General features: G+C 33.2%; 1 protein-coding gene across 1 annotated transcript; it reads left to right on the plus strand.

Moving 5' to 3' along the window:
- The first annotated feature begins 6,152 nt into the window (after positions 1-6,152).
- Positions 6,153-23,449, plus strand: LOC129957291 (leukocyte elastase inhibitor-like). The gene is made up of 4 exons (XM_056069554.1): positions 6,153-6,195; positions 10,563-11,683; positions 15,412-15,415; positions 22,745-23,449. Exons 1-4 carry the CDS (start codon positions 6,190-6,192, stop codon positions 23,447-23,449), a joined length of 1,836 nt encoding a protein of 611 aa, XP_055925529.1. The 5' UTR covers positions 6,153-6,189.
- Positions 23,450-72,089: the final 48,640 nt, after the last annotated feature.

Here is a 72,089-nt window from a genome sequence, read left to right on the forward strand (position 1 = left end):
ATGCATATTCGACGGAGAATGCAATAAATGTAAAGTGTTGACATTATCACGTGGGGTAGAACTGTCATTCCGAGTAGTACGGTGACAATCGGAAGATTTATGTCCGAAAGGATTACAAGAAAGACATTTAGGACCACGATTACGATTAGGGCAAGACTTTGCGATATGTCCAAAATCGTTACAGTTAAAACAACGCGTCTTACTGTTAGTCGGATTACTAAGATTCGATTTTGATTCTCTTTGTTGGACAGGGATTTTATGTATTGTATCACGTCTTTGGCCGTCATTAGCATATCTAGAATACGACATCTTTGAATTATTTGCGTTCATTGCACTTACGATAGTTTCGAAAATTCGTAATTTTTCTTTAAATTCAGAATAACATTTTGCACCATAAAGAATAATTTTATCAGAAGGGGAACGCTGTATCCCATTTATTGTGTATTGAATAACAGACATTCATCAATAAGGGTTTCAGACTGATTCGCAATTTCACGCATGGCAATAAAATATTGCATAAAAGTTTCATTCGAGCGCATTTTACGTCTTTCTAGTTGTTTATGTATTTCAATAAAAGTTACTTTATCGGAAAATTCATTAATTAATGCACTTTTAAAAGCATGATAGGAATTTAGATTTCTTTGAGAGAATAAAAAAGATTTAGCTGCGCCGGAAACTAATCTCTTTACAAAGATTAATTTTCGTTGTTCGCTTAAAGAAGGAAAAAGAGAAAAATTCTCTTCAACATCATAAAAAAAAAACTTTTAATCGAATAGGAATCATTTCCTGTGAAGTTTCTACAACTACCACAGAGATCGCTTAATAAAAAACAAAACTAAAGGTTTATTTCATTCATCGTTTGTTTATTCGAGGGATCATTTTCGAGTGATTCCCTTTTGGCCCCAGTAATTAATGCCTGACTGTTATTTATTAATGTTTCGTCTGAAGTTACGGGGATGGGGAAGGAAGAATTATTACCCGTATTACTCATAGAGATGTTATTAATAGATGAACTTTCGGTTTGAGAAACCTTTTGAGGAGACAAAGGTTTTTCTTCTGTTTCCGATAAAAAACTAGTATCTAGCGAGTTCTGAAATTCATTTAAATTTGTTAGGGCTTTAAAAAATATTTTCACACAAAGCATCTTTGTCGGTCTCAGTTACTTCTAAGTGTAATAAATTAGAAACGGAGATAAAGTCAGATAAAGAAAAAATCTTCAGCAATTCTTGTTTATGTTTTTCTACATCTAAATTTTCAAATCTTTCAAAATTTCTCATTCTTTTTCGAGAAGAATGGTCAAAATTACTGTAACCTAACACAGAGTTAAGCAATTTTACTGAATTAGTTTTTGCATATTTAAGGAAGTTAGCGATTAATTGAATATCGCCTAGTTTTAAAGACATTGTAATGAATTAAAATAGAACTAATGCACATTCACTCGGGATTAAAATTTAAAGGGAGAATGGAATAAAGTAACGTACTATAAATTACAAATTTGGGAAAAAATTGCGCCTACCTGGTTGGGAGCAGTCGAATTATTCACTCTTAAAAGTTCCTTTTTTTAAAGCAGCCAGTATATGTCAGCACAGTTTCACAAGAACACGAAGTAATTGAACCTTTAACGTTTTCACTTGAATCATATCCATCCAAAACGTGCACTAACGTCCATTCACCAGTCCAGTAAAATATCCACGGCAAAAATCCACTCTCATCAAAATTTTTAGCATCAATTTAACGTCTTAAATTGTACTAACGTCCACAGATTTTTCAACAATTTGGCGGGATTTGCTAGGGGTATTCACGAGAAAGGCCGAGCCCCCAAAAATGTGGGAAAAGGCAACGACCAGCATTAATATGTGAAATATATTTATTAAGATTAAAGAAGAAAAGATAAAACATTACTACATAGAACATAAAAGATACATGAGCGTGAACTGCACTCTTGCAGTCTCACTGCCCAACTCTCGTCTGCCAATAATAGCGGGAAAGCATCACGTGATTAATGACGTGACGCAACATGGCGCCATACGGGATACGAGATCTGTCAGCACTTCCCACAATTATAATCTTTTTTTAAAGGACTTTCTTTATTTAAAATGAGTGTTTTTAATCGGAAAATGCTTTTATGGTATTTTAGGATTCTTATACATGTAGTACCAAATTCATAAAGCTGAAAATGTTCTATCTTATAGATAGGTTGAAAATTAACATCAAGATAGGTACTTCGCTTTTATTGCTGAATCTGCTCGCCATACCATAAAAATTGGACAACTGCTCTTTAGTATTAGATTTGACCGTAGAGGTGAAGACTAATTAGAGCTGCGATTTGTGCGATGTTCTTTTTATAGTATGGTTCATTTTCTGTTGCGATTGAATTTTGGGTATTGAAATTATATATTTTTTTTCACACATTTGAATTTGTGACTTTTTTTCTAGAATTTAAATTATTCGAATCCAAGGAACTCGTATCAGGATTTGCACCTCTTTTTTCCATCTAAAAGACGGTGCAACCAGCACTGTTAGAAGCGGTACTCTCTTCTGAATATCTGTCACCAAATATATAGAGAAAAGAAAAATAGTTTTTAATTCTAGAAGTTATTAGCTATGATGGAAAACATATCTATCTAACAGTTTATCCTAGTCTAATGATTTTTCATTTAGTATCGATTGAAAAAAATTGACATGACCCTTAAAAACTGTTTAAATTTCATCTTGCTGCATTTGGGGCTTGGAAAAGTACTTGTTTTTTCATTCGGTTCTTGAAAACTGCTTCGGAAAAAATATACTGCATTCAAAATCTATTTTTTTAATTCATAAATAGAAAAGAAATCCTATTCTAAAAATTATGCTCTAGAATTTCAGATGCATTTGTCTTTTTTCGGAAGGAAAGTGAAAATTAAATGTGAAATGAACACTTTATCTGATTTATGTCTTAAATTTTTCATGACAGTTACGATCGGAAACACTTCTATTTAACTGTTTTAGAAAACAAGTCACCACGAAGCAAGTTTCTTCTTCTTTTTTTTATAGATTTTATTTTCCACCAGGATTGCCATGGCATTGTAAAAATTGGGAAAACGCAGGAAATTTAAAAGTTATATAAAAAAGAAACCATTCTAAATACTTGGTTGGTTTTTAAGCTAAAAAATTGCTGACCTCATTAAACATAGAAGGATCTTTGCCAAACTCTAAAAAATAAATACCATTCACGGAATCTCATTGCTTTTCACCTGCACCAGTGTCAGTCCGATGTCTGAGACCGAAGGAAATATGTCGAAATTGGAATAATGACTGCGAGCTGTTTCAAAGTTAGTAGAGCTATTAGAACTTAAACAAACAAACAAACAAAAAACTTTTTGTTGGAAGGTTTTCTATGTGAGAAGAGGAATGATACGTAAATAATATTTTCACACATTTTCAAAAAGTTTAATGCTTTTTTAAAAGCTGCATCTTTTTTGAATCTACACTTATAGGAAAGTAATGAAATATTGTGTGAATATCGAATGTTTGAATGGCGTCCAGTTCCTTATTCCAAAGTGCAAATTTTCACTGCACATTCGAAACTTGCAAATGTCTGATTTTCAATTTTCCTGCAAAAACTAAATGGCGAATACAAAGAATAGCTTGATTCATTTAATGAAGAAATTCTTTCAAATGATTTTTATTCTCATGTTTCAGATTTTTATTCTCAAGTCTAAAAAAATATTCTAATTTTTGGGGAGTTGCTAAAATATTTCCTGTGCGGCACATGTCAGAGCAATTATTAGGAAGTATATTTAATATCAACAAGGACTTGCATGTTGAAACTCCAAAAGAAAATTCTTACATTGGTCTACGAACCGGAAGTGATGTCATGAACCTTTATGGGTGTATCTGAAATATTCCAATTTCAAATGATTTGCTACAGTTTGCAAAATTAGTGCATAAAAGATATTATGAAGCTTTAGAGAAAAAAGAGAGGGGGGGGGGATGTATCCAAGAAATTCGAAACAACTTTGCAAAGAAAAAGGTTATAAAGGTGAAAAAAATGTTGCTGATGATGAAAAAAATCTGTAATTGATGTTCAAATGTATAAATTTGAAAGAAAAAAAAACAGCTTTCTAATGCTTTTTTGTTAAGTAATGTTTAAATAGTTTATATGATGACAGCAAAAATATTATTTTGTGTTTTATTTCACCCGAGTCAAATTTGTTATGATTTTTTTAGAGAGTGCAAGGTGATTATTATTTCCCTCCCCCCCACCCCCCCTTGCATGTAATTTTTTTTTAAATTCTAAACAAAGTTTTTTTTTTTTTTTTTTTTTTGTATGTGTAAGTTAAAACATTCCTTAAGATACTATTATTACTGCTAATTTTTCTTCTCTTTTTCTCTTCTATTGATGCAATGACTTTTTCCTAACTGGGGATTCTTATTCTATTGTGACCTGCAAATAAGTGCTGTTCTCGCGCGTATACATACCGGAGGGAAACTGGAATTTTTTATATTTTTTTCTAGATTTGAGTGGCTGCATATTTTAATTACTTATTTAAAGAAAGTATTTAACCACAAATAATGGTCGAGTCTTATTGTTATATCCAGTATGCATAAACTGCTGAAAATCAGCATCTTAATACGATTTTTTTTAATCCAGTCGATGGCTCAATTCGTCATTTCAAATTCTAAGAAACCTCGCACTGAGGATTTCTTCTTACTAATACATCAGAAATTGTGTCTCGAGATTTTCCGCACATTTTAAATCGCAAACGTGTCTGTGAGCGCGATGGATTGAACGTTTGAGATTTGCCATGGACGTCTATACACTTAAATTGTTGATTTTTATCAAATTTTTGACGGAATTGTCTAATTACCCGCTTGTGAGCATGTGGATACTAGAGTTTCGAATTAATGTTTGAAATTTGCCATACCTTTTTGTCGTTGTTATTCATAAGAAAGTGGTGAAAACACATTTTTTTCAGTAGGATTGATGGAGTAGAGTCATTTAAAAAAATGACACCGCATGTGTACTTTAATAAAATATTTTCACGGTGTGTTTGAGAGAAAATAAATGTTATAAATACGATTAATAACAATATAGGAATTGCGTTTATATAAAGGAAAATAACGTATGTTGGAAAATAAGTATAAAGGTAAAATTTAAAGCACAAAATAGTTTTTTTCTTGTCATCAAAGAATTTTATCTAGATAGTGTTTCAAAATAATTCTCATATTTTAAAAATCCGCCACTGAATAAATGGAGGGGGGGGGGTTGGATAATCTCTCTATCAGTACAAAAATACAATTTTTGTAGCAAGATCGCATATTAAATTACATTTGTCAAACTTTTTGCATTTTTGTAGTTATCTTTTTTACCGCGAATATACGGACCTGCTCTTGAATCGAACGAGAGAAGGTCAATCCATCCACGGATTTAGTTAAGCATTTATACGAATCTACGCAGCTCCAGATTTTATACAGTTCTTTTGTTTATTAAAATTTTTCTATCTAGTTTTTTTACTTTTCATAAATATCGCATTCGTTCTCTTTCAGACATACAGACAGATTTGTTTCATTTAGCGTATTCCGTTCGAAGCCGTCCATGTGCCAATTACATCCATTACTTGAAACCATTTCAGAGTGACTTTGTGTGTGTTTTTGGTTTTGGAATGCGAGATTTCTAAAAATTTTGATTTCCAATTTCTCTTTGTGCGCTACGTGGACCGCGGTAACTTGATAGTAAGGTCTCGGTTTCGCAGCCGGAGGGTTTCAGATTCGACAACCGAAGAACCGTTTGGAGGAGCCGGCTCAGGCATCATCTTCGTCATCTGTCCACTGCTCAAAATTACAACAATTGTAAGGTGACTTAAACGGCAAAGAATATTATATGTAGATAAACTACTCAAGTCTTAAAATTTTTTCATCTAGAAATTCGATTCCCTATTTATATTTTTAATTATTATTTTATTTTTTTGAACAAACTCGTTAGTTCAAACACCTGTTGATTTCTTTGCTGCTTAGTTACGAATTGTATCGGTTCACTTTTCCTATTTATCTGTTAACTGTTAACGCGTCTCTCCGGCGAGAGCGAAGCGACTTTTTATTCGGGCGCTGACGTCAGGGCGTGGCGTCATCGATCGCAGGGTTGGGCGCCGAGTTCGTTATCTGTGGGAATTGTGCCGAGAATAGCGTTTCTTCTTTGATACCTGCCGAGAAATGGGTGTAAGTATGCCATTGCTTTTCGTAATGCATTTGAACTTTGAAACATTGAAGCCGTCGCGAACAAAACAAATAAATCGAAAAAAAAAAAAAGAAAAAAAAAAAGAAATCCGAGAGGAAATATTTCAATGAATACGTACGTCGTACGTCCAGCATTTGGAGCTGCGGCGCACAAATAATTTTTGCCAATCTCTCTTTTTTTTTTTTTATCTCTTTCTCTTTCCTACACACACACACACAAAATTTTGTCCTATGGAAAGGGGAAAAAAAAAAACCCGCAGAAGTTTTTTTTCTCGTGTTAAACAAAGCTGTATGTGTGAAGAAATACGGAAATACGTTTCGATTTGCATTAGAAATTGATGCGTATTCCCCTTTGTGGATCGAATTTTATTTATATGACTTGTTGCATTTTATTCTACCGAGTCCTCAATATTACAGATGGTCCAGAGGTCACGTTGGCCTGGTGATAAGGTCTCGGAACCGGAGTTTTAGGTTCGAGACCCAATTCCACGGAAGAACCGCCGTTTAAGCGGATCTGGTGCAGTCAAATCCGTCTGGGCCAAACGTCCTCCAGGTGATGTGGTGTGAAGGTTTTTCTATAAACCGGCTATATAGAAGAGAGGCTGCTCAGGTGTCGTCCTCGTCATATGAACGCGGTTCAAAATGACGAGATCCATCCCAAAATAGTCTTAGTGTTGCTTTAAAACGTGACGTTAATAAAGCTAAACTAAATTCACTGATACTCTTACGTACAGTGCATAATCTCATACGGATCCACTGTTCAATGATGCTACATTGAGTCCTTCCAACTTTGTCAGACTGTGGGCTGCATTCACAATCCACTTCCCATAGACAGATGGTGTAGAAAAAGAGATAGAGATCAAAGATTCTCGTGCGAAGACTGCAACGGAATTTCATCCATCCAGCTCATTGCATTTTTTTGAAGGATTGCACATACAATCAATATATTTACCATTTACGATTACAGTCAATTATTAAGTTCATAAATACGAACTTTTATTTTCTAAGCAACATATCTAAATAAGAGAAAAAATTAATTGTAATTTACAATCTTTGGCAAAGGTTTTCAGAGTCCTTATTCTTTTTCTCGAGCCAATAATGTAAAAAGTAAATAAATAAAAATATAGCGATTCGGAAGAAATTAGTCCAATCAAAGAAAGACCAATCTTATATACATGTTTAAAAATGTCGGAATTTCTTAATTTTAATCAAGGACGATGATTTTAAGTATTGATAGGGGTATATTAAAGTCAAGGCGTTTTCGAATTGCAGATTTTTAAAAGATTATTTATCTTACCTTACATATCAGGATTTGCGCCTCTTTTTTCCAACTGAAAGACGGTGCAACAAGCACTGTTAGAAGCAATACTCTCTTCTGAATGTGACAGATGTCACCAAATATATAGAGAAAATTAAAATAGTTTTTAATTCTAGAAGTTATTAGCTATGATGGCAAGAATGATAAAGGGTACAAACACTTGTCGAGAAAACTTAAAGCAGAACATGGAATGTGGTAATTGAAAACTAACTGACGATTGAGATGAAAACCGGAGTTGATGAAACAAAAGTGGTAATCCAAAAAGCAAGAAAAGCATCACAGGACTTCCAGAGCATGTTCAAATAGAATGAGTAGAATTTGTTAACCGAATCAGAAAACAAATCTCGAAAAGTAAAATTATGCAAAACGCAAAATATGACGCTTAAAAGCGAATTTAAGACAGTTCTAAAGAAGATAGGAAATAAATTCAGGGAATTTGAAAAGAAGTAAAAGTATCGGAAGTCTGTTTAAAAGTTTCTTCGCTTAATTTGAAAATTTCTGAACAATACGTTATTAATTTTTGAAGCATAAACACCATGCAGCGTGTTTAAAACTCAGTTTGACATCATTTGTCCAAAATCAAATGGGACTGCTCAACTGTGTCATTTCGTCACATCTTCCAGTAGAGAGCAGCAGAAAGCCAGATAAATTAAAAGTTTTGTTAACAATTGAAAACTGTGTGGGATACCGGCTCGGAGAAGAAAATCTTGCTGGTTATTTCCGAGCGAAACAGAAATTGAGTGATCAGAAGACAAGAGGAACTCGTGAAGATAGATACGAAAGGTTTAAGAACATTTTGGTCTACCTTGCTGGTGCTTCCAAACGCTTGTCGGCATACTAATTCTCAGATGCGACTCATAACTAAGAAACACTACAAATGACTCCTTTGACGGATGCCAAGTCCTTTGCAATGAAACGTGAGAGCACTTTCCAGAAACAAGCAGGCACATTCGGTGGACTGGAACAGGAGATGTGATATGAAGAAATACGACGGTATGCAGAAGGGCATTTGTTTGAAAAGTTCCGAAATAACGCGAAAGAAGACAGGGAGAGTCAAGAGATCTTAAAGCATTATATGCAATCAGAAAAAAACATACCCTAAAAGATTGCCCTACGGTGATTTAACTCATGAGAAAATAAAACCCTGGCGATGCAAATACCCTTTCAAGGACCTCGTTAAGGTATCCGACTAAGTCCGGAGATGAATTTTTAAAAAAATGATACATAAAAGATTTTTTGTTGTACCAAATAGCTAAAACAGACTTCAAAGGTCACTATTAGAAGAAAAAAAATATAATAACTTCCTTCAATTTTTGAAAAATAAAAACCCTGCTTATTTAATGAAAATTTAGCAAAATTTTCAATGCTAGAAAAAATGAGAATAAGTTAAAAAATCATAGGAATATTTAATTTTTATTTCAACAATATATAGCCTAAACTATATAAAATGTAACAGACCAGAAGATAAAATTATTTTAATAAACAAACATTTTATGAACATTTGAAGTTGCTGTTAAGGATTTTTTGAAAAAATTTGCCTATGTTTTGATTTTAAAGTGTCCGTAAGACGGGTCTAAAAGAAGTTATCTTAAAATACCGGGTCTATCACACTCTCAAAAGTTTTGGATGCATGCATGCCACATTTCATGAAATTTTACTGAATTGAATTTTGAGATTTCAGGCTTTCATAAATCAGTCAAAGAGAAATATTCATTCTTCAGAAAATGCGTTTGTATATTGTAAATTAATTTATCCAAATATGCTGGAAACACATAATTTTCACACTTAACAGAAACACTAAAAAATTAGCACACTACGGTAGAGAGTGAATATAAAACTATCAAATATTATTTTGGTGAGTTTTAAGGTTAAAAAAAATGAGTCTCACATTTTCGGTTAAAAATACTTCTGTTTTCGATTTCATTTTTATTTGTTGTGCAGTATTAAAAGTATTGTATCTATAGTTCTATATTATATATATTAAAAACAAAGTATGTTTTAGAATTTACGATAGTTAAGACTTTATTTTCAGATCATAAAAAAAAGAAAAAAAATCTGCAAAAGCATCTTTACAACCTTGTCGGATACTTTAAATTAATAAAGTGGATGTACCAGTAAAACATAGAAATGAATTATAAGTTTGTAACTTCTTGTCTGAAAGAGTGCAGCTTAAGAGTGCTTTAGGTTTAATTCGTTTGCATTGTCTTTACTTGGCTTGAATGGATTAGTCATTGCATTCTGTGCTTAATGTTTTTAGTATCAAAAAAGTCACAGGAGTATGCTAACTTAAACCATCATCATATTAAAATCTAAATATGCAGGAATGTTGTTTCCTCTGGCTTCTCATATACTAAAGGAGTGTTTTGGTTCTCATTGCACAGGGAAGAATATTGAGCATGGATTTCCTCCGAATCCTCTTGAAATCTTTTGAATCCTTTCCCCTACGCAATTCATCAGCAGCATTATAGAACTGACGCAGGTCTATAATCCCGCTGATCATGTCATATACTGAACTTTATTCACTTAAATCTTTGTGCTTTAAAGTTGACACGTGCTTATGCAACCAAATATACGGACCGACAGATGATTAAATATTTGGTGGAAGGTCCAAAATTTAATACATATCAGCAATTCCAGCAATAAATCTATATAGTTAATTTCATCCGTCTACTTATTTATGTTATCATATTCACATGGATATGGATGGACTGACAGACGGATTTTCTACTGACAATTGGATAGAAATTTACCTTATCAAAAATATCCAGCATTCATAATAACTCTAGAATAGAAATCTATAAACCGCTTACTGAATTTCACGCTTCAAAGTCTTTGCAGGTTTGAGTTATTTTGTTCAAAATTCAAGAGATATAAATTGAAATAGAGAAAGAGAGAATTATTTTTCTTCTTTAAATTCTGGGAATGGGGTGATATATTAAAATCTCAAGGTCGAGTTTTTCTTAGTATATTTTGTATTAAAAAAAAGGAATGAAAGTATATTTAAAAAATGTTTTTTATTTATTTTTTATAGGCAAATCAAAGTGTTGAAATGACCCCTGAAGCGAACCATCGTCTTGCTATAAATATGATGAAAACGCTTGCTGAGAAAGAACCAGGAGATAATATTTGTATTTCCCCTTTGAGCTTGGTATGCACTCTATCCATGCTATTGTGCGGCGCCTGTGGGGACACAGCCTCGGAAATAATCGAAGTCCTCGGTCTCAAGGATGTCTCCAAAAGAGAACTAGACGCTTGTTTCAACCGCCTGCTGTCTTCCTTAGGCAAAAGTGGTAGCGCCTACACATTGGAATGTGCAAACGCTGCTATCATTCAGCAGAATTTTCCCATAAAAGATGGCTATAAGAAAAAGCTGAACTCATTTCGTGCTCTTCTGATCCAAGACGACTTCGCCAAACACCCGCTGGCAGTGGTGGATCGGATCAACAAGTGGACGAAAAGTAAGACTCACGGCGTGATTGATAGATTGCTCGACTCTCTGGACCCCGACACTGCCATGGTTCTTTTGAACGCCATCTATTTCAAGGGCAGATGGATGAAGAAGTTCAAGAAAAATGGCACCTCCCTTGGGGCATTCTTCAACAGAAGTACCGGAGAGAAACAAATGGAGATGATGCACCTGAAAGAAGAATTCGATTACGGAGAGTTCGAAAATTGCCAAGCTCTTCTGCTGCCTTACCGAGGCAAAGACATCTCCATGTTGATTCTGTTGCCTTTCTCTAAGGACGGCTTGGACGATTTAGAGAAGAAGCTGACTTCTGATTTTGTGAGAATGTTCAGGGGGAATATGCAGAAAACGAAAGTGGAAGTTTCCCTTCCGAGGTTTCGAATCGAGTATTTTAAGTCTTTGAAAGAAACATTCCAACAGTTGGGTATGCGTAAAGCCTTCGACAGCGCTGCAGATTTGAGTGGGATTTGTGATCATGTCAACTTCAGTGTGTCCGACATCATCCAGAAGTCAGTGGTTGAAGTGAATGAAGATGGAACTGTTGCAGTTGCAGTTACTGCTGCATTTACTGTTCCAGCCTGTGGGAATTTGAATGAAGAATATTTCATTGTGGATCATCCCTTTTTGTTTACAATATACGATATTAGGAATGATACGATCCTTTTTATTGGCAGAATCGTCGAATTGTAATTTTCTTGGCAAAGGATATTGCTATATATATGTAAGCAGTATTTTATGTGAAGCAGAATGCAGTTTCAAAGACAGTGAAAAGACGTCTTACATTTTAATTCATTTTAATCCATCAGGAAAGCATAATTATTTACAAGCAGAGACACGAACAAGGCACGTCCGCCACACAAAACAAGGCACAAAATCAGAAGTGGGCAAGAAGAGCGAAATAAATTATCCCTCGTCTTATATAGCATGAGATTTCGACAGGGAAAATATTTCTTTACAGTGCTAATATATTATTAAGATTCTGATGGGGATTTCAGACGCATGTCAAACACAAGTAAGGGAAACGCAGGTATCTTTTAAAAAGGGATGCGCTTACTAGACATTTTTCTAACTCTTCACGTGGAGTGTGGGAAAGTTAAGCTTTTAGCCGATTCAGCAATTTTATAAAGCTTCTCTTGAATTAATTAAGTAGAGACAGTGGAATTGGATCACGAAATACGAGAATATTTTAGAATGAAGTTACTATGTTATAAATTAAGATAAAACCTTGGAAATGAATTAAATCGAAATTAAAGTTTAAAATATCATTACATATATATTCACAAAAGGGAATAATTTACAAAGAATTATTCGAGCTGAAAATTAGAAAGGAAAATCTGTTTAGACAATACTATTAAATATCGATTTTTGATTGAAATGATTTTCATGTTGCCTGCTACTTCATTTGATAGTCACATGTTACTTTTTTTATTTCTACGTGATAAAGGAATTCAACGAACACATTCAAAACAAATTCGCCATCATTTATACGTGTTGTACATAGTTAATGTAGTCAAATCAAATACTGATTTCGCATAAAATTTTAGTTCATTCAGTTTTGTCTCGGTTTAAATCGTAATTTCTCAAGTTTCCTTTTTTTAATGAACAGTACCCAGAATATGTATTTAGAAGTAACCCGAAAATAAAGAAATAAATAATCTATCCAAGTACCCTTCCCCCCATTTTTTTCTGAAAGCGAGAGATCACCCCAGAAATTTAACCCACTAGAAATGGTGAAGAAAGTTTAAGTTAGACCAACTTTCCGTTTTTTTAACCAACACTAGAGCTTTGTGAAACAAATCTCGTGATTCGTCAGATGACGAAGACGTTACTTCAGGTGGTTTCCCTCTCTATAAACTTCCGCACCAAAGCAGCGGGAGGACGTTTGGTCCTGCCCTATTTAACGTGCACCAGACCCGCTTACACGGCGGTTCTTCTGTGAAATTGGGTATCAAATCTGAAAATAGAGGTTTCGAACCCGCTATTTTCAGATTTACCATCAGGTCCCCGCGGCTTTGTAGAAGAAGAGAAATTTGCTCCTGGCTATTAGGAAAAGCTAACGGAGAGTAACCAGCGCGTTGAAAAATGAATTGCGCTATTTGCCGGTGACGCAGTCTATTACTGTTTATTACATTCAGTTAGAATATCCTGTTTAGTCTTATAATCCACATATTGCCCGTATAAATTCTATCATTGGCAGTAGTCTTCCCTAAACATTTTCGTATACAACTCCTAGTAACGGTGTCATCTTCTTGTTTGAAATCTAAGGGATAGCAAGAAGTTGTCAGCTTTATATTGTCCTTAAAGGCGGAAAGAAAAAGAAACAATCGCACTCTTTTCTCTTTTATAGTTGAAGCACACAGTAGATAGCCTTTTGTACCTAACATAATTAAGAGAAATAAGTATGAATTATCGATGTATCTTTTACGACCCATTAAAATGAAAATTTGATATAAAATTGCAAATAAGATTGCAGGACCACGTCATAAATCCCGTTTCTCTCAATAGTTGTATTTTTGAATCATTAAGTTCATAGGCATGGGAATTTGCAAACCAACTAAAACTCATCCCGTTGATGGATCGGGTTTCAAATCCATTGCTAGTCCACGGTTCTATTGATAAAACTGTATGTCGAATTGAACTTTATGTACATATATATGTATATATTTTTATAAATATGAAGACGGATTCATTCACAAATACTCATTCATAAACAAGCATGTGTTCCATTTGCCGTGAATTGAAATTTACGCACACGTATATATGTATATATTGTTTGGGCAATTATAAATATGAAAAAGGATTCAAATGCCATAACTGTCAGAAACTTGAATGACAAATCATTAAAATTATGACAAATATGGACTTTTCATTTGCTAAAAATATTATGAAAAAAAGTGCAAATACTGCATATGATTAGCGGTATTGCTTCGTATGCTTTAATAATTCTTTTTCAGATAATCGACCCTTCAGCCAGCAATGTCACCTACCTGGGTAGCAAAGTCGAAATCAAACTGAAGAAAGCGGAGCCCATCAGCTGGACAGACCTGAGACTGAAGAAAGACATCTTGAGCATCAATTCTATGTCAATACAAGATAGCTAATTTAAATGTTTTGATGACTACAAAAACATCGGCAATTATCCTATTGCTTTTATTTACTTATCATCCTGTACTTTGTGTTAAGTTTTTTACTTGTTTCTGGGGAACATAAAGTATTTTATTGCTAAATTTCTTGTTTTCTCTCTCTCTCTTTTAATCAGCATCTCTCATTCTGTTGGTATTACTTTATAAAAAATTGGAATGTCTCCTTTTTTTCCTCAACTTATTTTTTAGTCTATTTTTTTGGCAGAATCGAATTACAGTTGTGTCATTACAAACTGAGGAGAAAGGGAAAAGATTGCCCAATTCAGTTCAGTTCATCCCCTGTGTTAAATTTAACAAGAGATCATTAAGATGATAGCATGATATTATTCTTAAACAATGCATAAATTTCTTGAAATAAAAAAAAATGAAAATTTTCTTTATTTGCATTAAACTCTATTGCTTAGCAAATAAAGAAATGGATACTAAGGATTTTTCATTTAGTATCGATTGAAAAAAATTTACCTGACCCTTAAAAACTGTTTAAATTTTATCTTGCTGCATTTAGGGTTTGGAAAAGTACTTGTTCATTACTTGGAAAAGTACTTGTTTTTTCATTCGGTTCTTGAAAACTGATTCGGAAAAAATATGCTGCATTCAAAACCTAATTTTTTAAATTCATAACTAGAAAAAAAAAAAAAAAAGAAATCCTATTCTAAAACTTCTGCTCTATAATTTCAGATGCAATTGTCGATTTTCGGAAGGAAAGTGAAAATTAAATATGAAATGAACACTTTACCTGATTTACGTCTTAAATTTTTCGTGACAGTTACGATCGGAGACACTTCTATTTAACGGTTTTCGAAAAACAAGTCACCACGAAGCAAGATTTTTCTTCTTCTTTTATATATTTTATTTTCCACCAGGATTGCCATGGCACTGTAAAAATCGAGGAAACGCAGGAAATTTAAAAGTTATATAAAAAAGAAACCATTCTAAATACTTGGTTGGTTTTTAAGCTAAAAAATTGCTGACCTCATTAAACATAGAAGGATCTTTGTCATAACTCTAAAAAATAAATGCCATTCATGGAATCTCATTGCTTTTCACCTGCACCAGTGTCAGTCCGATGTCTGAGACCGAAGGAAATATGTCGAAATTGGAATAATGACTGCGAGCTGTTTCAAAGTTAGTAGAGCTATTAGAACTTAAACAAACAAACAAACCAAAAACTTTTTGGTGGAAGGTTTTCTATGTGAGAAGAGGAATGCTACGTAAATAATATTTGCTCACATTTTCAAAAATGTTAATGCTTTTTTAATCTACACTTACAGGAAAGTAATGAAATAGTGTGTGAATATCGAATGTTTGAGTGGCGTCCACTTCCTTATTCCAAAGTGCAAATTTTCACTGCACATTCGAAACTTGCAAATGTGTGATTTTCAATTTTCCTGCCAAACAAAATGGCGCGCACAAAGAATAGCTTGCTTCATTTAATGAAGAAATTCTTTCAGATGATTTTCATTCTCCTGTTTTGAAGTCTAAAAAAATATTCTAGTTCTTGGAGAGTTGTAAAAATAATTCTTGTACGGGCGCATGTCAGAGCAATTATTAGGAAGTATATATAATATTAACAAGGACTTGCATGTTAAAACTCCAAAAGAAAATTCTTGCATTGGACTACGAACTGAGAGTGATGCCATGAATCTTTATGGGTGTATCTGAAACGTTCCAATTTCAAATGATTTGCTACAGTTTGCAAAAATTAGTGCACGCAAGATATTATGAAGCTTTAGAGAAAAAGGGTGGGGGGTAATGTTTCCAATAAATTCGAAACAACTTTGATAAGAAAAGTGCTATAAAGGTGAAACAAATCTGAAATTTATGTTCAAATGTATAAATTGGCAACAACAACAACAAAAAAAGAGCTTCCGAATGTTTTTTTTTGGTTAGTAATGTTTAAATAGTTTATATTATGACAGAAAAAATGTTAGCTTGTATTTTATTTCAACTGAGTCAAATTTTGTATGACTTTTTTAGAGACTGCAAGGTGATTATTATCCCCCCCCCCCCCTGCACGTAAATTTTTGTAAAATTCTAGGCTATGTTTTTTGTAAGTGTAAGTATAAACATTCCTTCAAGATACTATTATTTCAGGTGATTTTTCTTCTATTTTTTTTCTCTTCTATTCATGCAATGACTTTTTCCCCAACTGGGGATTCTTATTGTATTATGACTTGCAAATAAGTACTGTTCTCGCGTATAGACATACCGCAGGGAAACTGGGATTTTTTTTTCTAGATTTGAGTGCCTGAAGATTTTATTTACTTATTTAAAGAAAGCATTGAACCACAAATCATGATTGAGTAATTATTGTTATGTCCAGAATGCATAATCTGTAGAAAATCAGCATCTTAACTCGATTTTTCTAATCCAGTCGTTGGCTCAATTCGTCATTTCAAATTCTAAGAAACCTCGCACTGAGGATTTCTACTTGCCAAAACATCAGGAATTGTGTCTCAAGATTTTCCGCACAGTTTAATTCGCAGACGTGTCTGTGAGCGCGATGGATTGGACGTTTGAGATTTGCCATGCAGATCTTTACAGTAAAATTGTTGATTTTTATCAAATTTTTGACGGAATTTGTCCAATTTCCGGCTTGTGAGGATGTGGATACAAAAGTTTCGAATTTATTTTTGAAATTTGCCATATCTTTTTGTATTGTTTTTCATAAGAAAGTGGTGAAAACACATTTTTTTAGTAGGATTGATAGAGTAGAAACATTTTTAAAAAATGACACCGCATGTGTTCTTAGTCAATAATAAAATATGTTCACGGTGTGTTTAAGAGAAAATAAATGTTATAAATACGGTTAATAACAATATAGGAATTGCGTTAATATAAAGTAAAATAACAGATGTTGGAAAATAAGTAGAAAGGTAAAATTTAAGGCACAAATTAGTTTTTTTCCTGTCATCAAAGAATTTTATCCAAAAAGTGTCTCAAAATAATTCTCATATTTTAGAAATACGCCACTAAAATATGGAGGGGGGGGGGCGTTTTGGATGATCCCTCTATCAGTATAAAAATACAATTTTTGTAGCAAGATCGCATATTAAATTGCATTTATCAAACTTTCTGCATTTTTTTAGTTTTCTTTTTTACCGCGAATATACGGACTTGCTTTTGTATCGACCAAGAGACGGTCAATCCATCCACGGATTTAGTTCAGAATTTTTACGAATCTACGTAGCTCCAGATTTGATACAGTTCTTTTGTTTATTAAAATTTATCTATCTAGCTTTTTACTTTTCATAAATATCGCATTCGTCCTCTTTCAGACAGACAAACAGATTAGTTTCGTATAACGTATTCCGTTCGAAGCCGTCCACGTGCCAATTTCATCCATTACCTGAAAGCGTTTTAGAGTGACTTTGTGTGTGTTTTCGGTTTTTAAATGCGATATTCCTAAAAATTTTGATTTCGAATTTCTCTTTGTGCGCTACGTGGACCGCTGTAACTTGATAGTAAGGTCTCGGCTTCGGAGTCGGAGGCTTTCAGATTCGACAACCGAAGAACCGTTTGGAAGGGGTGGAGCCGGCTCAGGCATCATCTTCGTCATCTGTCCACTGCTCAAAATTACAACAATTGTAAGGTGACTTAAACGGCAAAGAATATTATATGTAGATAAACTACTCAAGTCTTAAAATTTTATCAACTAGAAATTCGATTCTCCATTATTTATCTCCATTTTTCTCCTTCTCCATTTTTCATCTAGAAATTCGATTCTTCTGAATTTATATTTTTAGCTATCCTTTTATTTATTTGAACAAACTCGTTAATTCAAACACCTGTTGATTTATTTGTTGCTTAGTTACGAATTGTGTCGGTTCACTTTTCCTATTTATCTGTTAACTGCTAACGCGTCTCTCCGGCGAGAGCGAAGCGACTTTTTATTCGGCCGGTGACGTCAGGGCAAGGCGTCATCGATCGCAGAGTTGGGCGCCGAGTTCGTTATCTGTGGGAATTGTGCCGAGAATATCGTTTCTTTGATACCTGCCGAGAAATGGGTGTAAGTATGCCATTGCTTTTCATGATGCATTTGAACTTTGAAACATTGAAGCCGATGCGAACAAAAGAAATAGAAGCTGATGTAAACAAATCAAATAAATCGAAACAAACAGAACTTCGAGAGGAAATATTTCAATGAATACGTGCGTCGCACGTACAGGCCCAGCATTTGGAGCTGCGGCGCACAAATAATTTTTGCCAACCTTTTTTTTTTTTTTAAATCTCTCTCTCTCTCTGTCACACACACACACACACACACACACACACACACACACACACGCACGCACACACACACACACACACACACACACGCGCACACACGCACACGCACAATTTTTTCCTCTGGAAAAAAAATCTTATGAAAGAGTGATTAGTCAAATAAAAGCAACAAAAAAAATATACCTTCACGTCTTGATAATTTTTAATAGTTGTTGAAAGGTATTTAGTTTTATACCTTTAGTTTATATTATTTAGTTTTTAGTTTATATTATTTAATGACAGAGGGCCTTGCAGTTAAATTTATTCAAGTAAAAATCAATTATTGATTAAATTAATTTTGGAACTGTATTCTAGTAATATTCCTAATTACCATTTACAAGTTATTCGTTATGCTATTTTATAATTCTAAAAAAATTTTTAGCTTTACAGTTTTAAAAAATATATTCCCTCCTTTTACAATATTGTTTCGAGTGTTATAGAAAGTTGTCTTTTGTTTCCGATATTTTGCTTAAAAACCAGCAACCTTTGATATTTTGCTTAAATCGCAATTTGCAAGCATTGGTAAGAACATTCCATATTTATTATTCAAATTAATTTAAAACATTACTTCTTTCTGTTGCGATACGATATAGTTAATTAAAATTGATTGACATTTCTTTTTTAAAATTATTAATTTGACAGGAAAACGACTGGTCACCAAAGCAATTAGCATTTTACTATAAAGAAAAAACATAGCGAATGTTATTGAATGATATGTTTAAATTGCTTTATTTTTTTCTTTATTATAATCTTTTTTTAAAGGACTTTCTTTATTTAAAATGAGTGCTTTTAATCGGAATATGCTTTCATGGTATTTTTGGATCCTTATCCATGTAGTACTATAGATAGATACTAGTATCCATGTAGTCTTATAGATAGGTTGAAAATTAACATCAAGATAGGTACTTCACTTTTACTGCTGAATCTGCTCGCCATACCATAAAAATTGGACAATTGCTCTGTAGTATTAGATTTGACCGTAGAGGTGAAGACTAATTAGCGCTGCGATTTGTGCGATGTTCTTTTTATAGTATGGTTCATTTTCTGTTGCGATTGAATTTTGGGTATTGAAATTATATATTTTTTTCACACATTTGAATTTGTGACTTTTTTTCTAGAATTAAATTATTGTAAACCAAGGAACTTGTATCAGGATTTACACCTCTTTTTTCCAACTAAAAGACGTGCAACAAGCACTGTTAGAAGTGGTACTCTCTTCTGAATATCTGTCACCAAATATATAGAGCAAAGAAAAATAGTTTTTTATTCTAGAAGTTATTAGCTATGATGGCAAGCATGATAGTGGGTACAAACACTTGTCGAAAAAACATGAAAACCAGAAGAAAAAAAAAAGCAGAACATGGAATGTGGTCATTGAAAACTCATTGACGATTGAGATGAAAACCGGAGTTGAAGAAACAAAAGTGGTAATCCAAAAAGCAAGACAAGCATCACAGGACTTCCATAGCATGTTCAAATAGAATGAGTAAAATTTGTAACCGAATTAGAAAAGAAATATCGGAAGGCAAAATTATGCAGAACGCAAAATATGACGCTTAAAAGCGAATTTAAGACAGTTCTAAAGAAGATAGGAAATAAATTCAGGGAATTTGAAAAGAAGTAAAAGTATCGGAAGTCTGTTTAAAAGTTTCTTCGCTTAATTTGAAAATTTCTGAACAATACGTTATTAATTTTTGAAGCATAAACACCATGCAGCGTGTTTAAAACTCAGTTTGACATCATTTGTCCAAAATCAAATGGAACTGCTCAACTGTGTCATTTCGTCACATCTTCCAGTAGAGAGCAGCAGAAAGCCAGATAAATTAAAAGTTTTGTTAACAATTGAAAACTGTGTGGGATACCGGCTCGGAGAAGAAAATCTTGCTGGTTATTTCCGAGCGAAACAGAAATTGAGTGATCAGAAGACAAGAGGAACTCGTGAAGATAGATACGAAAGGTTTAAGAACATTTTGGTCTACCTTGCTGGTGCTTCCAAACGCTTGTCGGCATACTAATTCTCAGATGCGACTCATAACTAAGAAACACTACAAATGACTCCTTTGACGGATGCCAAGTCCTTTGCAATGAAACGTGAGAGCACTTTCCAGAAACAAGCAGGCACATTCGGTGGACTAGAACAGGAGATATGATATGAAGAAATACGACGGTATGCAGAAGGGCATTTGTTTGAAAAGTTCCGAAATAACGCGAAAGAAGACAGGGAGAGTCAAGAGATCTTAAAGCATTATATGCAATCAGAAAAAAACATACCCTAAAAGATTGCCCTACGGTGATTTAACTCATGAGAAAATAAAACCCTGGCGATGCAAATACCCTTTCAAGGACCTCGTTAAGGTATCCGACTAAGTCCGGAGATGAATTTTTAAAAAAATGATACATAAAAGATTTTTTGTTGTACCAAATAGCTAAAACAGACTTCAAAGGTCACTATTAGAAGAAAAAAAATATAATAACTTCCATTAGTTTTTATAAAAAAAAGCTTTTTTAATTTAATGAAAATTTTCAACAAAAATTCAACAAAATTTTCTATTTTAGAAAAAAACAGAATAGGTTAAAAAATCATAGAAACATTTAATTTTTATTTCATATTAATATATATATATTTCAAACTACATAAAATGTAACATACAACAAGATTAAACTTATTTTTATAAAGAAATATTTTATGAGAATTTGAAGTTGCCGTTATTGATTTTTTTTTACCAAAATTTGCCTATGTATTGAACCTAACGTGTCTGTAAAACGTGCCTAAATGAAGTTATCTTCAAATCCGAGGTCAATCACATTCTCAAAGTTTTTATATGTATGCATGCCAAATTTCATGAAATTTTACTGAATTGAATTTTGAGATTTCAAATTTTACATAAATGAATCATAGAGAAATATTCATTCTTCAGAAAATGCGTTTATATATTGTACTTGTAAATTTTTTATCCAAATGGGCTGGAAACACATAGTTTTCACGCTTAGCAGAAACACCAAAAAAGTAGCATGGTAGAGAGTGAATATAAACCTATCAAATATTATTTTGGAGAGTTTCAAGGTAAAAAAAAAAGAAATCACACATTTTCGGTTAAAAATACTTCTGTTTTCGATTTCATTTTTATTTGTTGTGCATTATTAAAGGTATTGTATCTATAGTTCTGTATTATATAGATTTAAAAAAAGTATGTTTTAGGATTCAGGAAATAAGGACTATATTTTCAGATCATAAAAAAACCCCCAAAAGCATTTTTACAACCTTGTCGGATACTTTAAATTAATAAAGTGGATGTACCAGTTAGTAGTCGTTCTTTATAAGGGCACTTGCCATGGACAAGCTGACAAGCTTATAGAACTGACGCAGGTCTATAATCCCTCTGATCATGTCATATACTGAACTTTATTCATCTAAATCTTTGTGCTTTAAAGTTGACACGTGCTTATGCAACCAAATATACGGACCGACAGATGATTAAATCTTTGGTGGGAGGGGTCCAAAATTTAATAGATATCTGCAATTCCAGTAATAAATCTATTTAGTTAATTTCATCCGTCTACTTATTTAAGTTATCATATTCACATGGATATGGATGGACTGACAGACGGATTTTCTACTGACAATTGGATAGAAATTTACCTTATCAAAAATATCCAGCATTCATAATAACTCTGGAATAGAAATCTATAAACCGCTTACTGAATTTCACGCTTCAAAGTCTTTGCAGGTTTGAGTTATTTTGTTCAAAATGCAAGAGATATAAATTCAAAGAGAAAAAGAGAGAATTATTTTTCTTCTTTACATTCTTGAAACGGGGTGATATATCAAAATTTCAAGACTGAGTTTTCTTGGTATATTTTGTATTTAAAAAAGGAATGAAAGTATATTTGAAAATTGTTTTTATTTATTTTTTATAGGCAAATGAAAGTGTTGAAATGACCCCTGAAGCGAACCATCGTCTTGCTATGAATATGATGAAAACGCTTGCTGAGAAAGAACCAGGAGAGAATATTTGAATTTCCCCTTTGAGCTTGGTATGCACTCTATCCATGCTATTGTGCGGAGCCTGTGGGGACACAGCCTCGGAAATAATCGAAGTCCTCGGTTTCAAGGATGTCTCCAAAAGAGAACTCGACGCTTGTTTCAACCACCTGCTGTCTTCCTTAGGCAAAAGTGGTAGCGCCTACACATTGGAATGTGCAAATGCTGCTATTATTCATCAGAAGTTTCCCATAAAAGATGGCTATAAGAAAAAGCTGAACTCATTTCGTGCTCTTCTGATCCAAGACGACTACGCCAAAGACCCGCTGGCAGTGGTGGATCGGATCAACAAGTAGACGAAAAGTAAGACTCACGGCGTGATTGATAGATTGCTCGACTCTCTGGACTCCGACACTGCCATGGTTCTTTTGAACGCCATCTATTTCAAGGGCAGATGGATGAAGAAGTTCAAGAAAAATGGCACCTCCCCTGGTTCATTCTTCAACAGAAGTACCGGAGAGAAACAAATGGAGATGATGCACCTGAAAGAAGAATTCGATTACGGCGAGCTCGAAAATTGCCAAGCTCTTCTGCTGCCTTACAAAGGTAAAGACATCGCCATGTTGATTATGTTGCCTTTCTCTAAGGACGGCTTAGACGATTTAGAGAGAAATCTGACTCCTAATTTTGTGAGAATGTTCAGGGGGAAAATGTGGAAAACGACAGTGAAGATTTCCCTCCCGAGGTTTCGAATCGAGTATTTTAAGACTTTGAAAGAAACATTCCAACAGTTGGGTGTGCATAAAGCCTTCGAATGCGCTGCAGATTTGAGTGAGATTTGTGATATAGTTGACATGAGTGTGTCCGACATCATCCATAAAGCAGTGATTGAAGTGAATGAAGATGGAACTGTTGCAGCTGCAGTTAGTGCTGGTATACTTGTTCCAGCCTGTGGGAATTTGAATGAAGAATATTTCATTGTGGATCATCCCTTCTTGTTTACAATATACGATATTAGGAATGATACGAACCTTTTTATTGGCAGAATCGTCGAACTGTAAATTTTTTTAGCAAAGTATATTGCAATATATATATATATATGTATATATATATATATGCATCACAGAAAATAATTAAGAAAGAATTTATCGAGCTGGAAATTAGAAAGAAAAATCTGTTTAGACAATATCGATTTATGACTTAAATGATTTTCATTGTGCCTGCTGTTATTTGACAGATGCTGTTATTTGCTGATTTTTATTTCCACCCAATAAAGGAATTCAACAAACATATTCAAAACAAATTCGTCGTCATTTATCCGTGTTGTACATAGTTAATGTAGTCAATACAAATATTGTTTCAGTACAGACTTTTCGATCATTCTGTGTTGTCTCGGTTTAAATTGGTATTTCACAAACTTCTTTTTTTTTAATGACCACTCCGCAAAATATTTTTTGAAAAGCAACATGAAAAAACGGAATCCATCCAAATATACCTCGCCCTTTTTTTCAATAGAAATATTTAGTTTTATGTGAAGTTCTCATATCAACTTCATATCTTTTTTCGGTTTTATAGTTACCGAATAGGGAGACATATATTTCCCGAAATGAGTTTTCCAAGTTCTAGCCATCACGAAGGTCCGTTCAAATCTCTTGGTGGAATATTTTGAGAGTTGGAATATTTTTCTTTCTGTTCGTTGTTTAGGAGAAATTAAACAAGCAAAAAGTCTAAAAATGAATGCATCGCCTTATCATAAGAATAATGGATGTATATCCAATTTGGGGCAAAATTAAATAAAGAGCTGCCCGGTGGTCTGTAATGTTGCGAGTCTTTCGTAACAAATTTGCGTATGTGGCTCAAGAAAAATGCCTTTCTAAGCCAGTAATTGTGGAATAAAAATCTCTCAAGGGATTAATGTCGTATTTTTTTTTATAAATCTCCACCATTTTAAAAGGAATTATGCAAAGCCAACTTTTGTTTAAAGGTTACGAATTGCTACAATTGTTTTTTTAAATATCATTCAAATTTTAAAGAAAATGTTCAAAACTTGATGAGATAAAATAGGATATAAATACTTTACAAATTTCAGCTTATTTAAGTTATAGATTTCAAGAAAGAATTTCAAAGACTTTTTCAGTGATTCAGATTGTCATGATGCCAACGAAATTGCTGTTTGCTATTTCCATTTTATTAAAATTTCGATATAGACTAGTCGAAGAACGATTGAAAGTGCTTCCCGTCACGTCTTTGTAGGCCATGATAGGCACTGGATTTGAAAATAGTAATATGCAGTTCAGTCATATTAATGTGATTACCACCTACTTTTGATGTCAACGTTAAATAACCAATCGCAGAAAGCACGTGTTGTCAGAAAACTTGGTGGATATATAAAATGTGTTGTAGAAATTCGCAAAACATTTCTGTTCTTGCAGTCGTGCAGAAACGGAGCGATTGATCCGACGTCCAAAAGGGCATGATCATTGGCTTTCTGACCAAGGGTGGAAGCATTTCCGAAACGGTAATTTTATAAACTGCTCGTGGGGCGCCGTGGTAAAACTATATCATGCATGGCAAAATGGTCCTATCCAAAATCAGCGACTTGGCAAATGTGGTGCACCACGGGTGAGGCAGATGGCAGAGGTGAGAGCAGTATGGTTTGAGAAATGTTTTCTTGATATTCTCTGGGTGCATTCATCGTTGTGGAAGGCACGATGGATCAACACAAGTATGCATTTATCCTTGCGGACTCTGTTCCCCGCTACATGCGAATTGCGTTTGCTCAATATGATAGCATCTACCAGCAGGACAATGCGATGTGTCTTGAAGTTCGCAGTGTACGTGCGTGGTTCGATGAGCACCAGGATGAGTTTACCGAACTCTCTTGGCCAGCAAATTCCCCGGACTTGAACAAAATCGAGAATTTGTGGGATCACCTCGATTGGGTTGTTTGCACTATGGATCCTCACCCGCACTGGAGGTGGCATAGCTCAACATCCCAGTGAATACCTTCAGGAACCTAATTAACTCTCTTCCTGCACGTCTCGCAGCTGTCCACTCTGCAAAAGGTGGTTATTCTTGATTTTGGCAAGTGGTCACATTAATGGGACTGGACCATGTATTATCATAGTGTGTTAAAGTAGAATGAACTCGTAGTCAAATAAAGTGGAATTCGAATTGATAGCCGAAAATCTCTGACCACTTGTCGCTAAATCTTTTGTCCTTTCAGATAGGAAGAACAGAGAAAGAAAGCACTCTACAAATCCACTTTTCAATTGCAAACCACTGCTTTCAATTCTCGATTGTTTTTCCACAAACAAGAGCTTCATTTCCACAGCTTTTAATAGAGCGCGGTGGCCTGGTGGTAAGGTCTCAGAACCGTCACTCGAGGGATTTAGGTTCGAACCCCGATTGCACCCAAGAAACGTCGTGTAAGCGGGTCTGGTGAACGCTAAATCCGTCTGTATCAAACGTCCTTTCGCTGGCCTAGTGTGGAGAGGGGGATACCAGCTCGGGTGCTGTCCTCATCATCTGACCGGTTTTCAAAATGACGAAGTCCGTATCAAAATAGCCCTAGTATTGCTTTAAAGCGGGGCGTTAATGTAACTGAACTTTCATAACTTTTATTTGTTTTACAAACACATTCGAAACATTCCTATGGAAATCAAAATATGGCAAGTAATTTTTTTTGTTAAAATTATTTGAATGTAAATAAATTAATAAAGTAGCTTAACAGCATGAAATTGAAAGCGAATTGGATATATATGATGAGCAAGTTTGAACAATTCGAACTCACAGACAATAGCAACAATATATGTTGACACCTTGATATGTTCTCACCGAAATTGCCGTTTTCAGCGTCAACATTTTTTTTTTTTTTTGGCGAAATAGATGATTTCTGAAATATGTGCAAAGACAAAGCGTTTACAAATCAAAGTACAAACAGTAGAATTTAAGAAAACAAAGCACGCAATTTTCAATTTTATATTGAAATTGCTCTTTTCCTTCATAGCATCATAGTTTTAAAAGAAGATTAGAACAATTTCATACGAAGGAGTTGGGCATAAACATCCAAATATTAATAAACTTCAATCTAATTTAATTAATTTTTTTAATTTTACGTATAGTAAATACTATATTTTTTTCTTTTCAAGTTATAATATTTTGATAAGAATCTACAAATATTTCAAACTTTTATTTAAAAATATTTCCAAAATAAAGGAATTGAAGAAATAAATGTCTAAATTCGGTCGGAGATTCTGGGCATGCGCAGTCTCATTCTTCTCGATATACACATGGCTTTCTTGCAGAGATTTGCCCCATTATTGAATATACACGAATAAATGAAGAAGTGGCTTTCAATTCCATCCCCCAACGAATCGTAGCTTGTCTAGTGATCCGTGTATCGAGCTACCAAACAGTGGCACTAGGTTCGATCCCCTCCACCGGCGATCGTTTTGCTTTCGCTTTTTGTAATTTTATTTAATTATTATCATTTTTTTAATTTTACGTGTAGAATACACTATTTTTTTTTCTTTACAAGTGGTAATATTTTGATAAGAATCTACAAAGATTTCAAACTTTTACTTAAAATTATTTCCAAAATAAAGGAATTGAAGAAATTAATGTCTACATTCGGTACGAGATTCTAGGCATGCGCAGTCTCACTCTTGTCGATATACACATGGCTTTCTTGCAGACATTTGCCCCTTTATTGAATACACACGAATAAATTAAGATGTGGGTTTCAATTCCATTCCCCAGCGACTCGATGCTTTCCTAGTGGTCCTAGTATCAAGCTACCAAGCAGTGACAGTAGGTTCGATCCCCTCCAGCGGCGATCGTTTTGCTTTCGCTTTTTGTAATTTTATTTTATTATTATTTTTTTAATTTTTCATAGAATATACTAATTTTTTTTTCTTTTCATGCGGTAATATTTTGATAAGAATCTACAAAGATTTCATACTTTTACTTAAAAATATTTCCAAAATAAAGGAATTGAAGAAATAAATGTCTAAATTCGGTGGGAGATTCTGGGCATGCGCAGTCTCATTCTTCTCGATATACACATGGCTTTCTTGCAGAGATTTGCCCCATTATTGAATATACACGAATAAATGAAAATGTGGTTTTGAATTTCATCCCACAACGAATCGTAGCTTGTCTAGTGGTCCGAGTATCGAGCTACCAAACAGTGGCACTAGGTTCGATCCCCTCCACAGGCGATCGTTTTGCTTTCGCTTTTTGTAATTTTATTTTATTATTATTATTTTTTTAATTTTACGTATAGAATATACTATTTTTTTTCTTTTCAAGTTGTAATATTTTGATAAGAATCTACAAAGATTTCAAACTTTTACTTAAAATTATTTCCAAAATAAAGGAATTGAAGAAATTAATGTCTACATTCGGTACGAGATTCTAGGCATGCGCAGTCTCACTCTTGTCGATATACACATGGCTTTCTTGCAGACATTTGCCCCTTTATTGAATACACACGAATAAATTAAGATGTGGGTTTCAATTCCATTCCACAGCGACTCGATGCTTTCCTAGTGGTCCTAGTATCAAGCTACCAAGCAGTGACAGTAGGTTCGATCCCCTCCAGCGGCGATCGTTTTGCTTTCGCTTTTTGTAATTTTATTTTATTATTATTTTTTTAATTTTTCATAGAATATACTAATTTTTTTTTCTTTTCATGCGGTAATATTTTGATAAGAATCTACAAAGATTTCATACTTTTACTTAAAAATATTTCCAAAATAAAGGAATTGAAGAAATAAATGTCTAAATTCGGTGGGAGATTCTGGGCATGCGCAGTCTCATTCTTCTCGATATACACATGGCTTTCTTGCAGAGATTTGCCCCATTATTGAATATACACGAATAAATGAAGAAGTGGCTTTCAATTCCATCCCCCAACGAATCGTAGCTTCATTAGTGGTCCGAGTATCGAGCTACCAAACAGTGGCACTAGGTTCGATCCCCTGCACCGACGTTCGTTTTGCTTTCGCTTTTTCTCATTTTATTTAATTTTTTTTTAATTTTACGTATAGTTAATACTATTTTTTTTTCTTTTCAAGTTGTAATATTTTGATAAGAATCTACAAAGATTTGAAACTTTTACTTAAAAATATTTCACAAATAAAGGAATTGAAGAAATAAAAGTCTTAATTCGGTCAAACATTCTGGGCATGCGCAGTCTCATTCTTCTCGATATACACATCGCTTTCTTGCAGAGATTTGCCCCATTATTGAATATACACGAATAAATGAAGAAGTGGCTTTCAATTCCATCCCCCAACGAATCGTAGCTTGTCTAGTGATCCGAGTATCAAGCTACCAAACAGTGACACTATGTTCTCACCCCTAAACCGGCGCTCGTTTTGCTTTCCCTTTTTGACATTTTATTTAATTTTTTTTTAATTTTACGTATAGTAAATACTATTTTTTTTCTTTTTAAGATGTTATATTTTTATAAGAATCTACAAATATTTAAAATTTTACATAAAATATTTCCAAAATAAAGGAATTGAAGAAATAAATGTCTAAATTCGGTCCGCGATTCTGGGCATGCGCAGTCTCATTCTTCTCGATATACACATGGCTTTCTTGCAGAGATTTGCCCCATTATTGAATATACACGAATAAATGAAGAAGTGGCTTTCAATTCCATCCCCCAACGAATCGTAGCTTCATTAGTGGTCCGAGTATCGAGCTACCAAACAGTGGCACTATGTTCTCTCCCCTCCACCGACGTTCGTTTTGCTTTCGATTTTTGTCATTTTATTTAATTTTTTTTTTAATTTTACGTATAGTAAATACTATTTTTTTTCTTTTTAAGATGTTATATATTTATAAGAATCTACAAATATTTAAAATTTTACATAAAATATTTAAAAAATAAAGGAATTGAAGAAATAAATGTCTAAATTCGGTCGGAGATTCTGGGCATGCGCAGTCTCATTCTTCTCGATATACACATGGCTAACTTGCAGACATTTGCCCCATTATTGAATATACACGAATAAATTAAGATGTGGGTTTCAATTCCATTCCACAGCGAATCGTTGCTTTCCTAGTGGTCCGAGTATCAAGCTACCAACCAGTGACAGTAGGTTCGATCCCCTCCAGCGGCGATCGTTTAGATTTCGCTTTTTGTAATTTTATTTTATTATTATTTTTTTAATTTTTCATAGAACATACTAATTTTTTTTTCTTTTCAAGCGGTAATATTTTGATAAGAATCTACAAAGATTTCATACTTTTACTTAAAAATATTTCCAAAATAAAGGAATTGAAGAAATAAATGTCTAAATTCGGTCGGAGATTCTGGGCATGCGCAGTCTCACTCTTGTCGATATACACATGGCTTTCTTGCAGAGATTTGCCCCATTATTGAATATACACGAATAAATGAAGAAGTGGCTTTCAATTCCTTTCCACAACGAATCGTAGCTTGATTAGTAGTCCGAGTATCGAGATACCAAACAGTGGCACTAGGTTCGATCCCCTCCACCGGGGTGCGTTTTGCTTTCGCTTTTTGTCATTTTATTTAATTTTTTTAAAATTTTACCTATAGTAAATATTATTTTTTTTCTTTTTAAGATGTTACATTTTTATAAGAATCTACAAATATTTAAAATTTTACATAAAATATTTCAAAAATAAAGGAATTGAAGAAATAAATGTCTAAATTCGGTCGGAGATTCTGGGCATGCGCAGTCTCATTCTTCTCGATATACACATGGCTTTCTTGCAGAGATTTGCCCCATTATTGAATATACACGAATAAATGAAAATGTGGCTTTGAATTTCATACCACAACGAATCGCAGCTTGATTAGTGGTCCGAGTATCGAGCTACCAAACAGTGGCACTAGGTTCGATCCCCTCCACCGGCGATCGTTTTGCTTTCGCTTTTTGTAATTTTATTTAATTATCATCATTTTTTTAATTTTACGTGAAGAATATACTATTTTTTTTTCTTTACAAGTGGTAATATTTTGATAAGAATCTACAAAGATTTCAAACTTTTACTTAAAAATATTTCACAAATAAAGGAATTGAAGAAATAAAAGTCTTAATTCTGTCAGACATTCTGGGCATGCGCAGTCTCATTCATCTCGATATACACATGGCTTTCTTGCAGAGATTTGCCCCATTATTGAATATACACGAATAAATGAAAATGTGGCTTTGAATTTCATCCCTTAACGAATCGTAGCTTGTCTAGTGATCCGAGTATCGAGCTACCAAACAGTGGTACTAGGTTAGATCACCTGCACCGACATCCGTTTTGCTTTCTCTTTTTGTCATTTTATTTAATTTTTTTTAATTTTACGTATAGTTAATACTATTTTTTTTTCTTTTCAAGTTGTAATATTTTGATAAGAATCTACAAAGATTTCAAACCTTTACTTAAAAATATTTCACAAATAAAGGAATTGAAGAAATAAAAGTCTTAATTCGGTCAAACATTCTGGGCATGCGCAGTCTCATTCTTCTCGATATACACATGGCTTTCTTGCAGAGATTTGCCCCATTATTGAATATACACGAATAAATGAAGAAGTGGCTTTCAATTCCATTCCCCAACGAATCGTAGCTTGTCTAGTGATCTGAGTATCGAGCTACCAAACAGTGGCACTAGGTTCGATCACCTGCACCGACATCCGTTTTGCTTTCGCTTTTTGTCATTTTATTTAATTTTTTTTAATTTTACTTATAGTTAATACTATTTTTTTAACTTTTCAAGTTGTAATATTTTGATAAGAATCTACAAAGATTTCAAACTTTTACTTAAAAGTATTTCCAAAATAAAGGAATTAAAGAAATAAATGTCTAAATTCGGTCAGACATTCTGGGCATGTGCAGTCTCATTCTTCTCGATATACACATGGCTTTCTTGCAGAGATTTGCCCAATTATTGAATATACACGAATAAATGAAGATGTGGCTTTAAATTCCGTCCCCCCCCAACGAATCGTAGCTTGATTAGTGGTCCGAGTATCGAGTTAACAAACAGTGGCACTAGGTTCGATCCCCTGCAGAGACATTCGTTTTGCTTTCGCTTTTTGTCATTTTGTTTAATTTTTTTTATTAATTTTACGTATAGTTAATACAATTTTTTTATCTTTTCTAGTTGTAATATTTTGATAAGAATCTACAAAGATTTCAAACTTTTTCTTAAAAATATTTCCAAAATAAAGGAATTGAAGAAATAAATGTCTAAATTCGGTCAGACATTCTGGGCATGTGCAGTCTCATTCTTCTCGATATACACATGGCTTTCTTGCAGAGATTTGCCCCATTATTGAATATACACGAATAAATGAAGAAGTGGCTATCAATTTCATCCCACAACGAATCGTAGCTTGTCTAGTGATCCGTGTATCGAGCTACCAAACAGTGGCACTAGGTTCGATCCCCTCCACCGGCGATCGTTTTGCTTTCGCTTTTTGTAAATTTATTTTATTATTATTATTTTTTTAATTTTACGTATAGAATATACTATTATTTTTCTTTTCAAATTGTAATATTTTGATACGAATCTACAAAGATTTCAAACTTTTACTTAAAATTATTTCCAAATTAAAGGAATTGAAGAAATTAATGTCTACATTCGGTACGAGATTCTAGGCATGCGCAGTCTCACTCTTCTCGATATACACATGGCTATCTTGCAGACATTTGCCCCATTATTGAATATACACGAATAAATTAAGATGTGGCTTTCAATTCCATTCCACAAAGAATCGTTGCTTGCCTAGTGGTCCGAGTATCAAGCTACCAAGCAGTGGCAGTAGGTTCGATCCCCTCCAGCGGTGATCGTTTTGCTTTCGCTTTTTGTAATTTTATTTTATTATTATTTTTTTAATTTTTCATAGAATATACTATTTTTTTTTCTTTTCAAGTGGTAATATTTTGATAAGAATCTACAACGATTTCAAACTTTTACTTAAAAATATTTCACAAATCAAGGAATTGAAGAAATAAAAGTATTAATTCAGTCATACACTCTGGGCATGCGCAGTCTCATTCTTCTCGATATACACATCGCTTTCTTGCAGAGATTTGCCCCATTATTGAATATACACGAATAAATGAAGAAGTGGCTTTCAATTCCGTCCCCCAACGAATCGTAGCTTGTCTATTGGTATGAGTATCAAGCTACCAAACAGTGGCACTATGTTCTCACCCATAAACCGGCGCTCGTTTTGCTTTCGCTTTTTGACATTTTATTTAATTTTTTTTAAATTTTACGTATAGTAAATACTATTTTTTTTCTTTTTAAGATATTATATATTTATAAAAATCTACAAATATTTAAAATTTTACATAAAATATTTAAAAAATAAAGGAATTGAAGAAATAAATGTCTAAATTCGGTCGGAGATTCTGGGCATGCGCAGTCTCATTCTTCTCGATATACACATGGCTATCTTGCAGACATTTGCCCCATTATTGAATATACACGAATAAATTAAGATGTGGGTTTCAATTCCATGCCACAGCGAATCGTTGCGTTCCTAGTGGTCCTAGTATCAAGCTACCAAGCAGTGACAGTAGATTCGATCCCCTCCAGCGGCGATCGTTTTGCTTTCGCTTTTTGTAATTTTATTTTATTATTATTTTTTTAATTTTTCATAGAATATACTAATTTTTTTGTCTTTTCAAACGGTAATATTTTGATAAGAATCTACAAAGATTTCATACTTTTACTTAAAAATATTTCCAAAATAAAGGAATTGAAGAAATAAAAGTCTTAAGTTGGTCAGACATTCTGGACATGCGCAGTCACATTCTTCTCGATATACACATGGCTTTCTTGCAGAGATTTGCCCCATTATTGAATATACATGAATAAATGAAAATGTGGCTTTCAATTCCATCCCCCAAATAATCGTATCTTGTCTAGTGATCCGAGTATCAAGCTACCAAACAGTGGCACTATGTTCTCACCCCTAAACCTGCGCTCCTTTTGCTTTCGCTTTTTGACATGTTATTTAATTTTTTTTAATTTTACGTATAGTAAATACTATTTTTTTTCTTTTTAAGATGTTATATTTTTATAAGAATCTACAAATATTTAAAATTTTACATAAAATATTTAAAAAATAAAGGAATTGAAGAAATAAATGTCTAAATACGGTCGGAGATTCTATGCATGCGCAGTCTCATTCTTCTCGATATACACAGGGCTTTCTTGCAGAGATTTGCCCCATTCTTGAATATACTCGAATAAATTAGGATGTAGCTTTCAATTCCATTCCATTGCGAATCGTCTCTTTCCTAGTGGTCCGAGTATCAAGCTGCCAAGTAGTGACAGTAGGTTCGATCCCCTACAGCGGCGATCGATTTGCTTTCGCTTTTTGTCATTTTATTTTATTATTATTTTTTTAATTTTTCATAGAATGTACTAATTTTTTTTTCTTTTCAAGTGGTAATATTTTGATAACAATCTACAAAGATTTCATACTTTTACTTAAAAATATTTCCAAAATAAAGGAATTGGAGAAATAAATGTCTAAATTCGGTCCGAGATTCTGGGCATGCGCAGTCTCATTCTTCTCGATATACACATGGCTTTCTTGCAGAGGTTTGCCCCATTATTGAATATACACGAATAAATGAATATGTGGCTTTCAATTCCATCCCGCAGAGAATCGTAGCTTGCTTATTGGTCCGAGTATCAAACAACCAAACAGTGACACTAGTTTCGATCCTCTTCACCGGCGTTCGTTTTGCTTTCGCTTTTTGTCATTTTAATTGATTTTTTTAATTTTACGTATAGTAAATACTATTTTTTTCGTTTCAAGATGTAATATTATCATAAGAATCTACAAATATTTCAAACTTTTACCTAAAAATATTTCAAAAATAAAGGAATAGAAGAAATTAATTTCTAAATTCGGCCCGAGATTCTAGGCATGCGCTGTCCCATTCTTCTCGATATACACATGGCTTTCTTGCAGAGATTTGCCCCATTATTGAATATACATGCATAAATGAAAATGTGGCTTTCAATTCCATCCCCCAAATAATCGTATCTTGTCTAGTGATCCGAGTATCAAGCTACGAAACAGTGGCACTATGTTCTCACCCCTAAACCTGCGCTCGTTTTGCTTTCGCTTTTTGACATGTTATATAATTTTTTTTAATTTTACGTATAGTAAATACTATTTTTTTTCTTTTTAAGATGTTATATTTTAAAAAAATCTACAAATATTTAAAATTTTACATAAAATATTTAAAAAATAAAGGAATAGAAGAAATTAATGTCTAAATTCGGTCCGAGATTCTAGGCATGCGCTGTCCCATTCTTCTCGATATACACATGGCTTTCTTGCAGAGATTTGCTCCATTATTGAATGTACAAGAATAAATGAAGATGTGGCTTTCAATTAAATCCCACAGCGAATCATAGCTTGCTTAGAGTTCCGAGTATCGAGCTGCTAAAAAGTGGCACTAGGTTCGATCCCCTCCTCCGGCGTTCGTTTTGCTTTCGCTTTTTGTCATTTAATTTAATTTTTTTTTTTATTTTACGTATAGTAAATACTATTTTTTTTTTTCTTTTCAAGATGTAATATTTTGATAAGAATCTACAAAGATTTCATACTTTTAGTTAAAAATATTTCCAAAATAAAGGAATTGAAGAAATAAATGTCTAAATTCGGTCCGGGATTCTGGGCATGCGCAGTCTCATTCTTCTCGATATAGACATGGCTTTCTTGCAGAGATTTGCCCCATTATTGAATATACACGAATAAATAAAGATGTGGCTATTAATTTCATCCCACAACGAATCGCAGCTTGTCTAGTGGTAAAAGTATCGAGCTACTACACAGTGGCACTAGGTTCGATCCCCTGCACCGCCGTTCGTTTTGCTTTCGCTTGTTGCCATTTTATTTAATTTTCTTTTAATTTTACGTATAGTTAATACTATTTTTTTTCTTTTCAAGTTGTAATATATTGATAAGAATCTACAAAGATTTCAAACTTTTACTTAAAATTGTTTCCAAAATGAAGGAATTGAAGAAATAAATGTCTAAATACGGTCGGAGATTCTATGCATGCGCAGTCTCATTCTTCTCGATATATGCATGGCTTTCTTGCAGAGAATTGCCCCATTATTGAATATACACGAATAAATGAAGAATTGGCTATCAATTTCATCCCACAACGAATCGTAGCTTGCCTAGTGGTCCCAGTATCGAGCTACCAAACAGTGGCACTGAGTTCGATACCCTCCACCGACGATCCTTTCGCTTTCGCTTTTTGTAATTTCATTTTATTATTATTTTTTTTAATTTTACGTATTGAATATATTTTTTTTTCTTTTCAAGTTGTAATATTTTGATAAGAATCTACAAAGATTTCATACTTTTACTTAAAAATATTTCCAAAATAAAGGAATTGAAGAAATAAATGTCTAAATTCGGTCCGGGATTCTGGGCATGCGCAGTCTCATTCTTCTCGATATACACATGGCTTTCTTGCAGAGATTTGCCCCATTATTGAATATACACAAATAAATGAAGAAGATGCTCTCAATTCCAACCCACAAAGAATCGCAGCTTGCCTAGTGGTCCGAGTATCGAGCTACAAAACAGTGGCACTAGGTTCGATACCCTCCACCGGCGATCGTTTTGCTTTCGCTTTTTGTAATTTTATTTTATTATTATTTTTTGTAATTTTACGTATTGAATATATTATTTTTTTTTCTTTTCAAGTTGTAATATTTTGATAAGAATCTACAAAGATTTCATACTTTTACTTAAAAATATTTCCAAAATAAAGGAATTGAAGAAATAAATGTCTAAATTCGGTCCGGGATTCTGGGCATGCGCAGTCTCATTCTTCTCGATATACACATGGCTTTCTTGCAGAGATTTGCCCCATTATTGAATATACACAAATAAATGAAGAAGATGCTCTCAATTCCAACCCACAACGAATCGCAGCTTGCCTAGTGGTCCGAGTATCGAGCTACAAAACAGTGGCACTAGGTTCGATACCCTCCACCGGCGATCGTTTTGCTTTCGCTTTTTGTAATTTCATTTTATTATTATTTTTTTTAATTTTACGTATTGAATATATTATTTTTTTTCTTTTCAAGTTGTAATATTTTGATAAGAATCTACAAAGATTTCATACTTTTACTTAAAAATATTTCCAAAATAAAGGAATTGAAGAAATAAATGTCTAAATTCGGTCCGGGATTCTGGGCATGCGCAGACTCATTCTTCTCGATATACACTTGGCTTTCTTGCAGAGATTTGCCCCATTATTGAATATACACGAATAAATGAAGAAGTGGCTATCAATTTCATCCCACAACGAATCGTAGCTTGCCTAGTGGTCCGAGTATCGAGCTACCAAACAGTGGCACTGAGTTCGATACCCTCCACCGACGATCGTTTCGCTTTCGCTTTTTGTAATTTCATTTTATTATTATTTTTTTAATTTTACGTATTGAATATATTATTTTTTTTTCTTTTCAAGTTGTAATATTTTGATAAGAATCTACAAAGATTTCATACTTTTACTTAAAAATATTTCTTAAATAAAGGAATTGAAGAAATAAATGTCTAAATTCGGTCCGGGATTCTGGGCATGCGCAGACTCATTCTTCTCGATATACACATGGCTTTCTTGCAGAGATTTGCCCCATTATTGAATATACACGAATAAATGAAGAAGTGGCTATCAATTTCATCCCACAACGAATCGTAGCTTGCCTAGTGGTCCGAGTATCGAGCTACCAAACAGTGGCACTGAGTTCGATACCCTCCATCGACGATCGTTTCGCTTTCGCTTTTTGTAATTTCATTTTATTATTATTTTTTTAATTTTACGTATTGAATATATTATTTTTTTTTCTTTTCAAGTTGTAATATTTTGATAAGAATCTACAAAGATTTCATACTTTTACTTAAAAATATTTCTTAAATAAAGGAATTGAAGAAATAAATGTCTAAATTCGGTCCGGGATTCTGGGCATGCGCAGACTCATTCTTCTCGATATACACATGGCTTTCTTGCAGAGATTTGCCCCATTATTGAATATACACGAATAAATGAAGAAGTGGCTATCAATTTCATCCCACAACGAATCGTAGCTTGCCTAGTGGTCCGAGTATCGAGCTACCAAACAGTGGCACTGAGTTCGATACCCTCCACCGACGATCGTTTTGCTTTCGCTTTTTGTAATTTCATTTTATTATTATTTTTTTTAATTTTACGTTTTGAATATATTATTTTTTTTTCTTTTCAAGTTGTAATATTTTGATAAGAATCTACAAAGATTTCATACTTTTACTTAAAAATATTTCCAAAATAAAGGAATTGAAGAAATAAATGTCTAAATTCGGTCCGGGATTCTGGGCATGCGCAGTCTCATTCTTCTCGATATACACATGGCTTTCTTGCAGAGATTTGCCCCATTATTGAATATACACGAATAAATGAAGAAGTGGCTTTCAATTCCATTCCCCAACGAATCGTAGCTTGTCTAGTGATCTGAGTATCGAGCTACCAAACAGTGGCACTAGGTTCGATCACCTGCACCGACATCCGTTTTGCTTTCGCTTTTTGTCATTTTATTTAATTTTTTTTTAATTTTACTTATAGTTAATACTATTTTTTTATCTTTTCAAGTTGTAATATTTTGATAAGAATCTACAAAGATTTCAAACTTTTACTTAAAAATATTTCCAAAATAAAGGAATTAAAGAAATAAATGTCTAAATTCGGTCAGACATTCTGGGCATGTGCAGTCTCATTCTTCTCGATATACACATGGCTTTCTTGCAGAGATTTGCCCAATTATTGAATATACACGAATAAATGAAGATGTGGCTTTAAATTCCGTCCCCCCCAACGAATCGTAGCTTGATTAGTGGTCCGAGTATCGAGTTAACAAACAGTGGCACTAGGTTCGATCCCCTGCAGAGACATTCGTTTTGCTTTCGCTTTTTGTCATTTTGTTTAATTTTTTTTATTAATTTTACGTATAGTTAATACAATTTTTTTATCTTTTCTAGTTGTAATATTTTGATAAGAATCTACAAAGATTTCAAACTTTTTCTTAAAAATATTTCCAAAATAAAGGAATTGAAGAAATAAATGTCTAAATTCGGTCAGACATTCTGGGTATGCGCAGTCTCATTCTTCTCGATATACACATGGCTTTCTTGCAGAGATTTGCCCAATTATTGAATATACACGAATAAATGAAGATGTGGCTTTAAATTCCGTCCCCCCCAACGAATCGTAGCTTGATTAGTGGTCCGAGTATCGAGTTAACAAACAGTGGCACTAGGTTCGATCCCCTGCAGAGACATTCGTTTTGCTTTCGCTTTTTGTCATTTTGTTTAATTTTTTTTATTAATTTTACGTATAGTTAATACAATTTTTTTATCTTTTCTAGTTGTAATATTTTGATAAGAATCTACAAAGATTTCAAACTTTTACTTAAAAATATTTCCAAAATAAAGGAATTAAAGAAATAAATGTCTAAATTCGGTCAGACATTCTGGGCATGTGCAGTCTCATTCTTCTCGATATACACATGGCTTTCTTGCAGAGATTTGCCCAATTATTGAATATACACGAATAAATGAAGATGTGGCTTTAAATTCCGTCCCCCCCAACGAATCGTAGCTTGATTAGTGGTCCGAGTATCGAGTTAACAAACAGTGGCACTAGGTTCGATCCCCTGCAGAGACATTCGTTTTGCTTTCGCTTTTTGTTATTTTGTTTAATTTTTTTTATTAATTTTACGTATAGTTAATACAATTTTTTTATCTTTTCTAGTTGTAATATTTTGATAAGAATCTACAAAGATTTCAAACTTTTTCTTAAAAATATTTCCAAAATAAAGGAATTGAAGAAATAAATGTCTAAATTCGGTCCGGGATTCTGGGCATGCGCAGTCTCATTCTTCTCGATATACACATGGCTTTCTTGCAGAGATTTGCCCCATTATTGAATATGCACGAATAAATAAAGAAGTGGCTTTCAATTCCATTCCACAAAGAATCGTTGCTTGCCTAGTGGTCCGAGTATCAAGCTACCAAGCAGTGGCAGTAGGTTCGATCCCCTCCACCGGCGATCGTTTTGCTTTCGCTTTTTGTAAATTTATTTTATTATTATTATTTTTTTAATTTTACGTATAGAATATACTATTATTTTTCTTTTCAAATTGTAATATTTTGATACGAATCTACAAAGATTTCAAACTTTTACTTAAAATTATTTCCAAATTAAAGGAATTGAAGAAATAATGTCTACATTCGGTACGAGATTCTAGGCATGCGCAGTCTCACTCTTCTCGATATACACATGGCTATCTTGCAGACATTTGCCCCATTATTGAATATACACGAATAAATTAAGATGTGGCTTTCAATTCCATTCCACAAAGAATCGTTGCTTGCCTAGTGGTCCGAGTATCAAGCTACCAAGCAGTGGCAGTAGGTTCGATCCCCTCCAGCGGCGATCGTTTTGCTTTCGCTTTTTGTAATTTTATTTTATTATTATTTTTTTAATTTTTCATAGAATATACTATTTTTTTTTCTTTTCAAGTGGTAATATTTTGATAAGAATCTACAACGATTTCAAACGTTTACTTAAAAATATTTCACAAATCAAGGAATTGAAGAAATAAAAGTATTAATTCAGTCATACATTCTGGGCATGCGCAGTCTCATTCTTCTCGATATACACATCGCTTTCTTGCAGAGATTTGCCCCATTATTGAATATACACGAATAAATGAAGAAGTGGCTTTCAATTCCGTCCCCCAACGAATCGTAGCTTGTCTATTGGTATGAGTATCAAGCTACCAAACAGTGGCACTATGTTCTCACCCATAAACGGGCGCTCGTTTTGCTTTCGCTTTTTGACATTTTATTTAATTTTTTTTAAATTTTACGTATAGTAAATACTATTTTTTTTTCTTTTTAAGATATTATATATTTATAAAAATCTACAAATATTTAAAATTTTACATAAAATATTTAAAAAATAAAGGAATTGAAGAAATAAATGTCTAAATTCGGTCGGAGATTCTGGGCATGCGCAGTCTCATTCTTCTCGATATACACATGGCTATCTTGCAGACATTTGCCCCATTATTGAATATACACGAATAAATTAAGATGTGGGTTTCAATTCCATGCCACAGCGAATCGTTGCGTTCCTAGTGGTCCGAGTATCAAGCTACCAAGCAGTGAGAGTAGGTTCGATCCCCTCCAGCGGCGATCGTTTTGCTTTCGCTTTTTGTAATTTTATTTTATTATTATTTTTTTAATTTTTCATAGAATATACTAATTTTTTTGTCTTTTCAAACGGTAATATTTTGATAAGAATCTACAAAGATTTCATACTTTTACTTAAAAATATTTCCAAAATAAAGGAATTAAAGAAATAAATGTCTAAATTCGGTCCGAGATTCTGGGCATGCGCAGTCTCATTCTTCTCGATATACACATGGCTTTCTTGCAGAGATTTGCCCCATTATTGAATATACACGAATAAATAAAGAAGTGACTATCAATTTCATCCCACAACGAATCGCAGCTTGCCTAGTGGTAAAAGTATCGAGCTACCAAACAGTGGCACTAGGTTCGATCCCCTGCACCGAAGTTCGTTTTAATTTCGCTTTTTGTCATTTTATTTAATTTTTTTTTAATTTTACGTATAGTTAATACTATTTTTTTATCTTTTCAAGTTATAATATTTTGATAAGAATCTACAAAGATTTCAAATTTTTACTTAAAAATATTTCCAAAATAAAGGAATTGAAGAAATAAAAGTCTTAAGTTGGTCAGACATTCTGGACATGCGCAGTCACATTCTTCTCGATATACACATGGCTTTCTTGCAGAGATTTGCCCCATTATTGAATATACATGAATAAATGAAAATGTGGCTTTCAATTCCATCCCCCAAATAATCGTATCTTGTCTAGTGATCCGAGTATCAAGCTACCAAACAGTGGCACTATGTTCTCACCCCTAAACCTGCGCTCCTTTTGCTTTCGCTTTTTGACATGTTATTTAATTTTTTTTAATTTTACGTATAGTAAATACTATTTTTTTTCTTTTTAAGATGTTATATTTTTATAAGAATCTACAAATATTTAAAATTTTACATAAAATATTTAAAAAATAAAGGAATTGAAGAAATAAATGTCTAAATACGATCGGAGATTCTATGCATGCGCAGTCTCATTCTTCTCGATATACACAGGGCTTTCTTGCAGAGATTTGCCCCATTATTGAATATACACGAATAAATTAGGATGTAGCTTTCAATTCCATTCCACAGCGAATCGTTCCTTTCCTAGTGGTCCGAGTATCAAGCTGCCAAGCAGTGACAGTAGGTTCGATCCCCTACAGCGGCGATCGATTTGCTTTCGCTTTTTGTCATTTTATTTTATTATTATTTTTTTAATTTTTCATAGAATATACTAATTTTTTTTTCTTTTCAAGTGGTAATATTTTGATAACAATCTACAAAGATTTCATACTTTTACTTAAAAATATTTCCAAAATAAAGGAATTGGAGAAATAAATGTCTCAATTCGGTCCGAGATTCTGGGCATGCGCAGTCTCATTCTTCTCGATATACACATGGCTTTCTTGCAGAGGTTTGCCCCATTATTGAATATACACGAATAAATGAATATGTGGCTTTCAATTCCATCCCGCAGAGAATCGTAGCTTGCTTATTGGTCCGAGTATCAAACAACCAAACAGTGACACTAGTTTCGATCCTCTTCACCGGCGTTCGTTTTGCTTTCGCTTTTTGTCATTTTAATTGATTTTTTTAATTTTACGTATAGTAAATACTATTTTTTTCGTTTCAAGATGTAATATTATCATAAGAATCTACAAATATTTCAAACTTTTACCTAAAAATATTTCAAAAATAAAGGAATAGAAGAAATTAATGTCTAAATTCGGCCCGAGATTCTAGGCATGCGCTGTCCCATTCTTCTCGATATACACATGGCTTTCTTGCAGAGATTTGCCCCATTATTGAATATACATGAATAAATGAAAATGTGGCTTTCAATTCCATCCCCCAAATAATCGTATCTTGTCTAGTGATCCGAGTATCAAGCTACCAAACAGTGGCACTATGTTCTCACCCCTAAACCTGCGCTCGTTTTGCTTTCGCTTTTTGACATGTTATATAATTTTTTTTAATTTTACGTATAGTAAATACTATTTTTTTTCTTTTTAAGATGTTATATTTTTATAAAAATCTACAAATATTTAAAATTTTACATAAAATATTTAAAAAATAAAGGAATTGAAGAAATAAATGTCTAAATACGGTCGGAGATTCTATGCATGCGCAGTCTCATTCTTCTCGATATACACATGGCTATCTTGCAGACATTTGCCCCATTAATGAATATACACGAATAAATTAAGATGTGGCTTTCAATTCCATTCCACAGCGAATCGTTGCTTTCCTAGTGGTCCGAGTATCAATCTGCCAAGCAGTGACAGTAGGTTCGATCCCCTACAGCGGCGATCGATTTGCTTTCGCTTTTTGTCATTTTATTTTATTATTATTTTTTTAATTTTTCATAGAATATACTAATTTTTTTTTTCTTTTCAAGTCGTAATATTTTGATAACAATCTACAAAGATTTCATACTTTTACTTAAAAATATTTCCAAAATAAAGGAATTGGAGAAATAAATGTCTAAATTCGGTCCGAGATTCTGGGCATGCGCAGTCTTATTCTTCTCGATATACACATGGCTTTCTTGCAGAGGTTTGCCCCATTATTGAATATACACGAATAAATGAATATGTGGCTTTCAATTCGATCCCGCAGAGAATCGTAGCTTGCTTATTGGTCGGAGTATCAAACAACCAAACAGTGACACTAGTTTCGATCCTCTTCACCGGCGTTCGTTTTGCTTTCGCTTTTTGTCATTTTAATTGATTTTTTTAATTTTACATATAGTAAATACTATTTTTTTTTTTCTTTTCAAGATGTAATATTATCATAAGAATCTACAAATATTTCAAACTTTTACCTAAAAATATTTCAAAAATAAAGGAATAGAAGAAATTAATGTCTAAATTCGGTCCGAGATTCTAGGCATGCGCTGTCCCATTCTTCTCGATATACACATGGCTTTCTTGCAGAGATTTGCTCCATTATTGAATGTACAAGAATAAATGAAGATGTGGCTTTCAATTAAATCCCACAGCGAATCATAGCTTGCTTAGAGTTCCGAGTATCGAGCTACCAAACAGTGGCACTAGGTTCGATCCCCTCCTCCGGCGTTCGTTTTGCTTTCGCTTTTTGTCATTTAATTTAATTTTTTTTTTATTTTACGTATAGTAAATACTATTTTTTTTTTCTTTTCAAGATGTAATATTTTGATAAGAATCTACAAAGATTTCATACTTTTAGTTAAAAATATTTCCAAAATAAAGGAATTGAAGAAATAAATGTCTAAATTCGGTCCGGGATTCTGGGCATGCGCAGTCTCATTCTTCTCGATATAGACATGGCTTTCTTGCAGAGATTTGCCCCATTATTGAATATACACGAATAAATGAAGAAGTGGCTCTCAATTCCAACCCACAGAGAATCGCAGCTTGCCTAGTGGTCCTAGTATCAAGCTACCAAGCAGTGACAGTAGGTTCGATCCCCTCCAGCGGCGATCGTTTTGCTTTCGCTTTTTGTAATTTTATTTTATTATTATTTTTTTAATTTTTCATAGAATATACTAATTTTTTTTTCTTTTCATGCGGTAATATTTTGATAAGAATCTACAAAGATTTCATACTTTTACTTAAAAATATTTCCAAAATAAAGGAATTGAAGAAATAAATGTATAAATTCAGTCGCAGATTCTGGGCATGCGCAGTCTCATTCTTTTCGATATACACATGACTTTCTTGCAGAGATTTGCCCCATTATTGAATATACACGAATAAATGAAAATGTGGTTTTGAATTTCATCCCACAACGAATCGTAGCTTGTCTAGTGGTCCGAGTATCGAGCTACCAAACAGTGGCACTAGGTTCGATCCCCTCCTCCGGCGTTCGTTTTGCTTTCGCTTTTTGTCATTTAATTTAATTTTTTTTTTATTTTACGTATAGTAAATACTATTTTTTTTTTCTTTTCAAGATGTAATATTTTGATAAGAATCTACAAAGATTTCATACTTTTAGTTAAAAATATTTCCAAAATAAAGGAATTGAAGAAATAAATGTCTAAATTCGGTCCGGGATTCTGGGCATGCGCAGTCTCATTCTTCTCGATATAGACATGGCTTTCTTGCAGAGATTTGCCCCATTATTGAATATACACGAATAAATGAAGAAGTGGCTCTCAATTCCAACCCACAGAGAATCGCAGCTTGCCTAGTGGTCCGAGTATCGAGCTACAAAACAGTGGCACTAGGTTCGATACCCTCCACCGGCGATCGTTTTGCTTTCGCTTTTTGTAATTTTATTTTATTATTATTTTTTTAATTTTACGTATAGAATATAATATTTTTTTTTCTTTTTAAGTTGTAATATTTTGATAAGAGTCTACAAAGATTTCAAACTTTTACTTAAAAATATTTCCAAAATAAAGGAATTGAAGAAATAAATGTATAAATTCAGTCGCAGATTCTGGGCATGCGCAGTCTCATTCTTCTCGATATACACATGGCTTTCTTGCAGAGATTTGCCCCATTATTGAATATACACGAATAAATAAAGATGTGGCTATTAATTTCATCCCACAACGAATCGCAGCTTGCCTAGTGGTAAAAGTATCGAGTTACTACACAGTGGCACTAGGTTCGATCCCCTGCACCGCCGTTCGTTTTGCTTTCACTTGTTGCCATTTTATTTAATTTTCTTTTAATTTTACGTATAGTTAATACTATTTTTTTTTTCTTTTCAAGTTGTAATATTTTGATAAGAAACTAAAAAGATTTCAAACTTTTACTTAAAAATATTTCCAAAATAAAGGAATTGAAGAAATAAAAGTCTTAAGTCGGTCAGACATTTTGGGCATGTGCAGTCTCATTCTTCTCGATATACACATGGCTTTCTTGCAGAGATTTGCCCAATTATTGAATATACACGAATAAATGAAGATGTGGCTTTCAATTCCATCCCTCAACGAATCGTAGCTTGATTAGTGGTCCGAGTATCGAGCTACCAAACAGTGGCACTAGGTTCGATCCCCTGCACCGACGTTTGTTTTAATTTCGCTTTTTGTCATTTTATTTAATTTTTTTTTAATTTTACGTATAGTTAATGCTATTTTTTTATCTTTTCAAGTTATAATATTTTGATAAGAATCTACAAAGATTTCAAACTTTTACTTAAAAATATATCCAAAATAAAGGAATTGAAGAAATAAAAGTCTTAAGTCGGTCAGACATTCTGGGCATGTGCAGTCTCATTCTTCTCGATATACACATGGCTTTCTTGCAGAGATTTGCCCCATTATTGAATATACACGAATAAATAAAGATGTGGCTATCAATTTCATCCCCCAACGAATCGCAGCTTGCCTAGTTGTAAAAGTATCGAGCTACTACACAGTGGCACTAGGTTCGATCCCCTGCACCGCCGTTCGTTTTGCTTTCGCTTGTTGCCATTTTATTTAATTTTCTTTTAATTTTACGTATAGTTAATACTATTTTTTTTCTTTTCAAGTTGTAATATTTTGATAAGAATCTACAAAGATTTCATACTTTTACTTAAAAATATTTCCAAAAAAAAGGAATTGAAGAAATAAATGTCTAAATTCGGTCCGGGATTCTGGGCATGCGCAGTCTCATTCTTCCCGATATACACATGGCTTTCTTGCAGAGATTTGCCCCATTATTGAATATACACAAATAAATGAAAAAGATTCTCTCAATTCCAACCCACAAAGAATCGCAGCTTGCCTAGTGGTCCGAGTATCGAGCTACAAAACAGTGGCACTAGGTTCGATACCCTCCACCGGCGATCGTTTTGCTTTCGCTTTTTGTAATTTTATTTTATTATTATTTTTTGTAATTTTACGTATTGAATATATTATTTTTTTTTCTTTTCAAGTTGTAATATTTTGATAAGAATCTACAAAGATTTCATACTTTTACTTAAAAATATTTCCAAAATAAAGGAATTGAAGAAATAAATGTCTAAATTCGGTCCGGGATTCTGGGCATGCGCAGTCTCATTCTTCTCGATATACACATGGCTTTCTTGCAGAGATTTGCCCCATTATTGAATATACACAAATAAATGAAGAAGATGCTCTCAATTCCAACCCACAACGAATCGCAGCTTGCCTAGTGGTCCGAGTATCGAGCTACAAAACAGTGGCACTAGGTTCGATACCCTCCACCGGCGATCGTTTTGCTTTCGCTTTTTGTAATTTCATTTTATTATTATTTTTTTAATTTTACGTATTGAATATATTATTTTTTTTTCTTTTCAAGTTGTAATATTTTGATAAGAATCTACAAAGATTTCATACTTTTACTTAAAAATATTTCTTAAATAAAGGAATTGAAGAAATAAATGTCTAAATTCGGTCCGGGATTCTGGGCATGCGCAGACTCATTCTTCTCGATATACACATGGCTTTCTTGCAGAGATTTGCCCCATTATTGAATATACACGAATAAATGAAGAAGTGGCTATCAATTTCATCCCACAACGAATCGTAGCTTGCCTAGTGGTCCGAGTATCGAGCTACCAAACAGTGGCACTGAGTTCGATACCCTCCACCGACGATCGTTTCGCTTTCGCTTTTTGTAATTTCATTTTATTATTATTTTTTTTAATTTTACGTTTTGAATATATTATTTTTTTTTCTTTTCAAGTTGTAATATTTTGATAAGAATCTACAAAGATTTCATACTTTTACTAAAAAATATTTCCAAAATAAAGGAATTGAAGAAATAAATGTCTAAATTCGGTCCGGGATTCTGGGCATGCGCAGTCTCATTCTTCTCGATATACACATGGCTTTCTTGCAGAGATTTGCCCCATTATTGAATATACACAAATAAATGAAGAAGATGCTCTCAATTCCAACCCATAAAGAATCGCAGCTTACCTAGTGGTCCGAGTATCGAGCTACAAAAAAGTGGCACTAGGTTCGATACCCTCCACCGGCGATCGTTTTGCTTTCGCTTTTTGTAATTTCATTTTATTATTTTTTTTTTTTGAATTTTACGTATTGAATATATTATTTTTTTTTCTTTTCAAGTTTTAATATTTTGATAAGAATCTACAAAGATTTCATACTTTTACTTAAAAATATTTCCAAAATAAAGGAATTGAAGAAATAAATGTTTAAATTCGGTCCGGGATTCTGGGCATGCGCAGACTCATTCTTCTCGATATACACATGGCTTTCTTGCAGAGATTTGCCCCATTATTGAATATACACGAATAAATGAAGAAGTGGCTATCAATTTCATCCCACAACGATTCGTAGCTTGCCTAGTGGTCCGAGTATCGAGCTACCAAACAGTGGCACTGAGTTCGATACCCTCCACCGACGATCGTTTCGCTTTCGCTTTTTGTAATTTCAATTTATTATTATTTTTTTAATTTTACGTATTGAATATATTATTTTTTTTTCTTTTCAAGTTGTAATATTTTGATAAGAATCTACAAAGATTTCATACTTTTACTTAAAAATATTTCCAAAATAAAGGAATTGAAGAAATAAATGTCTAAATTCGGTCCGGGATTCTGGGCATGCGCAGTCTCATTCTTCTCGATATACACATGGCTTTCTTGCAGAGATTTGCCCCATTATTGAATATACACGAATAAATGAAGAAGTGGCTATCAATTTCATCCCACAACGATTCGTAGCTTGCCTAGTGGTCCGAGTATCGAGCTACCAAACAGTGGCACTAAGTTCGATACCCTCCACCGACGATCGTTTCGCTTTCGCTTTTTGTAATTTCATTTTATTATTATTTTTTTAATTTTACGTATTGAATATATTATTTTTTTTTCTTTTCAAGTTGTAATATTTTGATAAGAATCTACAAAGATTTCATACTTTTACTTAAAAATATTTCCAAAATAAAGGAATTGAAGAAATAAATGTTTAAATTCGGTCCGGGATTCTGGGCATGCGCAGTCTCATTCTTCTCGATATACACATGGCTTTCTTGCAGAGATTTGCCCCATTATTGAATATACACAAATAAATGAAGAAGATGCTCTCAATTCCAACCCACAAAGAATCGCAGCTTGCCTAGTGGTCCGAGTATCGAGCTACAAAACAGTGGCACTAGGTTCGATACCCTCCACCGACGATCGTTTCGCTTTTTGTAATTTCATTTTATTATTATTTTTTTAATTTTACGTATTGAATATATTATTTTTTTTTCTTTTCAAGTTGTAATATTTTGATAAGAATCTACAAAGATTTCATACTTTTACTTAAAAATATTTCCAAAATAAAGGAATTGAAGAAATAAATGTCTAAATTCGGTCCGGGATTCTGGGCATGCGCAGTCTCATTCTTCTCGATATACACATGGCTTTCTTGCAGAGATTTGCCCCATTATTGAATATATACAAATAAATGAAGAAGATGCTCTCAATTCCAACCCACAAAGAATCGGAGCTTGCCTAGTGGTCCGAGTATCGAGCTACAAAACAGTGGCACTAGGTTCGATACCCTCCACCGGCGATCGTTTCGCTTTCGCTTTTTGTAATTTCATTTTATTATTATTTTTTTTAATTTTACGTTTTGAATATATTATTTTTTTTTCTTTTCAAGTTGTAATATTTTGATAAGAATCTACAAAGATTTCATACTTTTACTTAAAAATATTTCCAAAATAAAGGAATTGAAGAAATAAATGTCTAAATTCGGTCCGGGATTCTGGGCATGCGCAGTGTCATTCTTCTCGATATACACATGGCTTTCTTGCAGAGATTTGCCCCATTATTGAATATACACAAATAAATGAAGAAGATGCTCTCAATTCCAACCCACAACGAATCGCAGCTTGCCTAGTGGTCCGAGTATCGAGCTACAAAACAGTGGCACTAGGTTCGATACCCTCCACCGGCGATCGTTTCGCTTTCGCTTTTTGTAATTTCATTTTATTATTATTTTTTTTAATTTTACGTATTGAATATATTATTTTTTTTTCTTTTCAAGTTGTAATATTTTGTTAAGAATCTACAAAGATTTCATACTTTTACTTAAAAATATTTCCAAAATAAAGGAATTGAAGAAATAAATGTCTAAATTCGGTCCGGGATTCTGGGCATGCGCAGACTCATTCTTCTCGATATACACATGGCTTTCTTGCAGAGATTTGCCCCATTATTGAATATACACGAATAAATGAAGAAGTGGCTATCAATTTCATCCCACATCGATTCGTAGCTTGCCTAGTGGTCCGAGTATCGAGCTACCAAACAGTGGCACTAAGTTCGATACCCTCCACCGACGATCGTTTTGCTTTCGCTTTTTGTAATTTCATTTTATTATTATTTTTTTAATTTTACGTATTGAATATATTATTTTTTTTTCTTTTCAAGTTGTAATATTTTGATAAGAATCTACAAAGATTTCATACTTTTACTTAAAAATATTTCTTAAATAAAGGAATTGAAGAAATAAATGTCTAAATTCGGTCCGGGATTCTGGGCATGCGCAGACTCATTCTTCTCGATATACACATGGCTTTCTTGCAGAGATTTGCCCCATTATTGAATATACACGAATAAATGAAGAAGTGGCTATCAATTTCATCCCACAACGAATCGTAGCTTGCCTAGTGGTCCGAGTATCGAGCTACCAAACAGTGGCACTGAGTTCGATACCCTCCACCGACGATCGTTTCGCTTTCGCTTTTTGTAATTTCATTTTATTATTATTTTTTTTAATTTTACGTTTTGAATATATTATTTTTTTTTCTTTTCAAGTTGTAATATTTTGATAAGAATCTACAAAGATTTCATACTTTTACTAAAAAATATTTCCAAAATAAAGGAATTGAAGAAATAAATGTCTAAATTCGGTCCGGGATTCTGGGCATGCGCAGTCTCATTCTTCTCGATATACACATGGCTTTCTTGCAGAGATTTGCCCCATTATTGAATATACACAAATAAATGAAGAAGATGCTCTCAATTCCAACCCATAAAGAATCGCAGCTTACCTAGTGGTCCGAGTATCGAGCTACAAAAAAGTGGCACTAGGTTCGATACCCTCCACCGGCGATCGTTTTGCTTTCGCTTTTTGTAATTTCATTTTATTATTTTTTTTTTTGAATTTTACGTATTGAATATATTATTTTTTTTTCTTTTCAAGTTTTAATATTTTGATAAGAATCTACAAAGATTTCATACTTTTACTTAAAAATATTTCCAAAATAAAGGAATTGAAGAAATAAATGTTTAAATTCGGTCCGGGATTCTGGGCATGCGCAGACTCATTCTTCTCGATATACACATGGCTTTCTTGCAGAGATTTGCCCCATTATTGAATATACACGAATAAATGAAGAAGTGGCTATCAATTTCATCCCACAACGATTCGTAGCTTGCCTAGTGGTCCGAGTATCGAGCTACCAAACAGTGGCACTGAGTTCGATACCCTCCACCGACGATCGTTTCGCTTTCGCTTTTTGTAATTTCAATTTATTATTATTTTTTTAATTTTACGTATTGAATATATTATTTTTTTTTCTTTTCAAGTTGTAATATTTTGATAAGAATCTACAAAGATTTCATACTTTTACTTAAAAATATTTCCAAAATAAAGGAATTGAAGAAATAAATGTCTAAATTCGGTCCGGGATTCTGGGCATGCGCAGTCTCATTCTTCTCGATATACACATGGCTTTCTTGCAGAGATTTGCCCCATTATTGAATATACACGAATAAATGAAGAAGTGGCTATCAATTTCATCCCACAACGATTCGTAGCTTGCCTAGTGGTCCGAGTATCGAGCTACCAAACAGTGGCACTAAGTTCGATACCCTCCACCGACGATCGTTTCGCTTTCGCTTTTTGTAATTTCATTTTATTATTATTTTTTTAATTTTACGTATTGAATATATTATTTTTTTTTCTTTTCAAGTTGTAATATTTTGATAAGAATCTACAAAGATTTCATACTTTTACTTAAAAATATTTCCAAAATAAAGGAATTGAAGAAATAAATGTTTAAATTCGGTCCGGGATTCTGGGCATGCGCAGTCTCATTCTTCTCGATATACACATGGCTTTCTTGCAGAGATTTGCCCCATTATTGAATATACACAAATAAATGAAGAAGATGCTCTCAATTCCAACCCACAAAGAATCGCAGCTTGCCTAGTGGTCCGAGTATCGAGCTACAAAACAGTGGCACTAGGTTCGATACCCTCCACCGACGATCGTTTCGCTTTTTGTAATTTCATTTTATTATTATTTTTTTAATTTTACGTATTGAATATATTATTTTTTTTTCTTTTCAAGTTGTAATATTTTGATAAGAATCTACAAAGATTTCATACTTTTACTTAAAAATATTTCCAAAATAAAGGAATTGAAGAAATAAATGTCTAAATTCGGTCCGGGATTCTGGGCATGCGCAGTCTCATTCTTCTCGATATACACATGGCTTTCTTGCAGAGATTTGCCCCATTATTGAATATATACAAATAAATGAAGAAGATGCTCTCAATTCCAACCCACAAAGAATCGGAGCTTGCCTAGTGGTCCGAGTATCGAGCTACAAAACAGTGGCACTAGGTTCGATACCCTCCACCGGCGATCGTTTCGCTTTCGCTTTTTGTAATTTCATTTTATTATTATTTTTTTTAATTTTACGTTTTGAATATATTATTTTTTTTTCTTTTCAAGTTGTAATATTTTGATAAGAATCTACAAAGATTTCATACTTTTACTTAAAAATATTTCCAAAATAAAGGAATTGAAGAAATAAATGTCTAAATTCGGTCCGGGATTCTGGGCATGCGCAGTGTCATTCTTCTCGATATACACATGGCTTTCTTGCAGAGATTTGCCCCATTATTGAATATACACAAATAAATGAAGAAGATGCTCTCAATTCCAACCCACAACGAATCGCAGCTTGCCTAGTGGTCCGAGTATCGAGCTACAAAACAGTGGCACTAGGTTCGATACCCTCCACCGGCGATCGTTTCGCTTTCGCTTTTTGTAATTTCATTTTATTATTATTTTTTTTAATTTTACGTATTGAATATATTATTTTTTTTTCTTTTCAAGTTGTAATATTTTGTTAAGAATCTACAAAGATTTCATACTTTTACTTAAAAATATTTCCAAAATAAAGGAATTGAAGAAATAAATGTCTAAATTCGGTCCGGGATTCTGGGCATGCGCAGACTCATTCTTCTCGATATACACATGGCTTTCTTGCAGAGATTTGCCCCATTATTGAATATACACGAATAAATGAAGAAGTGGCTATCAATTTCATCCCACATCGATTCGTAGCTTGCCTAGTGGTCCGAGTATCGAGCTACCAAACAGTGGCACTAAGTTCGATACCCTCCACCGACGATCGTTTCGCTTTCGCTTTTTGTAATTTCATTTTATTATTATTTTTTTAATTTTACGTATTGAATATATTATTTTTTTTTTCTTTTCAAGTTGTAATATTTTGATAAGAATCTACAAAGATTTCATACTTTTACTTAAAAATATTTCCAAAATAAAGGAATTGAAAAAATAAATGTCTAAATTCGGTCCGGGATTCTGGGCATGCGCAGTCTCATTCTTCTCGATATACACATGGCTTTCTTGCAGAGATTTGCCCCATTATTGAATATACACAAATAAATGAAGAAGATGCTCTCAATTCCAACCCACAAAGAATCGCAGCTTGCCTAGTGGTCCGAGTATCGAGCTAGAAAACAGTGGCACTAGGTTCGATACCCTCCACCGACGATCGTTTCGCTTTCGCTTTTTGTAATTTCATTTTATTATTATTTTTTTAATTTTACGTATTGAATATATTATTTTTTTTTGTTTTCAAGTTGTAATATTTTGATAAGAATCTACAAAGATTTCATACTTTTACTTAAAAATATTTCCAAAATAAAGGAATTGAAGAAATAAATGTCTAAATTCGGTCCGGGATTCTGGGCATGCGCAGTCTCATTCTTCTCGATATACACATGGCTTTCTTGCAGAGATTTGCCCCATTATTGAATATACACAAATAAATGAAGAAGATGCTCTCAATTCCACCCCACAAAGAATCGCAGCTTGCCTAGTGGTCCGAGTATCGAGCTACAAAACAGTGGCACTAGGTTCGATACCCTCCACCGACGATCGTTTCGCATTTTGTAATTTCATTTTATTATTATTTTTTTAATTTTACGTATTGAATATATTATTTTTTTTTCTTTTCAAGTTGTAATATTTTGATAAGAATCTACAAAGATTTCATACTTTTACTTAAAAATATTTCCAAAATAAAGGAATTGAAGAAATAAATGTCTAAATTCGGTCCGGGATTCTGGGCATGCGCAGTCTCATTCTTCTCGATATACACATGGCTTTCTTGCAGAGATTTGCCCCATTATTGAATATATACAAATAAATGAAGAAGATGCTCTCAATTCCAACCCACAAAGAATCGGAGCTTGCCTAGTGGTCCGAGTATCGAGCTACAAAACAGTGGCACTAGGTTCGATACCCTCCACCGGCGATCGTTTCGCTTTCGCTTTTTGTAATTTCATTTTATTATTATTTTTTTTAATTTTACGTTTTGAATATATTATTTTTTTTTCTTTTCAAGTTGTAATATTTTGATAAGAATCTACAAAGATTTCATACTTTTACTTAAAAATATTTCCAAAATAAAGGAATTGAAGAAATAAATGTCTAAATTCGGTCCGGGATTCTGGGCATGCGCAGTGTCATTCTTCTCGATATACACATGGCTTTCTTGCAGAGATTTGCCCCATTATTGAATATACACGAATAAATGAAGAAGTGGCTATCAATTTCATCCCACAACGATTCGTAGCTTGCCTAGTGGTCCGAGTATCGAGCTACCAAACAGTGGCACTAAGTTCGATACCCTCCACCGACGATCGTTTCGCTTTCGCTTTTTGTAATTTCATTTTATTATTATTTTTTTAATTTTACGTATTGAATATATTATTTTTTTTTCTTTTCAAGTTGTAATATTTTGATAAGAATCTACAAAGATTTCATACTTTTACTTAAAAATATTTCCAAAATAAAGGAATTGAAGAAATAAATGTCTAAATTCGGTCCGGGATTCTGGGCATGCGCAGTCTCATTCTTCTCGATATACACATGGCTTTCTTGCAGAGATTTGCCCCATTATTGAATATACACAAATAAATGAAGAAGATGCTCTCAATTCCAACCCACAAAGAATCGCAGCTTGCCTAGTGGTCCGAGTATCGAGCTACAAAACAGTGGCACTAGGTTCGATACCCTCCACCGACGATCGTTTCGCTTTCGCTTTTTGTAATTTCATTTTATTATTATTTTTTTAATTTTACGTATTGAATATATTATTTTTTTTTGTTTTCAAGTTGTAATATTTTGATAAGAATCTACAAAGATTTCATACTTTTACTTAAAAATATTTCCAAAATAAAGGAATTGAAGAAATAAATGTATAAATTCAGTCGCAGATTCTGGGCATGTGCAGTCTCATTCTTCTCGATATACACATGGCTTTCTTGCAGAGATTTGCACCATTATTGAATATACACGAATAAATTAAGACGTGGCTTTCAATTCCATTCCACAGTGAATCGTTTCTTTCCTAGTGGTCCGAGTATCAAGCTGCCAAGCAGTGACAGTAGGTTCGATCCCCTACAGCGGCGATCGATTTGCTTTCGCTTTTTGTCATTTTATTTTATTATTATTTTTTTAATTTTTCATAGAATATACTAATTTTTTTTTCTTTTCAAGTGGTAATAATTTGATAACAATCTACAAAGATTTCATACTTTTAGTTAAAAATATTTCCAAAATAAAGGAATTGAAGAAATAAATGTCTAAATTCGGTCCGGGATTCTGGGCATGCGCAGTCTCATTCTTCTCGATATACACATGGCTTTCTTGCAGAGATTTGCCCCATTATTGAATATACACGAATAAATAAAGAAGTGGCTATCAATTTCATCCCACAACGAATCGCAGCTTGCCTAGTGGTAAAAGTATCGAGCTAGCAAACAGTGGCACTAGGTTCGATCCCCTGCACCGAAGTTCGTTTTAATTTCGCTTTTTGTCATTTTATTTAATTTTTTTTTAATTTTACGTATAGTTAATACTATTTTTTTATCTTTTCAAGTTATAATATTTTGATAAGAATCTACAAAGATTTCAAATTTTTACTTAAAAATATTTCCAAAATAAAGGAATTGAAGAAATAAAAGTCTTAAGTTGGTCAGACATTCTGGACATGCGCAGTCACATTCTTCTCGATATACACATGGCTTTCTTGCAGAGATTTGCCCCATTATTGAATATACATGAATAAATGAAAATGTGGCTTTCAATTCCATCCCCCAAATAATCGTATCTTGTCTAGTGATCCGAGTATCAAGCTACCAAACAGTGGCACTATGTTCTCACCCCTAAACCTGCGCTCGTTTTGCTTTCGCTTTTTGACATGTTATATAATTTTTTTTAATTTTACGTATAGTAAATACTATTTTTTTTCTTTTTAAGATGTTATATTTTTATAAAAATCTACAAATATTTAAAATTTTACATAAAATATTTAAAAAATAAAGGAATTGAAGAAATAAATGTCTAAATACGGTCGGAGATTCTATGCATGCGCAGTCTCATTCTTCTCGATATACACATGGCTATCTTGCAGACATTTGCCCCATTAATGAATATACACGAATAAATTAAGATGTGGCTTTCAATTCCATTCCACAGCGAATCGTTGCTTTCCTAGTGGTCCGAGTATCAAGTTGCCAAGCAGTGACAGTAGGTTCGATCCCCTACAGCGGCGATCGATTTGCTTTCGCTTTTTGTCATTTTATTTTATTATTATTTTTTTAATTTTTCATAGAATATACTAATTTTTTTTTTCTTTTCAAGTGGTAATATTTTGATAACAATCTACAAAGATTTCATACTTTTACTTAAAAATATTTCCAAAATAAAGGAATTGGAGAAATAAATGTCTAAATTCGGTCCGAGATTCTGGGCATGCGCAGTCTCATTCTTCTCGATATACACATGGCTTTCTTGCAGAGGTTTGCCCCATTATTGAATATACACGAATAAATGAATATGTGGCTTTCAATTCCATCCCGCAGAGAATCGTAGCTTGCTTATTGGTCGGAGTATCAAACAACCAAACAGTGCCACTAGTTTCGATCCTCTTCACCGGCGTTCGTTTTGCTTTCGCTTTTTGTCATTTTAATTTATTATTATTTTTTTAATTTTTCATAGAATATACTAATTTTTTTTTTCTTTTCAAGTGGTAATATTTTGATAACAATCTACAAAGATTTCATACTTTTACTTAAAAATATTTCCAAATTAAAGGAATTGGAGAAATAAATGTCTAAATTCGGTCCGAGATTCTGGGCATGCGCAGTCTCATTCTTCTCGATATACACATGGCTTTCTTGCAGAGATTTGCTCCATTATTGAATGTACAAGAATAAATGAAGATGTGGCTTTCAATTAAATCCCACAGCGAATCATAGCTTGCTTAGAGTTCCGAGTATCGAGCTGCTAAAAAGTGGCACTAGGTTCGATCCCTTCCTCCGGCGTTCGTTTTGCTTTCGCTTTTTGTCATTTAATTAAATTTTTTTTTTATTTTACGTATAGTAAATACTATTTTTTTTTCTTTTCAAGATGTAATATTTTGATAAGAATCTACAAAGATTTCATACTTTTAGTTAAAAATATTTCCAAAATAAAGGAATTGAAGAAATAAATGTCTAAATTCGGTCCGGGATTCTGGACATGCGCAGTCTCATTCTTCTCGATATAGACATGGCTTTCTTGCAGAGATTTGCCCCATTATTGAATATACACGAATAAATGAAGAAGTGGCTCTCAATTCCAACCCACAGAGAATCGCAGCTTGCCTAGTGGTCCGAGTATCGAGCTACAAAACAGTGGCACTAGGTTCGATACCCTCCACCGGCGATCGTTTTGCTTTCGCTTTTTGTAATTTTATTTTATTATTATTTTTTTAATTTTACGTATAGAATATAATATTTTTTTTTCTTTTTAAGTTGTAATATTTTGATAAGAGTCTACAAAGATTTCAAACTTTTACTTAAAAATATTTCCAAAATAAAGGAATTGAAGAAATAAATGTTTCAATTCAGTCGCAGATTCTGGGCATGCGCAGTCTCATTCTTCTCGATATACACATGGCTTTCTTGCAGAGATTTGCCCCATTATTGATTATACACGAATAAATAAAGATGTGGCTATTAATTTCATACCACAACGAATCGCAGCTTGCCTAGTGGTAAAAGTATCGAGCTACTACACAGTTTCACTAGGTTCGATCCCCTGCACCGCCGTTCGTTTTGCTTTCACTTGTTGCCATTTTATTTAATTTTCTTTTAATTTTACGTATAGTTAATACTATTTTTTTTTTCTTTTCAAGTTGTAATATTTTGATAAGAAACTAAAAAGATTTCAAACTTTTACTTAAAAATATTTCCAAAATAAAGGAATTGAAGAAATAAAAGTCTTAAGTCGGTCAGACATTTTGGGCATGTGCAGTCTCATTCTTCTCGATATAGACATGGCTTTCTTGCAGAGATTTCCCCATTATTGAATATACACGAATAAATGAAGAAGTGGCTCTCAATTCCAACCCACAGAGAATCGCAGCTTGCCTAGTGGTCCGAGTATCGAGCTACAAAACAGTGGCACTAGGTTAGATACCCTCCACCGGCGATCGTTTTGCTTTCGCTTTTTGTAATTTTATTTTATTATTATTTTTTTAATTTTACGTATAGAATATAATATTTTTTTTTTCTTTTTAAGTTGTAATATTTTGATAAGAGTCTACAAAGATTTCAAACTTTTACTTAAAAATATTTCCATAATAAAGGAATTGAAGAAATAAATGTTTCAATTCAGTCGCAGATTCTGGGCATGCGCAGTCTCATTCTTCTCGATATACACATGGCTTTCTTGCAGAGATTTGCCTCATTATTGAATATACACGAATAAATAAAGATGTGGCTATTAATTTCATCCCACAACGAATCGCAGCTTGCCTAGTGGTAAAAGTATCGAGCTACTACACAGTTTCACTAGGTTCGATCCCCTGCACCGCCGTTCGTTTTGCTTTCACTTGTTGCCATTTTATTTAATTTTCTTTTAATTTTACGTATAGTTAATACTATTTTTTTTTTCTTTTCAAGTTGTAATATTTTGATAAGAAACTAAAAAGATTTCAAACTTTTACTTAAAAATATTTCCAAAATAAAGGAATTGAAGAAATAAAAGTCTTAAGTCGGTCAGACATTTTGGGCATGTGCAGTCTCATTCTTCTCGATATACACATGGCTTTCTTGCAGAGATTTGCCCAATTATTGAACATACACGAATAAATGAAGATGTGGCTTTCAATTCCATCCCCCAACGAATCGTAGCTTGATTAGTGGTCCGAGTATAGAGCTACCAAACAGTGGCACTAGGTTCGATCCCCTGCACCGACGTTTGTTTTAATTTCGCTTTTTGTCATTTTATTTAATTTTTTTTTAATTTTACGTATAGTTAATGCTATTTTTTTATCTTTTCAAGTTATAATATTTTGATAAGAATCTACAAAGATTTCAAATTTTTACTTAAAAATATTTCCAAAATAAAGGAATTGAAGAAATAAAAGTCTTAAGTTGGTCAGACATTCTGGACATGCGCAGTCACATTCTTCTCGATATACACATGGCTTTCTTGCAGAGATTTGCCCCATTATTGAATATACATGAATAAATGAAAATGTGGCTTTCAATTCCATCCCCCAAATAATCGTATCTTGTCTAGTGATCCGAGTATCAAGCTACCAAACAGTGGCACTATGTTCTCACCCCTAAACCTGCGCTCCTTTTGCTTTCGCTTTTTGACATGTTATTTAATTTTTTTTAATTTTACGTATAGTAAATACTATTTTTTTTCTTTTTAAGATGTTATATTTTTATAAGAAACTACAAATATTTAAAATTTTACATAAAATATTTAAAAAATAAAGGAATTGAAGAAATAAATGTCTAAATACGGTCGGAGATTCTATGCATGCGCAGTCTCATTCTTCTCGATATACACAGGGCTTTCTTGCAGAGATTTGCCCCATTATTGAATATACACGAATAAATTAAGATGTAGCTTTCAATTCCATTCCACAGCGAATCGTTGCTTTCCTAGTGGTCCGAGTATCAAGCTGCCAAGCAGTGACAGTAGGTTCGATCCCCTACAGCGGCGATCGATTTGCTTTCGCTTTTTGTCATTTTATTTTATTATTATTTTTTTAATTTTTCATAGAATATACTAATTTTTTTTTCTTTTCAAGTGGTAATATTTTGATAAGAATCTACAAAGATTTCATACTTTTACTTAAAAATATTTCCAAAATAAAGGAATTGGAGAAATAAATGTCTAAATTCGGTCCGAGATTCTGGGCATGCGCAGTCTCATTCTTCTCGATATACACATGGCTTTCTTGCAGAGGTTTGCCCCATTATTGAATATACACAAATAAATGAATATGTGGCTTTCAATTCCATCCCGCAGAGAATCGTAGCTTGCTTATTGGTCCGAGTATCAAACAACCAAACAGTGACACTAGTTTCGATCCTCTTCACCGGCGTTCGTTTTGCTTTCGCTTTTTGTCATTTTAATTGATTTTTTTAATTTTACGTATAGTAAATACTATTTTTTTCGTTTCAAGATGTAATATTATCATAAGAATCTACAAAGATTTCAAACTTTTTCCTAAAAATATTTCAAAAATAAAGGAATAGAAGAAATTAATGTCTAAATTCGGCCCGAGATTCTAGGCATGCGCTGTCCCATTCTTCTCGATATACACATGGCTTTCTTGCAGAGATTTGCCCCATTATTGAATATACATGAATAAATGAAAATGTGGCTTTCAATTCCATCCCCCAAATAATCGTATCTTGTCTAGTGATCCGAGTATCAAGCTACCAAACAGTGGCACTATGTTCTCACCCCTAAACCTGCGCTCGTTTTGCTTTCGCTTTTTGACATGTTATATAATTTTTTTTAATTTTACGTATAGTAAATACTATTTTTTTTCTTTTTAAGATGTTATATTTTTATAAAAATCTACAAATATTTAAAATTTTACATAAAATATTTAAAAAATAAAGGAATTGAAGAAATAAATGTCTAAATACGGTCGGAGATTCTATGCATGCGCAGTCTCATTCTTCTCGATATACACATGGCTATCTTGCAGACATTTGCCCCATTAATGAATATACACGAATAAATTAAGATGTGGCTTTCAATTCCATTCCACAGCGAATCGTTGCTTTCCTAGTGGTCCGAGTATCAAGTTGCCAAGCAGTGACAGTAGGTTCGATCCCCTACAGCGGCGATCGATTTGCTTTCGCTTTTTGTCATTTTATTTTATTATTATTTTTTTAATTTTTCATAGAATATACTAATTTTTTTTTTCTTTTCAAGTGGTAATATTTTGATAACAATCTACAAAGATTTCATACTTTTACTTAAAAATATTTCCAAAATAAAGGAATTGGAGAAATAAATGTCTAAATTCGGTCCGAGATTCTGGGCATGCGCAGTCTCATTCTTCTCGATATACACATGGCTTTCTTGCAGAGGTTTGCCCCATTATTGAATATACACGAATAAATGAATATGTGGCTTTCAATTCCATCCCGCAGAGAATCGTAGCTTGCTTATTGGTCGGAGTATCAAACAACCAAACAGTGACACTAGTTTCGATCCTCTTCACCGGCGTTCGTTTTGCTTTCGCTTTTTGTCATTTTAATTTATTATTATTTTTTTAATTTTTCATAGAATATACTAATTTTTTTTTCTTTTCAAGTGGTAATATTTTGATAACAATCTACAAAGATTTCATACTTTTACTTAAAAATATTTCCAAAATAAAGGAATTGGAGAAATAAATGTCTAAATTCGGTCCGAGATTCTGGGCATGCGCAGTCTCATTCTTCTCGATATACACATGGCTTTCTTGCAGAGATTTGTTCCATTATTGAATGTACAAGAATAAATGAAGATGTGGCTTTCAATTAAATCCCACAGCGAATCATAGCTTGCTTAGAGTTCCGAGTATCGAGCTGCTAAAAAGTGGCACTAGGTTCGATCCCTTCCTCCGGCGTTCGTTTTGCTTTCGCTTTTTGTCATTTAATTAAATTTTTTTTTTATTTTACGTATAGTAAATACTATTTTTTTTTCTTTTCAAGATGTAATATTTTGATAAGAATCTACAAAGATTTCATACTTTTAGTTAAAAATATTTCCAAAATAAAGGAATTGAAGAAATAAATGTCTAAATTCGGTCCGGGATTCTGGACATGCGCAGTCTCATTCTTCTCGATATAGACATGGCTTTCTTGCAGAGATTTGCCCCATTATTGAATATACACGAATAAATGAAGAAGTGGCTCTCAATTCCAACCCACAGAGAATCGCAGCTTGCCTAGTGGTCCAAGTATCGAGCTACAAAACAGTGGCACTAGGTTCGATACCCTCCACCGGCGATCGTTTTGCTTTCGCTTTTTGTAATTTTATTTTATTATTATTTTTTTAATTTTACGTATAGAATATAATATTTTTTTTTATTTTTAAGTTGTAATATTTTGATAAGAGTCTACAAAGATTTCAAACTTTTACTTAAAAATATTTCCAAAATAAAGGAATTGAAGAAATAAGTGTTTCAATTCAGTCGCAGATTCTGGGCATGCGCAGTCTCATTCTTCTCGATATACACATGGCTTTCTTGCAGAGATTTGCCCCATTATTGAATATACACGAATAAATAAAGATGTGGCTATTAATTTCATCCCACAACGAATCGCAGCTTGCCTAGTGGTAAAAGTATCGAGCTACTACACAGTTTCACTAGGTTCGATCCCCTGCACCGCCGTTCGTTTTGCTTTCACTTGTTGCCATTTTATTTAATTTTCTTTTAATTTTACGTATAGTTAATACTATTTTTTTTTTCTTTTCAAGTTGTAATATTTTGATAAGAAACTAAAAAGATTTCAAACTTTTACTTAAAAATATTTCCAAAATAAAGGAATTGAAGAAATAAAAGTCTTAAGTCGGTCAGACATTTTGGGCATGTGCAGTCTCATTCTTCTCGATATAGACATGGCTTTCTTGCAGAGATTTCCCCATTATTGAATATACACGAATAAATGAAGAAGTGGCTCTCAATTCCAACCCACAGAGAATCGCAGCTTGCCTAGTGGTCCGAGTATCGAGCTACAAAACAGTGGCACTAGGTTCGATACCCTCCACCGGCGATCGTTTTGCTTTCGCTTTTTGTAATTTTATTTTATTATTATTTTTTTAATTTTACGTATAGAATATAATATTTTTTTTTCTTTTTAAGTTGTAATATTTTGATAAGAGTCTACAAAGATTTCAAACTTTTACTTAAAAATATTTCCAAAATAAAGGAATTGAAGAAATAAATGTTTCAATTCAGTCGCAGATTCTGGGCATGCGCAGTCTCATTCTTCTCGATATACACATGGCGTTCTTGCAGAGATTTGCCTCATTATTGAATATACACGAATAAATAAAAATGTGGCTATTAATTTCATCCCACAACGAATCGCAGCTTGCCTAGTGGTAAAAGTATCGAGCTACTACACAGTTTCACTAGGTTCGATCCCCTGCACCGCCGTTCGTTTTGCTTTCACTTGTTGCCATTTTATTTAATTTTCTTTTAATTTTACGTATAGTTAATACTATTTTTTTTTTCTTTTCAAGTTGTAATATTTTGATAAGAAACTAAAAAGATTTCAAACTTTTACTTAAAAATATTTCCAAAATAAAGGAATTGAAGAAATAAAAGTCTTAAGTCGGTCAGACATTTTGGGCATGTGCAGTCTCATTCTTCTCGATATACACATGGCTTTCTTGCAGAGATTTGCCCAATTATTGAACATACACGAATAAATGAAGATGTGGCTTTCAATTCCATCCCCCAACGAATCGTAGCTTGATTAGTGGTCCGAGTATCGAGCTACCAAACAGTGGCACTAGGTTCGATCCCCTGCACCGACGTTTGTTTTAATTTCGCTTTTTGTCATTTTATTTAATTTTTTTTTAATTGTACGTATACTTAATGCTATTTTTTTATCTTTTCAAGTTATAATATTTTGATAAGAATCTACAAAGATTTCAAACTTTTACTTAAAAATATATCCAAAATAAAGGAATTGAAGAAATAAAAGTCTTAAGTCGGTCAGACATTCTGGGCATGTGCAGTCTCATTCTTCTCGATATACACATGGCTTTCTTGCAGAGATTTGCCCCATTATTGAATATACACGAATAAATAAAGATGTGGCTATCAATTTCATCCCCCAACGAATCGCAGCTTGCCTAGTGGTAAAAGTATCGAGCTACTACACAGTGGCACTAGGTTCGACCCCTGCACCGCCGTTCGTTTTGCTTTCTCTTGTTGCCATTTTATTTAATTTTCTTTTAATTTTACGTATAGTTAATACTATTTTTTTTCTTTTCAAGTTGTAATATTTTGATAAGAATCTACAAAGATTTCAAACTTTTTCCTAAAAATATTTCAAAAATAAAGGAATAGAAGAAATTAATGTCTAAATTCGGCCCGAGATTCTAGGCATGCGCTGTCCCATTCTTCTCGATATACACATGGCTTTCTTGCAGAGATTTGCCCCATTATTGAATATACATGAATAAATGAAAATGTGGCTTTCAATTCCATCCCCCAAATAATCGTATCTTGTCTAGTGATCCGAGTATCAAGCTACCAAACAGTGGCACTATGTTCTCACCCCTAAACCTGCGCTCGTTTTGCTTTCGCTTTTTGACATGTTATATAATTTTTTTTAATTTTACGTATAGTAAATACTATTTTTTTTCTTTTTAAGATGTTATATTTTTATAAAAATCTACAAATATTTAAAATTTTACATAAAATATTTAAAAAATAAAGGAATTGAAGAAATAAATGTCTAAATACGGTCGGAGATTCTATGCATGCGCAGTCTCATTCTTCTCGATATACACATGGCTATCTTGCAGACATTTGCCCCATTAATGAATATACACGAATAAATTAAGATGTGGCTTTCAATTCCATTCCACAGCGAATCGTTGCTTTCCTAGTGGTCCGAGTATCAAGTTGCCAAGCAGTGACAGTAGGTTCGATCCCCTACAGCGGCGATCGATTTGCTTTCGCTTTTTGTCATTTTATTTTATTATTATTTTTTTAATTTTTCATAGAATATACTAATTTTTTTTTTCTTTTCAAGTGGTAATATTTTGATAACAATCTACAAAGATTTCATACTTTTACTTAAAAATATTTCCAAAATAAAGGAATTGGAGAAATAAATGTCTAAATTCGGTCCGAGATTCTGGGCATGCGCAGTCTCATTCTTCTCGATATACACATGGCTTTCTTGCAGAGGTTTGCCCCATTATTGAATATACACGAATAAATGAATATGTGGCTTTCAATTCCATCCCGCAGAGAATCGTAGCTTGCTTATTGGTCGGAGTATCAAACAACCAAACAGTGACACTAGTTTCGATCCTCTTCACCGGCGTTCGTTTTGCTTTCGCTTTTTGTCATTTTAATTTATTATTATTTTTTTAATTTTTCATAGAATATACTAATTTTTTTTTTCTTTTCAAGTGGTAATATTTTGATAACAATCTACAAAGATTTCATACTTTTACTTAAAAATATTTCCAAAATAAAGGAATTGGAGAAATAAATGTCTAAATTCGGTCCGAGATTCTGGGCATGCGCAGTCTCATTCTTCTCGATATACACATGGCTTTCTTGCAGAGATTTTTTCCATTATTGAATGTACAAGAATAAATGAAGATGTGGCTTTCAATTAAATCCCACAGCGAATCATAGCTTGCTTAGAGTTCCGAGTATCGAGCTGCTAAAAAGTGGCACTAGGTTCGATCCCTTCCTCCGGCGTTCGTTTTGCTTTCGCTTTTTGTCATTTAATTAAATTTTTTTTTTATTTTACGTATAGTAAATACTATTTTTTTTTCTTTTCAAGATGTAATATTTTGATAAGAATCTACAAAGATTTCATACTTTTAGTTAAAAATATTTCCAAAATAAAGGAATTGAAGAAATAAATGTCTAAATTCGGTCCGGGATTCTGGACATGCGCAGTCTCATTCTTCTCGATATAGACATGGCTTTCTTGCAGAGATTTGCCCCATTATTGAATATACACGAATAAATGAAGAAGTGGCTCTCAATTCCAACCCACAGAGAATCGCAGCTTGCCTAGTGGTCCGAGTATCGAGCTACTAAACAGTGGCACTAGGTTCGATACCCTCCACCGGCGATCGTTTTGCTTTCGCTTTTTGTAATTTTATTTTATTATTATTTTTTTAATTTTACGTATAGAATATAATATTTTTTTTTCTTTTTAAGTTGTAATATTTTGATAAGAGTCTACAAAGATTTCAAACTTTTACTTAAAAATATTTCCAAAATAAAGGAATTGAAGAAATAAATGTTTCAATTCAGTCGCAGATTCTGGGCATGCGCAGTCTCATTCTTCTCGATATACACATGGCTTTCTTGCAGAGATTTGCCCCATTATTGAATATACACGAATAAATAAAGATGTGGCTATTAATTTCATCCCACAACGAATCGCAGCTTGCCTAGTGGTAAAAGTATCGAGCTACTACACAGTTTCACTAGGTTCGATCCCCTGCACCGCCGTTCGTTTTGCTTTCACTTGTTGCCATTTTATTTAATTTTCTTTTAATTTTACGTATAGTTAATACTATTTTTTTTTTCTTTTCAAGTTGTAATATTTTGATAAGAAACTAAAAAGATTTCAAACTTTTACTTAAAAATATTTCCAAAATAAAGGAATTGAAGAAATAAAAGTCTTAAGTCGGTCAGACATTTTGGGCATGTGCAGTCTCATTCTTCTCGATATAGACATGGCTTTCTTGCAGAGATTTCCCCATTATTGAATATACACGAATAAATGAAGAAGTGGCTTTCAATTCCATCCCCCAACGAATCGTAGCTTGTCTAGTGATCCGTGTATCGAGCTACCAAACAGTGGCACTAGGTTCGATCCCCTCCACCGGCGATCGTTTTGCTTTCGCTTTTTGTAATTTTATTTAATTATTATCATTTTTTTAATTTTACGTGTAGAATACACTATTTTTTTTTCTTTACAAGTGGTAATATTTTGATAAGAATCTACAAAGATTTCAAACTTTTACTTAAAATTATTTCCAAAATAAAGGAATTGAAGAAATTAATGTCTACATTCGGTACGAGATTCTAGGCATGCGCAGTCTCACTCTTGTCGATATACACATGGCTTTCTTGCAGACATTTGCCCCTTTATTGAATACACACGAATAAATTAAGATGTGGGTTTCAATTCCATTCCCCAGCGACTCGATGCTTTCCTAGTGGTCCTAGTATCAAGCTACCAAGCAGTGACAGTAGGTTCGATCCCCTCCAGCGGCGATCGTTTTGCTTTCGCTTTTTGTAATTTTATTTTATTATTATTTTTTTAATTTTTCATAGAATATACTAATTTTTTTTTCTTTTCATGCGGTAATATTTTGATAAGAATCTACAAAGATTTCATACTTTTACTTAAAAATATTTCCAAAATAAAGGAATTGAAGAAATAAATGTCTAAATTCGGTGGGAGATTCTGGGCATGCGCAGTCTCATTCTTCTCGATATACACATGGCTTTCTTGCAGAGATTTGCCCCATTATTGAATATACACGAATAAATGAAAATGTGGTTTTGAATTTCATCCCACAACGAATCGTAGCTTGTCTAGTGGTCCGAGTATCGAGCTACCAAACAGTGGCACTAGGTTCGATCCCCTCCACAGGCGATCGTTTTGCTTTCGCTTTTTGTAATTTTATTTTATTATTATTATTTTTTTAATTTTACGTATAGAATATACTATTTTTTTTCTTTTCAAGTTGTAATATTTTGATAAGAATCTACAAAGATTTCAAACTTTTACTTAAAATTATTTCCAAAATAAAGGAATTGAAGAAATTAATGTCTACATTCGGTACGAGATTCTAGGCATGCGCAGTCTCACTCTTGTCGATATACACATGGCTTTCTTGCAGACATTTGCCCCTTTATTGAATACACACGAATAAATTAAGATGTGGGTTTCAATTCCATTCCACAGCGACTCGATGCTTTCCTAGTGGTCCTAGTATCAAGCTACCAAGCAGTGACAGTAGGTTCGATCCCCTCCAGCGGCGATCGTTTTGCTTTCGCTTTTTGTAATTTTATTTTATTATTATTTTTTTAATTTTTCATAGAATATACTAATTTTTTTTTCTTTTCATGCGGTAATATTTTGATAAGAATCTACAAAGATTTCATACTTTTACTTAAAAATATTTCCAAAATAAAGGAATTGAAGAAATAAATGTCTAAATTCGGTGGGAGATTCTGGGCATGCGCAGTCTCATTCTTCTCGATATACACATGGCTTTCTTGCAGAGATTTGCCCCATTATTGAATATACACGAATAAATGAAGAAGTGGCTTTCAATTCCATCCCCCAACGAATCGTAGCTTCATTAGTGGTCCGAGTATCGAGCTACCAAACAGTGGCACTAGGTTCGATCCCCTGCACCGACGTTCGTTTTGCTTTCGCTTTTTCTCATTTTATTTAATTTTTTTTTAATTTTACGTATAGTTAATACTATTTTTTTTTCTTTTCAAGTTGTAATATTTTGATAAGAATCTACAAAGATTTGAAACTTTTACTTAAAAATATTTCACAAATAAAGGAATTGAAGAAATAAAAGTCTTAATTCGGTCAAACATTCTGGGCATGCGCAGTCTCATTCTTCTCGATATACACATCGCTTTCTTGCAGAGATTTGCCCCATTATTGAATATACACGAATAAATGAAGAAGTGGCTTTCAATTCCATCCCCCAACGAATCGTAGCTTGTCTAGTGATCCGAGTATCAAGCTACCAAACAGTGACACTATGTTCTCACCCCTAAACCGGCGCTCGTTTTGCTTTCCCTTTTTGACATTTTATTTAATTTTTTTTTAATTTTACGTATAGTAAATACTATTTTTTTTCTTTTTAAGATGTTATATTTTTATAAGAATCTACAAATATTTAAAATTTTACATAAAATATTTCCAAAATAAAGGAATTGAAGAAATAAATGTCTAAATTCGGTCCGCGATTCTGGGCATGCGCAGTCTCATTCTTCTCGATATACACATGGCTTTCTTGCAGAGATTTGCCCCATTATTGAATATACACGAATAAATGAAGAAGTGGCTTTCAATTCCATCCCCCAACGAATCGTAGCTTCATTAGTGGTCCGAGTATCGAGCTACCAAACAGTGGCACTATGTTCTCTCCCCTCCACCGACGTTCGTTTTGCTTTCGATTTTTGTCATTTTATTTAATTTTTTTTTTAATTTTACGTATAGTAAATACTATTTTTTTTCTTTTTAAGATGTTATATATTTATAAGAATCTACAAATATTTAAAATTTTACATAAAATATTTAAAAAATAAAGGAATTGAAGAAATAAATGTCTAAATTCGGTCGGAGATTCTGGGCATGCGCAGTCTCATTCTTCTCGATATACACATGGCTAACTTGCAGACATTTGCCCCATTATTGAATATACACGAATAAATTAAGATGTGGGTTTCAATTCCATTCCACAGCGAATCGTTGCTTTCCTAGTGGTCCGAGTATCAAGCTACCAACCAGTGACAGTAGGTTCGATCCCCTCCAGCGGCGATCGTTTAGATTTCGCTTTTTGTAATTTTATTTTATTATTATTTTTTTAATTTTTCATAGAACATACTAATTTTTTTTTCTTTTCAAGCGGTAATATTTTGATAAGAATCTACAAAGATTTCATACTTTTACTTAAAAATATTTCCAAAATAAAGGAATTGAAGAAATAAATGTCTAAATTCGGTCGGAGATTCTGGGCATGCGCAGTCTCACTCTTGTCGATATACACATGGCTTTCTTGCAGAGATTTGCCCCATTATTGAATATACACGAATAAATGAAGAAGTGGCTTTCAATTCCTTTCCACAACGAATCGTAGCTTGATTAGTAGTCCGAGTATCGAGATACCAAACAGTGGCACTAGGTTCGATCCCCTCCACCGGGGTGCGTTTTGCTTTCGCTTTTTGTCATTTTATTTAATTTTTTTAAAATTTTACCTATAGTAAATATTATTTTTTTTCTTTTTAAGATGTTACATTTTTATAAGAATCTACAAATATTTAAAATTTTACATAAAATATTTCAAAAATAAAGGAATTGAAGAAATAAATGTCTAAATTCGGTCGGAGATTCTGGGCATGCGCAGTCTCATTCTTCTCGATATACACATGGCTTTCTTGCAGAGATTTGCCCCATTATTGAATATACACGAATAAATGAAAATGTGGCTTTGAATTTCATACCACAACGAATCGCAGCTTGATTAGTGGTCCGAGTATCGAGCTACCAAACAGTGGCACTAGGTTCGATCCCCTCCACCGGCGATCGTTTTGCTTTCGCTTTTTGTAATTTTATTTAATTATCATCATTTTTTTAATTTTACGTGAAGAATATACTATTTTTTTTTCTTTACAAGTGGTAATATTTTGATAAGAATCTACAAAGATTTCAAACTTTTACTTAAAAATATTTCACAAATAAAGGAATTGAAGAAATAAAAGTCTTAATTCTGTCAGACATTCTGGGCATGCGCAGTCTCATTCATCTCGATATACACATGGCTTTCTTGCAGAGATTTGCCCCATTATTGAATATACACGAATAAATGAAAATGTGGCTTTGAATTTCATCCCTTAACGAATCGTAGCTTGTCTAGTGATCCGAGTATCGAGCTACCAAACAGTGGTACTAGGTTAGATCACCTGCACCGACATCCGTTTTGCTTTCTCTTTTTGTCATTTTATTTAATTTTTTTTAATTTTACGTATAGTTAATACTATTTTTTTTTCTTTTCAAGTTGTAATATTTTGATAAGAATCTACAAAGATTTCAAACCTTTACTTAAAAATATTTCACAAATAAAGGAATTGAAGAAATAAAAGTCTTAATTCGGTCAAACATTCTGGGCATGCGCAGTCTCATTCTTCTCGATATACACATGGCTTTCTTGCAGAGATTTGCCCCATTATTGAATATACACGAATAAATGAAGAAGTGGCTTTCAATTCCATTCCCCAACGAATCGTAGCTTGTCTAGTGATCTGAGTATCGAGCTACCAAACAGTGGCACTAGGTTCGATCACCTGCACCGACATCCGTTTTGCTTTCGCTTTTTGTCATTTTATTTAATTTTTTTTAATTTTACTTATAGTTAATACTATTTTTTTAACTTTTCAAGTTGTAATATTTTGATAAGAATCTACAAAGATTTCAAACTTTTACTTAAAAGTATTTCCAAAATAAAGGAATTAAAGAAATAAATGTCTAAATTCGGTCAGACATTCTGGGCATGTGCAGTCTCATTCTTCTCGATATACACATGGCTTTCTTGCAGAGATTTGCCCAATTATTGAATATACACGAATAAATGAAGATGTGGCTTTAAATTCCGTCCCCCCCCAACGAATCGTAGCTTGATTAGTGGTCCGAGTATCGAGTTAACAAACAGTGGCACTAGGTTCGATCCCCTGCAGAGACATTCGTTTTGCTTTCGCTTTTTGTCATTTTGTTTAATTTTTTTTATTAATTTTACGTATAGTTAATACAATTTTTTTATCTTTTCTAGTTGTAATATTTTGATAAGAATCTACAAAGATTTCAAACTTTTTCTTAAAAATATTTCCAAAATAAAGGAATTGAAGAAATAAATGTCTAAATTCGGTCAGACATTCTGGGCATGTGCAGTCTCATTCTTCTCGATATACACATGGCTTTCTTGCAGAGATTTGCCCCATTATTGAATATACACGAATAAATGAAGAAGTGGCTATCAATTTCATCCCACAACGAATCGTAGCTTGTCTAGTGATCCGTGTATCGAGCTACCAAACAGTGGCACTAGGTTCGATCCCCTCCACCGGCGATCGTTTTGCTTTCGCTTTTTGTAAATTTATTTTATTATTATTATTTTTTTAATTTTACGTATAGAATATACTATTATTTTTCTTTTCAAATTGTAATATTTTGATACGAATCTACAAAGATTTCAAACTTTTACTTAAAATTATTTCCAAATTAAAGGAATTGAAGAAATTAATGTCTACATTCGGTACGAGATTCTAGGCATGCGCAGTCTCACTCTTCTCGATATACACATGGCTATCTTGCAGACATTTGCCCCATTATTGAATATACACGAATAAATTAAGATGTGGCTTTCAATTCCATTCCACAAAGAATCGTTGCTTGCCTAGTGGTCCGAGTATCA

This window comes from Argiope bruennichi, chromosome 11 (genome assembly GCF_947563725.1).
Source record: "Argiope bruennichi chromosome 11, qqArgBrue1.1, whole genome shotgun sequence".
Classification (NCBI taxonomy): domain Eukaryota; kingdom Metazoa; phylum Arthropoda; class Arachnida; order Araneae; family Araneidae; genus Argiope; species Argiope bruennichi.